At 43.1% G+C, this 62248-nt stretch overlaps 4 protein-coding genes across 7 annotated transcripts; 2 read left to right on the forward strand and 2 right to left on the reverse strand.

The window, feature by feature from the left end:
- Nucleotides 1-282: 282 nt before the first annotated feature.
- trim101 (tripartite motif containing 101) lies at nucleotides 283-9417 on the reverse strand. 3 transcript variants are annotated; one of them, XR_013968922.1, is made up of 11 exons: nucleotides 8901-9417; nucleotides 6302-6450; nucleotides 5996-6170; nucleotides 5641-5736; nucleotides 5248-5481; nucleotides 5139-5161; nucleotides 4900-5024; nucleotides 4395-4762; nucleotides 3182-3294; nucleotides 2204-2329; nucleotides 283-1669 (listed from the first exon to the last, which is right to left on the reverse strand). XR_013968922.1 is itself a non-coding variant. In XM_080853267.1 (10 exons), exons 1-9 carry the CDS (start codon nucleotides 9063-9065, stop codon nucleotides 3208-3210), a joined length of 1407 nt encoding a protein of 468 aa, XP_080709393.1. In that variant the 5' UTR covers nucleotides 9066-9417; the 3' UTR covers nucleotides 283-1669; nucleotides 3182-3207. The 3 variants fall into 3 exon arrangements, 2 of the variants coding, with proteins under 2 accessions (XP_080709393.1, XP_080709392.1); XM_080853267.1 differs by lacking the exon at nucleotides 2204-2329 and having other exon boundaries at nucleotides 6302-6435; XM_080853266.1 differs by lacking the exon at nucleotides 2204-2329.
- A 3547-nt stretch (nucleotides 9418-12964) lies between these two features.
- dnajc5ab (DnaJ (Hsp40) homolog, subfamily C, member 5ab) lies at nucleotides 12965-23391 on the reverse strand. Its single transcript, XM_080854391.1, has 5 exons — nucleotides 23255-23391; nucleotides 16372-16512; nucleotides 15672-15885; nucleotides 15204-15375; nucleotides 12965-14116 (listed from the first exon to the last, which is right to left on the reverse strand). The coding sequence occupies exons 2-5, from the start codon at nucleotides 16479-16481 to the stop codon at nucleotides 14010-14012; spliced, it is 603 nt and encodes a 200-aa protein (XP_080710517.1). The 5' UTR covers nucleotides 16482-16512; nucleotides 23255-23391; the 3' UTR covers nucleotides 12965-14009.
- A 670-nt stretch (nucleotides 23392-24061) lies between these two features.
- Nucleotides 24062-27291, forward strand: gid8b (GID complex subunit 8 homolog b). Of its 2 annotated transcripts, none has more exons than XM_080853990.1 (5): nucleotides 24062-24199; nucleotides 24747-24880; nucleotides 24982-25178; nucleotides 25282-25479; nucleotides 26359-27291. In XM_080853990.1, the coding sequence occupies exons 2-5, from the start codon at nucleotides 24763-24765 to the stop codon at nucleotides 26530-26532; spliced, it is 687 nt and encodes a 228-aa protein (XP_080710116.1). In that variant the 5' UTR covers nucleotides 24062-24199; nucleotides 24747-24762; the 3' UTR covers nucleotides 26533-27291. The 2 variants fall into 2 exon arrangements, with proteins under 2 accessions (XP_080710116.1, XP_080710117.1); XM_080853991.1 differs by having other exon boundaries at nucleotides 24187-24199; nucleotides 24752-24880.
- Nucleotides 27292-28552: 1261 nt separating this feature from the next.
- On the forward strand, nucleotides 28553-37136 carry slc17a9b (solute carrier family 17 member 9b; the record flags this gene model as incomplete). The annotated part of the gene is made up of 13 exons (XM_080854638.1): nucleotides 28553-28683; nucleotides 29626-29823; nucleotides 31193-31332; nucleotides 32691-32790; nucleotides 33077-33207; nucleotides 33542-33638; nucleotides 34284-34380; nucleotides 34589-34676; nucleotides 35263-35297; nucleotides 35406-35521; nucleotides 35974-36029; nucleotides 36231-36260; nucleotides 36958-37136. 13 exons carry the CDS (start codon nucleotides 28553-28555, stop codon nucleotides 37134-37136), a joined length of 1398 nt encoding a protein of 465 aa, XP_080710764.1.
- Between the last annotated feature and the right edge of the window lie 25112 nt (nucleotides 37137-62248).

Raw genomic sequence — 62248 nt, forward strand, 5'->3', positions numbered from 1 at the left:
ATTATTTTTCGCTAGCAAGATCTCATTCGATGATTCATTACATTATGCCTACTGCCAGCAGGCACATTTGAATAAATATCATCTGATTGATTGGGGTAATGAGGCACTGGTTTAAATTAACGACATTGTTTGAGCGCAGATCAGCCTTGGAGGAACCAAGATAGCCTGTCCTCAATCATCACGTTAATTTAAACTGGCTAATAGGACATTGGATCAACTTAGTTGAACCACGTACCAGGGGGGAAAAAAAAGGGACGGCTTCACATTGAAAACAGGGCAGTCTGCGTAAGCTGGTTTATGGTGGTACACATACACAACACACAATAGTACACAACAAAGAAGTTGTAGGTATCCAGAGCATGATAATGTTTCATTGTTGTATGAGTGAAGATTCCTAACAAAAGGTAAGACAAAGAACAAGCAATCAGCTTTCACTGGATACCCTTCTTATGCCAAGCTTTTATAACACTGGGGATGTAACTTTCATAAATCTGAGACTATATGCCTTGATTATTATTAGAGAAGTTACAGGTTGAAGCTAACTTGCTATGCAAGGCCTAGTTTTGACCTTTGGTATGCTAAATAATGATCTTACATGGTGATTTGATCAAATAGTGGTCAACATTTCCCTCTCACATCTCTCCCCAACATCTTAAGTAAGCGACACGAATCACAATAAAGCACTTGGGATTTGCTATGGTGTTTTTTTTCTTCTCTTTCCTAGTCCCCATTCTTGTTTTATTTGTTCAGTTTTGTGATAAATGACCAGTCTGTCCAGTATCACCATCATGGGACCAATACACTACTTCTCTTCCATCTCTCCCTTCTCCACTAAATCTGTCTTATATCAGTGCACATAATACCCATAAGAAGCATCCTGCTAAAAAAGGAGTAGCTCTGATTTCATGAAAACAAAAAGTTAAGTTAAAAATGTTAAAATGTAAAAGTAGTGATTCATTCACTCTGAATAGTGTCCTCAACTCCATATCGTGGAAAAGCAAAAGTTTATGGTTCATGCCCTTTATTCTACAATCACTGAATGACATCACACATTCAACATCTTGTACTGATAGACATAAAACCATCAATTAAAGTTAAGAAAAAATGTGTTAAAGGGAACTATTCATTATCAACTAAGGTGTATGTCTCTAAAACAACTGAAAAATACTGGCCCAAACAGTAGGCCTAGAATAGCCATAGCTCAGAAAAATTGAGACATATTAAACACAGCAATCAAATAATACATCTCAGGGAAGGTGCAAATCCGTACATAAAAAAAGTAAATGTGCACATTGGATAGATAAAAACTCAAAGATGTCATTTTTCTAAGGTCAGTCGAAAAAATACAAAATCAATTATTCAATTTTGATAATTCGTTATAGAGGGCAAGAAATTATCTGTCTGTTCCACTGTCTGCAGAAAAGTACAAGCATAGACAGGTCTTCTTCAGAACAGGAACTGGCTGGAAACCTGCCTTTCACCTGCAGGTCTTCATTTACAGTTTACCCTTCATGGAAGTCGGTGCAGGGCATTGCTTGACACAAGGCTCTCACTACTTTGCCTTTTTGGAGAGAGGGTTCAGCCAGGAGAATGAGAAGCTCAGGCGTGGAGACTCACTGCTGGCAGGAAGACTTGGCCTTGCCTGCACAGGGTATGCCGGTGCTAAAGACTGCACAGAGAATAAGGAAATAAACATGCATGCACACAGAAAAACTGACATACTAATATACATATGGACATGAGCACATACAGTATATGCAGACGAACTGGCATAGTATGAACAGTATACGAACATGCACACACACATAATTGAATGATGCTTTTATGGAAAACTGCTATCTTTAAGCAGCATGTAAACTGAGTAAGATTTACCAGGGCCACACAAAACTGCTGGCAGACACTCATATATGGAAATACTGAAATAACTTTTCTGACATTTAATCTACTATACTGTATGTAGAGGTCAAGATGGAGGTCACATGCAACTCCACAACATAGTGGTTTATAGTTAGCTGTTAGGGCATATGAAGTGCTCCTCTACACTACAAATCCGTATAGGACTTGACTTGGCATGTATCAGCTGAAAGCATATTGCTTACCACATTGATCCTATTTTGATACCTACTCTACCTCATGCAAGTTCATGACTTGAAATACTGTGACAACCTGTTTTCTTTCTTCCATCTATACTGACCTGACTGACCTGCCTGTCTGCCCTGTCACCCTACATGTCCAGCCACCAGAGGGTACCAGGGCTGGGCTCAGAAGCTGACCCAATGCTCTGCTCCATCACTCTCCCGTCCTGGGGTCCCACTGAAGGGGGGTCACCCTAGAAAAGGAGGGAGGGAACAGACATTGAGTACCTTTACCTTCTTTCTTTTTTCATTTTCTTCCTCCTTCTGTTTTTTTCCCTGTTCCTGATACAAATGTGTCTGTCTTTGTATCGATTTTCTATATATCTGGCTGGTTTGGATCATTTGTGCAAATGGCTATACCCTCTGTGAAACCTCCTCTCTATTTTACTATATTTTGCTGAGTCATTGTAACAGCGATCCAGTGTGTCTGCCAAGAGTTTCCTGCAGATTGAAATGGATTAAAGGGGAGCCAGAATACAAAACAATGTTCAGAGCATTACAAAACACAAAGACTGGAAGTGTAATAGGCAAAATAAATGTTGTGCCAAGATTTCTTCACTGGGTTCTCCACTGTGGCAAACAACACATGCAGTGTGTGATTTCTTTGACCAATAGAAACAATTACACTACAACAATTCAGCTAGATATAAAATCCATACTATAAGCATTAACCTTTTTTCACAAAGAAGAAAATGCCTGTGCTAGTATTTCGTTTTACATGCTATTAACTATAAAATATTAACTAAGCTTTTTTTTTTTTTTTTTACAAATTGTTATTTTGGTATTTCATAAAGCAATAAGACTATGACCAGTAACACTTTCCTTTCCATGGCATAGAGACAGTTTTGTTTATCTTGGCCTGAAAATGACCTTTCTTTTTACAATCTATACTTCAATGCCAAGAAAAACAAAGCATGCCATGGAAATGTGATAGGCTGCAAGCAAGACTTTGTATACACACACTTAGCCATCTGCTACGTCTGGTCATGTCTATCCCTCTCCCAAAACGTCCCCTCATTCACATAAGCCCATTCTCAGACCAGTACCTGGAAAATTGTCTCTTCCTTCTCTGCTATGAACAAATGATGCACTGAATGTGCCCCCAAACCCGCTGAAGAATGACCATCAAAGCCAGGAAGTAAAAGAAGAAGGTGAAAGCCTACAGAGAGATGGAAGTGATGGAGGAACATGGCAATGAGACTCTCAGAATGATGTTGGTACACAGTGACAGAGGGAAAGACCATTACCGGTGGCTTCACAACACAGTTTTCAGCTGCACTTAATGATTCCCATCATCACAAGAGTTCTACAGTAATTACCCCAAATATTTTGCTATAAATGTTTCCATGAGCATATTATTGTATCTGTCAAGTCACCTAAACAATGCCCTTCCCTCAACTGAGCAGAAAAAGAGGATGAAGAGTGCTGAGGAGGTGACAGAGGCAAGGCGGTGACGGCCATGATGCAGAGGTGACTTGATGAAAAAGAGCAGGCAGCAGCAATGGTGATGGTGATTGGTGGTCACGTCGTGATAACAACTACAACCTAGACTTAGAAAAACTGACCTGTGGAGAGATGGCAACCATACTGCCTTGGTTAGCAGAGTGTTCCCCTACATCAGAGCCTCTATCCCCTGCCTGATGGAGGAACCCTTGAGATGTCTCAGATGAAACCCTATCAAAATGACTGGCTGGGTTTTCTGGGGCCATGGGGATAAAACCATTGCTCATCCATGCGGGAAGTGGAAAGGTCTGTTGGAATTGCGGCTGTTGCTGAGACTGGGGCGAGGATTCCCTTACTATTGGGTGAAGGCAGACAGGCACCTGCAGTGGCTCGCTGGTTAAACCCATACTAGGACCAGCCACCTGCCAGCTATTGGCTTTGTACCAGCTGGGGTAGAGCTTGGTATCTTCTGCCAGCAAGCTCTGGATTTCCAAGTCACCTGCATCATGCTCTTCGCGCCAGCATTCCTGCTCATCCTTGTAAGGTATAGGCAAAAGGAAATACATTCTTAGAGATGTCAGAGGAGCTAGTCGTATGGTGTTATACTCACTGTTCATCATAGTAAACAAAAGAACATTATGTTTGACCATAGTATTATATAAGCCAAGTAGAAAAGCAGGGAATCAAAGCACACTGAGGAGATTTTATGGCTGATTGGGCCTGAGAGGAAAACAGATTGGTGATTAAAAAACAAAGAGGAAATGGCAACATCTTGGAACACTTCCCAAGCAGGACACAAGAGCAAACTGGTTTTACCTGCTGGGTGCTCATCCCTTCTTGTATACAAAGCTCAGCCATTTTAGGGTCTGAGCAACCCTCGGCCTCGCCCCGAACCTCCTCCCTAGCCTCTTCCTCAGAGTCCTTGATGCCCCACGTCTCAGGCTTCAGCTCCAACACTGGTTGTGTATCATCTGCCTCAGGGGGAAGATCTAAGATGGGATCAAGGTTGGCCTCAGGCTCTAGTTCAGGTTCCAATTCCTCCACTGGTTCTGGAATGGGTTCAGGTTCTGTCTCAGGCTCTTGCTCTTGCTCTTGCTCTTGCTCTTGCTCTTGCTCTTGCTCCTGCTCCTGCTCCTGCTCCTGCTCCTGCTCTTGCTCCTCTGGCACCTCCTCCTCTTCTTCAGCTGTTGAAGATGGCAGTTTCATTACGCAATTACAACCATAGTGTCTCAATAAACTGTAGTCAGTACTGAGGTTTCCTTAAAATATCACTGTTTCTCACTGGGAAAATATATTAAAAAACTACAATTTGATGACTTACTCTTAATGAAGTCAAGTTGGTAGAGAGCCCTCTCCTCTGCATTGAAATCAACCTTGTAGTGGTCCATGTTTTCATAACCAGGCTCAAGTTTTTCCACAACATAGGCGTTGGCAGCCTCATTGACTCTTGAAGGGTAAGTCATGGCAGAGACAAGGAAAACAAAGGCTGAAAAATAACCAATGAGTTTCCCAAGATAAAAAATACTCCAAAGGGTGGATGAACAAAGCAGTAACGCTTACCTCTCAATGAGAATCTTTGCGTTCTGTGGTAGTGAAAAAGACATTACTGTTACACTCAAGCTCAATAAGACACACATATTCTATCCCAAATCCCTTCCAGATGGGATACCTGAACAAAGGCAGCCATTTCAGGCTCCTCCATGGTGTGCAGGGCTGTTTCCACCAGCTGGGTGTTAGCGTCCACATGCTCTCCGTAGGTCCTCACCAGAGACCGAGTATGGTTTGTCTTCTCATCCTGTTCATAAGTGATGTGTTGCATCATGATTTTCCGGCGCTCTTCTAAGATAGTAGACAGACGATCAAACTTCTCACAAAGAGCCTGCTTCTGGGTTTTGCTGTTCTCCTGTGACAATGAGGGATTATTAGTATACATTGTAGTAAATTCCGTATTTTTTTTAATGGCTGAGATTGTCATGCCTTGGTATAATGTCCTTTATCTGTAGGGAAATTACATGGCCACATTGGCACATTATTTGCCAATTCAAAACAGGTTTGAACAAACCTCTACTGTCTGAATGATCTCCTCTATTTCACTGATGGCAGCCTGGACTTGGTCATTTCTGGCCACGACTGAGACGATCCCATCATTGAGTTCAGCCTGTAAGGGATTTCACTTGAAATGTACCCATGTACATGGAAGTATAATGGAATTTCTGACATTTATTGTTTAGTTTTTATTTTACATCCAGACACTTTTGTTACAGTATGATGGAAACAAATAAGATATGCTTCCATAGAGAGTGGTATGAGCATAGGCACACAGACAGGCCTCTGTTCGTTCATTACTGTGACTAATAATAGATGATACCTGCTGCCAAATGACCTTCTTTTAATCAGTTATCCATGTGATTCCTCACCTTCTGCTGCTGGTAGACCTCTGTCAGAGGGGCTACCTGGCAGGTCTTGTGGGCTCCAAAAACCTTGCAGAGAGAGCAGGTGGGAACCTTGCAGGAGATGCAGTAGATGTTGACCCTCTCGCCCTCATGTTCCTCACAGGTCAGTTGCACTGGAACTATTGGCAGGGGCCTGGAGCTGGAATCATGGAGTTACATTGCAGTCAAAGTGATACGCAATGCAAACAAAACAATCAAGATAAAACAGATCTTTGTTAAAGTTACTTTTTTGAAACAACAATGCAATGATAAGTAAACTTAATCCCTCACCAAGCAGATTGCTGGTTGTAAACATCAATGATGTTCTCCACCAGTAAGTTGCGCTGTAGTCCATACACGCCATGCCGATCGAGAACCACCTCAAGCCGACAGGTGGGACAACGGAACCGCCCACCAGTACCAACCTGAAACAGAGACGGCTACATCTCTTACTCAGCTAGCCTGTTCTCCAGCAGGGAATTTATAGAACTAGCCAGAAAAGGTCAGCTGTCAGGAACAAGACTGCTGTAAACAAAGGCATGTTTTAAATCATTATTGCTCATGCTGTTAATTATAACTCTTGCCTCACTGAGCATTTGTAGTCAGCTGCTACTCCAGGGACATTTTTGAGTTTTTATGTGGAATATTCACATAAGTGACTATCAGTATGGGCTGATTTAGGCTCAATTGCCAAGGGAAGATCTGACTACTGAGATGGTCATCACCATGTGTTTATTTGACTGACATAGTCATGACCATGAGCCCCCCCCCCCCCCCAATTACCCCTGCTGTTTACCACACTCTGCCTGTTTGCACTACTTGCCATTTGAGATAAACATGTGTTTTTGTCAACAAGCGAGAGTCACAGTGGTGTCAGTGATTCAGAAAGAATCAGTGAACTTGCAGCTGCCCTCAGCGCCCTCTCAGAGGTAAAGCAAAGGGTAAACAGGAAGAGGAACAGAGACCGGGGAGTGCAGGGGAGAGAAGGCAGATGAAAGTTGAGAAAGAGAGGACCCTGAAATAGTTGCGGTCTTTAATAGACCTCAGCTGCCTGGTTGTTTGGGGCGGACAGGGCGTTCTGTGGCCTCTCGGAATTGATCCACACGGTGCGAATCAGTGCTAGCTTAGAGGCTTAGGGAAATTGCACAAGGCCCCCAGAAGGGTCCTCAGTCACTTAACAAATACAGACGGCACCAGCATGAGAGAGGGAAAAGAAGTGTTATAGGTCCCAGTCCACAGCCAGTCATCCATATAAGCCTATGCAGTTGCTGCTGTAGCCTATATCGTTCTCATCCCTCATCGACTTGCAAAGGGTCAGAAGTGAGAGACAGTTGTGGGTATCGAATAGCGGAATCACGTGCCAACTTTTTCCATGTAACATATAGAGTTGGTTAGCAACCTCCAGATCTATGTTGCTAACAAACAGTCTGTGACCATATCAGGTTCCTATCTACTGTCAGCAGTGATATGTTTATTTCCCTGCTTGCAGTAGTCACAGGGTTATTGGGCAAGCTTGATACACCGATGATACTGAATCTGTCGGGGTGCCAGGTCAAATGGATAAAATGCTTTATTTACTCCCCTGCACAGCGGGGCCAGGGTAGTGTTTATTTGACTAACCACTGTCATCCCTTGCTAATGAGGGGGGGGGGGGGGGCTTGGTTGTGAGCTCATTGTGTTTGAGATAAAGATTTGACACAAGCCACAGATTGCAAACAGAGACATTTTGCAAAGTGAAAGGTTTGTCTATCTGACTGCCCTCTTCCTCACAGTTCTCCTTTCATTGTTTGCATTGGGTAAAGAGCACCTTGAAAAAATGAATATGCAGTATCAACTATAAATACACACACAGTACATAGGTATCCAGCCTGAGCCCCGGTTTAGCCATTTCTGATCCAGACACCTGTTTGGGATTTGTGTGCTACGCCTTTGAATACTTTGATGCTATTAAACCAGCCTATTTACCTTATCTATTTCTATGCATGTATAGAGACATACAGTTGGCCCTGAGTATACTTGTGTACATACATGTGGAAATGTCTGTGTAGGAAATTACGCTCATTGCTGAATACTGAAGTGAATATGGATGTCTACTGTATATGCAGCAATTTGAGGTACAGTGTGCTATTCCAGCCGGGTCTTGTGCTGACCCTAGCCCATGTATAATCCACAGCTGATCCTCTGGCATGCTGCAGTACGAGGGCAGTGCTTATTAGCTAGTAACCTTCAGGCACAACTACAGCCATCTATGCTGAGGCACAGGCACTTATATTAGCATTGTAAAAAAAAAAAATTATCAGCCTGCTTTGCCTGGACTTTGTTCGCCCCAGTTGGAGGTTGAGCAGGAGGAGTGTGGCTTACAAAGTCGCTCATATATCATCTGCTGTTTGTCCGTGGCCCAGATATACATTAGAGTGCCATGTCAGCCTTAGCTTTGAAAATATTTACTGAAGATCATCTAGCCCTCCAGTGCTTCCAAAACAAATACAGTAATATAGAAAATAGAACTGCAGATATATTTGCCAGAAGATCACTCAAAATTCCCCATACACTTTTAGTAATCTCTCTTCACAGATTCTGAGCACAAACTGTTTACCGGAATAGTTTTTATGCTCTGTTTCGAAATAATAAACAGATTATGTCATAGAGACAGATAGAGTGGGTGTACATGGGTGTCCATTTACAAAGGCAAACTATTTTCAGATTTTAAGAGCCTCCAGGACAGTCACACAGGCCCTGATTTAAAGTCTCTCCCTCTTTCCTACACATGTGTACACACAAAATCGTCCTTTTGTAATGCCATTCTAGACATACTTTTGCATGTATTTTACAGAAAAGACTCCATTCCCGCTTTACTCCCTCTTAACTGCACCACGTGGCCGGGACACACCTGGTAGAGCTCGTTGGCACACTTGCGGCAGAGGTTGTGCTGGCAGGGCAGGATGACCACAGGCTTGGTGAAAACTTCAAGGCAGATAGGGCAGATGAGCTGCCTCTCCAGTGTGTTCAGGGCCTGGTCCCGGTGGTAGGGGCCCAGCTCCAGGGGCAACGACATGGTCCTCAGCCTCTGTGCTACCACACGTTACAGAAGACCCAGAGAGAAACAAGAGGGGATGGAGCAGCAGGGTGCATACAGGTGTGAAGGAGAGAGAAGGAGAGAGAGAGAGAGAGAGGAGGAATCCACTGGAATGGTAACTGGTTTGGCAGTCAGTCCTCTTTCACTCGTACGCACTTTTTTTCCCCTTCCTGCCTCTCTGTTTCCCTTCTTGCCTTCCGTTCCTCTTTGTCCCTCCTCCCTTCTCTTCTTCTTCTCTCTCGAGGCACAGGAGAGTGCAGTTGGCTTGTATCGTATTCGTAATCCTCCCCGGTGAACTGTTGGTGGGTGAGAAGGTGTAACGGCTGCAATGGTGGCGGCAGGCGGCAGCGCTGCTTTGCCGGTGGGTGTCTGGTTACTGGCAGGCACCCAGGGGCTGCCCCTAACCACTCGGCCCATATCGGGCAGTGGCTGCAATGCGTGCAAACTATGGCAGTGCTCTTTCTCCAATTACCCCGCTGCTCTAAGCGCTTGCCTCCGAGGAGAACAGCCAGTAGCTGATGACTGTGCTGTGTCCATGGGGTGTACTGTACTAATCATGGCACAGCACAGTGTGGGTCTGAGAGGGCTAGTTAACCTGGCCTTTACTTTACTTGTCTATGAGTTAAGTTGTTGACTGCGTTATGTATGTGGAGTGAGTAGGGCTTGTGTGTTTGCGTGTTATCATTTGTGACTAAATCTTTTAATACTGTGGTGGATCGTATGACTGGTAATTGGGGATGTTTAGGAAGAACACATGGAGGTAAAAAGGGAGCAGAAGGAGAACAAGCTGCTATTAGAAACGAACACTGACCAGAACCTTTCTTCATTTCAGAAACATTTATTTGAACAACAGAAATACAGAATGAAACGTCTGCCTTCTCTCAATATACATACAACTGACTAGGCCCAAATACATGTGTCAATTTAATCCACCTACTCATTCTGAGTATGAGGCTCTTGAACATTCTGGTATCTCCCCAAAATCTACATGCACACGATTTGAACTAATGGTAATTTATTAAAAACATAAGAAAAAATAGAATAAAGAAAAGTGTGTCGCAAACTATGTACTTCTGTTTTGTATCTGTTTGGTTCATTTTGACTAGTTTTGGTATAGACGTTCACACTGAAAATGTGCCTTTGCTCTCAGGGCAAAGCCACAGCAGAGACAAAGACATGTGATGGGTTTGTAATTCAAACAATCATACCAGAGGACATCCACAAAGATCCAGATTACACTGAAAATAAAAAAGAAACTCTTTTGGCTCTGCTAAAACTTAAAACAGGACGTCAAAGAAGTCAAAGCTAAAACTTCCCTCATCAATGAAATGTCAGAAAATCAAATTGTACAGTACACTTTTCAAATCTATAAATTCTAGTCTAAAACTATGAAAAAAATTGTTAAATTAAATTGCATTATGCAAACCAAAACACGTATTAGGGAATGTACTATGATAGCATGTATCTTCAGATTGCTTCAAAAAACACACATTTCTGAATCTCTAGTGACACAATCTACAATTTCTGCCTTCACTGATTGTCAGTATCTTCATTTTCAACACTCACGCAGACAACATAAATAATTTTATGACTAAAGGAAAATACTGTAGGTCGTGGAACCAAAACTCACACACTCAGACAGAACTCAGACCTAAAACAAATATGACAAGTAACTTACATTTGAAAAGATAAATATTACAGAAATGGACACCGCTGTCCTCTGTCCACACAGGAGACAGTCGTAAAGGGGTGTTAAGAGTGTTCCCATTGCGAATTTCTACAACACGTAGGAAATGGATCAATACACTTCCAACTGGAATGAGGATTCCTAGAAAAGGCTTGATCCCCCCCATCCCACACATACACACATAGATATACATCCAGACGCATACACACAAGCATACAAACTGGCACACCCATGTTAAGTAATGGAATGTGACCATGCCATTATTTTATATGTCTAAAAAATAAATCTTTTGCTATTCAAACTCTCCGTCGGGAGGTTTTCTATTTTCTAGTAAGGAGCCCAGTTGAACTACTCTGGAGGAAGTTGTAAGTTTAATATTAATGCTTTTGTTTATTCAGAAAAAAAAGAACACAACAGAGGTGAGGACAGTGAGGAAGAGGATGGTAGATGATTTGTTAATGAAGAGTACCAAGGGTTGTGGAAGTACAGGACACGGCATAGCATAGGGCACGGTAAAGAGAGAACAGTGTGAGCAGTAATACTGACTGATACCTGCATTCCAGCACTTGTTGAGGAACACCTTTGTCATTACACACACACACACTTCACGTAAAAGCATTTCAGGTCTATTATACTGGAACAACTGAAGAAAAAAAAAACTACTGATACATAAATAAAATCAGTGCAAATCTATGGGCATCATTGAAATGTGGCAGAGTATTTAGTCACCTCTTAGTTAACAGAAAGGTGAAAACACAATAGCATGGATCAAGCTACCAAAGTCTGACAGTGATCCTATTGAGGAGTACACTAGTGTGATTCAATCTAGTTAATCCTCATGTCTTCTTCTCCAGTGAGCTCATCTAAATAAGCACACCAAACAGATGATGCAAATGTCAAGCTGAGCAATGTGGTGCCAGTTCATGCATTTTGAATGAATGAATGAGTCATTCTGATAGCATTTTGGAAGAAACGAGAACAGGTACCACCACCATAGCCAGCAAACCACCCACAGCACACCATCTCCAGTCTGCAACAGCAATCAGTTAGTCACACATGCATAGACAGGCTCATCTGGAAGCCACGTTTTGTGGTTTGTTGAAGGCTAAATGTTCTTCAGCAGTGTCTGAGGGAAGCACTTGTTCACATGGTTACTGTGAAGCACCTGTTGGCATGGTAACAGATAAGAAGCAAGTGCACGCTTGAATACAGAGGCATCCTCTCTCTCTCGCAACAATGTCTCACATCATGGCTAAACTGGGGGCTGCCTCTGGCGTCAACTACCAAAACACAGCAATGGACTGGTAATCGAAAGCACACTGTACAGATAACGCCTGATGATGTCTTGCTGAAATTAAAACTCTACCTGATTTCAAGTGTAGCTTCCTTTTTTTCTGTAGTGACTGGACAGACGGCCAAGGCAACACGTTCTCAGCATGTCAGCTGCCTTGCAAACCACATCGGCAAACTGTGGTCAGCCACAACAGCTTTGAACAATTGTGTACGCTCTTAAAAAACTGAAATCACAAAGCACACACACAAGATTTGTGACCAATGAATTAGAAGTGCAGGCTTGACAGCCACAGAACTGACAACAACTTGGGCCAAGGAGGCAACATCAACCACAAGCAAAACCAAATGCCCCACCTGACACAAGCACACATGTTTGTGCTGCAGACTGTATGCCAGAGGCTATATAAGCTGAAGAACATAATGCTTGCACACGCTTTACATTCCTGCCTCAACCCTGCAGCCTCCAGCTCAACAGCATATGCCTTCCCTGACTCACTTACACACACAGGAGCACGGAGTTGGTACGCTGGAAGAAACAACGGCTCCTGACCGCTCTAAATGAACTACAGTGCAGTCTGCATACAGGGGTTAACAGTGGTTAATACAAAGAGGATCTATGCGCAGTGTTTGTGTGTGTTTTCAAGGGAGTAGGGTGGATTGCAATACAATTGGACAGCTTGGCTAATATTGACTGGCAATGATCAACCTGAGCAATATCTGTTTTGGCTTTTTTGGTTCTCACTGACTACAATCAGCTCAGCTACAGCGTTTGGCCATGAGTTGTTCATTTTTGTGTGTGTGTGTGTGTCGATATTATGTTCAGTCCACATTGGGTGAGCGGCAGCTCCTAACAGCTGAATAGCCCGTTCCTACACATTAATGAATTATGTTTCACATATAGGTTAAGACCGCATTGAGTCGTAGATTTATTGTATTGCTCGATCTCTTTTCCTCCCAGTTACAAGACAGACGACAGGTCAAATTCAGCATCAGGCTGTAATACAAGTCTAAAGAATGAAAAAGAACATTATTTTTCCAAAATGAAACTATACCAGATGAGAAGCCAGTGTTGACTTTATTGTAGTAGTATGTGTTGTGTGTGTGTGTGTGTGTGTGTGTGCGCGTTATAAAGAAGCCAAGTAATGACGTGGCCAGTATTTGCAGTCTGTCCAAGTGAATCTGTAGGGCCAGTCACATGACAATGGAGTTATAGGGTCACAAATCTTTTACATCTTCATCACCATAAGTCATAGAAATCATTATAATCATCCTCCTCCTCCTCCTCATCATCATCATAATCAGTTCCTGATGGGTCAGACACCATGGAGGACATGCATTGCACTAGGTTAAAGAAAGCCCTACAAGTGCAGAATATGCACAGCTGACAGGACAAACATCTCTCACATGGAGCGCCGAGAGCGATATGGAAATGAACAACACAATAAACTAACATATAGTGACAATAGAAGGACAACACATAAATATTAAAAACACAAACGTCATTTGTAAATTAAAAACTACATTCTAAAAACATAATGAATTATGCAGGAGTGAGTGTGTGTGTGTGTGTGTTCTATATGTGCTGAATTGGTGGTTGAGGGATGACAACAGGATCTGGAACAACAGGAGGGAAAAGGCGGAAAAAAAAGAAGAACAAAAACCTCTCTCCTTTTTTTTTCCCTTTCAAAAAGGCGCTGATATGTTTTGCTCTCAGTGCAGAAGCAGATGGAGACTAATTGGCATCCTCATTCAGTCTCTATCCTTCTTCTCTCCGTCTTGCTCAGCGCGTCGTCTCCAGTGTCTGATTGGGCTGCTCCTGTGCTAGAATCCTCCAGCATGGTGGCTCGTCCCGGGTTGGGAAAATGGGTTTGGGGGTGGGGGTTGGTTGGGGTTGGTTGGGGGGGATGGGAGTAGAAGGCCCAGGTAAAGGTTCTAGAATGGTTCTAATTGTAGCTCGTGTCGGTCCGGTAGGTGGCATGGTGGCTGTCGGATGTCAACTGGGTAGTTTCCGTGGCAGAGGAGGGCTGCATCACGATGGGGTTGGTGCCATCTACAAATGGAAGACATTCAGACCAGTTTAGTTACCAACATCTCCGTAGATGATGCAATACCTGTAACTGCATACTAATTTCATTGAAGGACATGTCTATAATCATGATTCCGAAAGGAAAACAAAAATGCATGTTCTTCAAAAACATTTGTCAGTAGCAGATAAGTGTCCCAGGTTGTTGCGGATCAGCATACATATAGAACATCCATTTTCATATCCATATTCTTTTAGTAAAAACGTGTCTTGGTCCACATCGAAAAATTGGTGAAATACAAATGAAATGTTTTTGTAATAAGGTGATAAGGAACTACAATTAATATGTTGTATAGATGAAATACATGTGATATAGCCTCACCGAGCTGATTTAAAATGCAAATTTTGTCTGAATGTTTTTGTAATGCATACCACGTGATTATAACTCGTCTCCATCAATAAACACACATTTTCAGAAAAAGCTTTAAATGTTTTTGTTAGAAGGTGATAAGGAACTACAATGAATATGTTGTATAGATGAAATACATATTGTGCTGGTTTGCACGCTTCACGAGCTGATCAAAATGCAAATTTGTATTGCTTGGCTGTCTGAATGTTTTTTTAATGCAGACAGATCACCACATGGTGATAACCACTCCAGGCCAGAGGTCATGTGGAGCAGTGCCACTACGCAGAGGGACAGTTGTCAGGTGGCAACAGGGCTAACTGATTCACTCAGGGCTAGCAAATGCTAAAGTGTGTAGGGCACATGACTTGAGTTGTAGTTTGTTTATGAAATGAAAATCAAAAATGTAAACTTCTCCGATATGGCTTTGTAGTATTTTTTTTTTAAAATATGTTCTCTGGGATTTTACATTTACTCAGATCCCAACCACACGGGTGTAGGATTTCACTTTCCCTCAATATTTGTAAACACACATTCTGTCCCCTCCATAGTACCTAGTCCTGAAGGACACTCGCTCATCTCTACCTCTACTTGACTACTCTAGTCCCTTCCCTTCTCGTCCCTATGCACTCTTCTACCCATTCACTCAGGTGTTGCTCTGCTCGTCTCCAGTACTCTCCATCAGCCTGAAACAGCAGGGAGCCTCACCTCTGTCTTCAGTCTGCATCTGGGCCTCCAGGTCCTCGGGGGACACATAGAACTCAGGCTCCTGGTCTGGCGGGGGCCGGGGTTTACACTTGCCACAGCAGCAGTTACAGCAGCAGCACAGGCAACAGCAGCAGTAGCAGCCCGTGGCTATGCCGCAGAAGAGAAACAAGCCCTGCAGGGGGCACAAGAGAGCAGCAATCAGCCATTAGAAATGTGGATGATTGGACACAGAAATCAATTTTGAGAAATACATTAGCAAACTAAAGAACAAAAAAGTATGGCTGACAATATATCGGTTTCTAGACTCTAATCCACCAGTATGGCACACCATAGATACAAATGATATCTTACAACTCTACCTACAATTTCAAACCAAAAATCAGCTGTTGCTTTTCTTCTAGGCTTTTCCACCATCCCACTGCATCCCCTCCAGCACCTGATTCCCGTTCCCTTGACCCTCCTGCTTACCTTAGCCCACCAGCTGGACAGCACAAAGTAGGTGTTGACATTCTCCTCGCCAAACTGTTCCGCCACGTAGAGCCCCAGGGAGCCATACTGGTTGTATATGTTGCGCTTGGTCTCGTCACTGAGAATGGCGTTTGCGTTGTTGATCTCCTTGAACTTGTCCGCCGCTTCAGGATTGTCTGGGTTCTTGTCAGGGTGGAACTTTAGCGCAAGTTTCCTGAGGTGGGTAAAAGGGATATCAAAAAGGCAGTACGTATAGATCAAAATGAAGTAGACATCTTACAGATGCTCTGAAATATCATGTCAGATATCCACTGTTGCCCTATACCATATTTAGCACTTGTTAAACAAACTTCTCATGTTATAGCAGTCTGCTGCCCTCTTGTGGATCTTTTCTAAATAACTGCATTTCTCCAACCCCATTATAGTCTGTTTACCTCATTCCTGTCTAGACATCCTTTGGCATTTCTGTTTAATAGATCCTACAAATCTGGATAACTGGGCCATTAAGTGTTATTGATTATCCAGTGTATTTACACCTGATGCAACAGACTGGGAAAGCTAACTAACTTCAACAGTGTGAAGGGAAGGGGGACTGGAGAGTGGAGCAGAGGTGAAGACACCTCACTCGTCCATCCATGGACGCAGACGGAGGCCTGTGTAGGGCTGGCGTGTTGTTTGTTTGTTTGTTTTATTAAATCACCTGTAAGACTTCTTGATGTCCTCGGGCGGTGCGTTCTTGTCGACGCCGAGCACCAAATAGAGGGACTCGCCCGATGTTGAGAGAGAGCGCTGCTTCTGCTGGTCCGCCATCACTCACTCACTCCCCTACCACAGCCACAGACTGAAAGGGAGAGAGAGGGATTTGTGAAGTACATTTTGTTGTATTGTATGTACATTGCTTTGGTAATACTGTTACACCGTCATGCCAACAAAGCTTGTTTGAATTTGAGAAAGAGAAGGAGAGAGAAAGAAATAAAGGAGACAGAGAGATGGAGAGAAGTCAGTATGTTCATATTAAAAATGACAGGTGGAGTTTCACTTAGTTTTTTTTTTTTATCATGGCCAAATGTAGTGCAAATATCCACAACACAAACGTCCATAACTTTACAAGCGCTTGACCTGCCCAGTTCAGGTCAAGGAACAGAAATGACACACCCTAGTTCCGCACGAACACATGTACGCCTCAAAACTCAAACACAGTAACAGTGACACCATCGTCAAACAACTCCAAGCCTTCATTTTCAAACCATCTTCATTCATTGCATGAATATGTAACTTAGAGGTGCCCTCCAGTCAACTTTTTACTGTCGAACTTTCAGTCCTTTTCATTTTAACTACAAATATATTTTAAAGGTAAAGTCCGTGATTCTGGCAAAAGGCTGTTGATATTTGAGCTCAAAAGGACAGCAGGTTCCTCACAGCCTTGGTCATCTGCAATCAGGGAGAAAATGTGGCTGAGGGAGTCAGGGTGCACCCTGGGTAATTAAATCATGTGATAGGGTGACGCCTCTAATGGACACCCTTGCACAATATAAGAAACAGGAGGGGAAATGAAACGACTTGCCTCACTTCTAATACATTCGGTCCCAACCTGACTGCCTCTCAGTGGACTACAAAATACCAAAACGTCTACCGAGCATGCAGACTCCGAAGCCACATGGGCAGACCTGTGAAGAAAACACACCTTACACAGTCACTCTCTCACTCCCTTTCTGTCACCCTCTCAGCCACTTCTCGTCAGGTGGTGTGAGGCCGTACACCCCCAGCTTGTGTCTAATTGCGCCTTGCTGTCAGGGGACATTAGCGGATTAACGTGAGCAGTGCGGCACCTCGGCCCTGAGGGGGTTATTTCTGCTCGCGGGTAGGCGTTGGCCACTCGCAGCACTCCTCCAGGTTGGAAGGGCTTCAATTAAGTCACTGTGTCCGTGTTGGAGGCGAACGTCTGCCGGTAGAGAGGAGGGAGGCAGGCAGATGAAGTACAGGAGAGAAGTTACTTTATTTCTACTCAGATGTTCTTGTTTTGTCCCCTCTTGTTTTCGTTCCACACTTTACAGCCTCTGTGTGTGTGTGTGTGTGGTGATCAGACAAGCCCACCTCCTTCTCCGACAGAAGAGTTATGTTAAGCCTGATTACACAGGGTTCCCTGTACAATGCAGACAGAAAGAGTGCCATATGGACGTGTTACCTTTACTTACCATTATGTGCCCCTCATTCCTTGCCTTCATTCACTCTTTCCTTGTTTTTATATGGTACTTGCTCTCATTTGACCTCTCTCTCTCTCTCCCTCTCTCTCTCTCTCTACCTCTTTCTCAGTGTAGCAACACAATTCCTCCAACTTCTGTGTTTCACAAGCTTACATTGGTGCAATGACAGCGCACTTCTCTCCCTCACGCATACAGACAGAGAAAGAAGCACTTTCTTTCACTCTAATATCCATTTATCCTTCAACTCGTCACGCTCAGGCAGCTCACGCTCTAGCCTTCCCAGCTAGACTCACTCTGTCTCTCGTTTCTTAAGTAGGCCGACTGAATAATGTGGAAAGCAATAATGTTTCTTGAAAGACTGTCAACACCAAATACTCTTACACCCAGGAGAAAGAGAAAGAGAGAGAGAGAGAGAGAGCAAATGAGAAAGAGCGAGACACCAAGTAGTGAAAGATAATCTGAAGTGAACGTGAGCCACACACAACCGACAAGGCTTTCCGTGTTGCCACATGACACGGCACACCAGCAAGTTGCTGAGGGACGGCACACAAACCACCAGATGGCCGAGATCACCTAATGACCTGTGGGCGAGACCCTTGTGTTTGAGACAGAGAGCCAATCAGGTGCTTTGTCATGGTAAATGAATTCCGCCCTTCGGTCTCCATATCCTGCCACATGAGCTCTTAAGATACTCAACAGTCATTCACAAACAGCCTGACCCCTGCATCTCCTTCTTATGGCCGAAGGCTTCAAGGGTAACAGAGGGATGAAAAGGATATGTCTTTTCATTGGCGAGAGGTGAAAGTTGATAATGCAAGGAAGGAATGTGGGGGTGAGTTAGTAATAATTAACAGTATGCGATCTTAAAGACGTTATTATAATACATCAGCACCCTCAGTCAAAAGCCTTGCAGAGGCTGTGTGCTGTGCAAACCCCAGTAGGCCTACATAACACAAGGTTCAGCCAGCATCCGTGTGGTGGGTTATTGATGTGGGTTGGGACTATGGGCAAAATAAAGTGGGACAGGCCCCCTTTCCTGATACTGAGAACGAGGTGAACTCATGGTCAGTCAGGCTCAGTGAGCGCTCTGTGATGCTTCTCTCCATGAATCTGACACCCTGCCCGCCGTTGCCCCACATCTGCCTGACAGGAAAATGCCCTTTGGCACCGCCTCAGAGGGCGCTTGGAGATGTCTAGCCGTCTGCAACCTCGTTCTGGACACACTACAGTTCACTCAAGGAGCTGAATGTGACAGGAAAACACAGGCATGACAAGCAATGGATGCCTGGTAACTCCTGGGTGGCCTCAGCCGTCCAAGAAGATGTTTTCCTGCTTTTCCATCTGAGTTCATTTCCATTTTGAGACTTTGCAGAAAGTTTCTCCAAACCATAGAAACACTGATTTATTCAACTCAACTGCATTGCAAACTGCAAGTTGAATTTGCGACATTACAGCCTAAGACAGCACTCAATGTTTTTTTATAAACACAAAAAACGGTGCAGCCATCTAATGGACAAGACAGCCTGATAAGAACAATCTGCCTCAATGAAGCTTCAAGCTGGGTGTCAGCATCATGTTGCCAGGGGAAACCAGTGTGCGATGCATAGAAGGTTGCTGTGGTGCGCAGTATTAGAGAGCTGGATAGAGATGTCAGGTAAGCATGCAAGGCTACTGGGAATTGATGACAGCTGGGTTGTGGTTAAAGACATAGTGTGATTTAATTAGCTAGGTGATTAAATTAGCAAGCATCATTTTAAAAGGCCATTGCACTGCATTGCCCTCTCCACATCCTTTATAAAAAACACCCTACCACACACACACACACCTCCAGCTGTGTCCTCCTTTCCTGCCAACGAGCATCTGTTAGTCTGAGCGAGGCCCTCGTTCTCAGCCTTGCCTTCCCCACCAGATTTCCTCCATTCCTTCTACCCATTCTCCCCACAGACAGGTCATAACTCAGCTCCCAAATCCATCAGATCAGGGGTCTGCACCACTATCAAGAGTTTAGGCAATCTTGAACGGTGTTCTTATTGGCAATCTTACAAGCCTCTAATCTAATGCAGCATTCCTGGATCACATCAGACTAGTAGTACTGGAAGACAGTCCTAATACGTCTGTTATTTCCCACAGATCAGCATGCCACTAATCCATCTACCAGCTCACTCCACTTTAATCCTCCTGTATTGGAGATCACTGCCAAGAGATCACTGCAAGCATCAAGACCTACTATAGGATGAATGTCTTTAGGATACTGAACCTTGTCAGCTGGAATATTAATGGGACACATATCTGTAATACGACCTGTTGTTACAATGGAAATCCTTGTTAAAATTAAAAGATCAGTTTTGTGGACGTGCCTTTCCACTCTTGGTACACATGCATACACAAACAGTGCTAATGCGTGTTCAAATATATGAGGTGGCAGAGATGAGGCAACAAAAGGTTGTGTGGGGCCTGCCAAAGACCTCTAACCTTCCTACGAAAGTGACGCTGTCAGAGAGAGAGAGAGAGAGAGAGAGAGAGAGAGTGTGACCTGGCGTGGCTACAACACAAGGTTACCAAGGTAACTTTCTCACCAAACACAGCGCCCCAATGAACAGCACGACAGAACGCATGCACCATACCCCAAGAGGCGCAAAATAACAAAGGCTGAACACTGGAGCCAGCATTCTTAAAGCCGTGATGTGTAAGGCAGGTTTTATCTCCAAAAAGACTGTTTTCAAAAATCATAATCGTTTGCATCCTGTTGAGTAGGTACTCATTCCAAGAATATCTTCTGTGGAGACAGAAATAGACAAATATATGAAGGGATGATGGCATTTGTTTTCTGGACACACACACCCACACCTAACACTGGTGCTGCAATGCATATTAATAGAGTCATGGTGATTGATCATTTCCTTTCAATCCTTTGAACTGAGTACTGGCACACCAGAGCACACTGACTAACAAACACTACTTTTACAAGACCTAAAAAACCCCAGCTAAAACCAGACACACACCCTGTATGTAGACAGCAGAGGGACTGACTTGTGTCATCAGGGTTTGCCACATATTACAGATCAGTTGCATTGATTTAACTGTCGCCTGTGGGCACTCCATTAGAGACTACTGGTAGACCAAATCAAATTGGTATGCTCTCAAACAGTATGTGAAAATACAAGCACCAGGAAGGATGCGACTTGAAGAGAATGTCGGGCGATCTGCATATCTGATGATGGGGTGATAAAACTTTAACAGCAGAGCAACTGTCTGAGGTCAGCTAGGTCAACTTAACGACACAGATGAGAAACCATTTAATTGCAGATTTGTCATGTGATCAGTGGTGGCTCACAGCAGGCAGTTTACCAGAGGCATCTCAAACCTGGGTGGGACACAACAATTCTGTCTTCGAGATTCTGTCACAGACAGACAGACAGACAGACAGACAGACAGACAGACAGACAGACAGAGAGAGAGAAAAAGGGTTTCCCTTTCAACGCTATCTTCTTTCACACAGTGCCTGGCATTCCAGTGACGACAATCAATAAGCTTGTAACATGACCACAAGGCTTCAACTAAAGCGAAAGTAAATACAGCTGCCCTGCTGTTCCACAAACATACGCACACGGGCGCAGAGGGGTTACACATCTTGTAAAACAGTGACAGACAATTCATTAAATGGGAGGAAGAGACAATCAATTGCTTGGGTCTACAAAAAGGGTGAGATAGCAGGGTTATGTAAACTCAATAAGAATAGGCTGGACTGGACGGATTCTGAGTGGACCATTCTGACAGATGGCCTCTGACATGACAAAGACTAATTTGAGTGCAGAACTTCTCAATGACTTAAACTGACAAATATCTCCAGTGAGACCCATGGCCTGATCAGACTAGTGGACTTGATATGAATAGGCCTTTCTTGACACACAAAAAGAAAACTTCCAAAAACCCAGAAAAATTGGTGGATAATGAAAGTATTTGGAATAAACTTTGTCTACCAGCCTTATCCTGCAGTCGTAGTTTGAGGAGAGCAAAAGACCACACATGATCACAAGTGCAGAGACAGATGGGATTCAGTCATTAAAGAAAAAGTGTACACATTATGTGATTTGGATTACAGCTCCTTTTGTTTGGCACCTGTGCAGATTCTAGGATCTTTATCAAAGAATAAACTCAAAGCTGCAGTTGCCTTGCAATGGAAAAGAGAGATGACAAATGGCTGTTAGGGCCAAGCCAAAGATGACAGTAGGGTGTTTATTCACATGGGCTAAGAGGAAATTCACAAAAACAACTGTTTGTGGCCTCTGTCAACACCCGGTTACACAAAATGGGAGATTATTATCACAAGCATGAAAACTAGAGGAAGCCTTAACTTGTGATCTGTGACAAGCTGGTGCAGACCACGATCTGCTAACCTGCATGTTGTGAGGCTATGGAAGTGAAGTGACAAATGTCACCCGAATATGGTGGCTAGGGTTGAGGCTAAATAACCCTTTCTAGCCATAAAACAGCCTTATAACATTGATGATTCTCTATACATGTTTTAACACAATTTCATTACACATGGACATGCAAACAAACACTTCTTTTATCCAAAGTGACTGAAAACACAAGAAAGGAAAATCTTCATCATTATCATCATTCATCATTAATACCCTTTCTGTTCAAATCATCTTCACATCACGGGAGCAGGTAACAGACAATAAACAGCATCTTTGTCGTCTGAAACAAAACTGGCTGTCTGTAAATACTCCTCACTTGTTGTACATGGCATGGTTTATTTGTATTTCAATTCCGAATCCGCATAAGCAGTCACCGTTATCTTGTAGCTAGTAATTCTCCAGCAAAGACTAGTTTTAGAATTAAGCCGCATTCAAGACAAAATAACTTCAACTTGACGTACTACTATCTATTATATTAATTTGAAGGATCAGATGAATGCTGAACAGAGATTAACGTTCATTTTAAAGGGATTTGGTTGAAAGTTAACATTACAGTTTCGACTAAACCGGCATCGACCAGACTGATGGATCACAAACATAAGACTACTTCAACTATCAACGACTAGTTAGCTATCGTTACATTCCTGACCACAAAATTAAAATCGTATCTTGCTCAGAGAGTTCAATCGCTTCCTTCATGAACCAACAATGGTGCACAGCAACGATAGTAGACGGGTTGGAATTAAGGCGGCTAATCTCTGCATGAACAACTCATTCAGCATCCATGTTGGTTTGCTAGCAAGCCAAAGTTAGCTAGCACCGGGTAGCCTTGTAACCATAGCTAACGTTAGCAGCATTAATCCAAGGGCAGCTAAACGGAAAGCGAATGCTAGCTCGTGACAGTATTAAACGACGTGAGGTTACTTATACTCCTTGTGCTGATGCACCTGCTTACCGTTTAATCGATATTCTTGGGCAATGTCTTGATAGATTGTCGATGACGAAAAAAACTACATAAACTAGCTAACTAGTCTAGCATCCCAAGAAGCACTCAGTCATTCGTGTATCCCAACCTCGCCGATTACATTTACAGTTAGACCAATCCAAATGAAATCGCCGAAGAGCTTGCCCCTTCAGAACTGACGTAGTGTTTGGTGTCTGTAACACACGCAATATGCCCTCTAGTGTTCAACCTAAGGAAATGCATTTCTTTACGGATAGCCTCTAAAAGAGTGGTGATGTGATTCAAAATGTGTTAAATTAACTCTTCCTCTCTCTTTTTTAGATCTCTAGCATTGGTGTTTAGGTGATTTTTTTTTGCAAAATGACTCACAATGTGAGTTCACATGTGTTAAATGTGTTAAACCAGCTAAAGTAGTTTATTTTTCATTATACAATGACACAATTTGACTATCAACATATTCAAGCAACTGAATTGAATCAAATAGACTGTTTTCACAACGTAGGCCTACTGTAGGCAAAGTCCGGACCGAAGAAAACGGTAGGAGGAGTCAAAGTAAAAATAGACAGTAAAAGAGGAGATCACAGAGGCTCCCGAAGAAATGAACGGACTTTCGGTTGAAACGAACGTAGACCACAGATATGGAAAGGAAACCCGGAATGACGCAAACTCGTCATACTGTGAAGATCAGCTGTGTAAAACTATATCTGCAATATACCATAAAACATATTCAATTGATTCAGTGTCCAGAGTTAAAACTCTGTCAAATGTAATTAATAACACAACAATATCCCAGAACGACTTTTTTATTGGTCTTTTGTCCGAGCAAAAATACATGTTACGTCAACCAATCATATGACAGTGGTTAAGTCTCCTTCGCAAATCACGCGAGAGTTTGAATACGGCCCTGCTGTGTAGCTGAAGAAAACACGATTTCAGGTACGTATACCTCATTTATAGCCGCTAATAACGGAATATATCCCTTTGAACTATACTCTTCACCCTTGTACTATAACATTATGAAACCAGTAGCTTTCATAAGTCAGCAACAACAACGGATAACAGTCCATTTTCCGATAATTTAGCTACCGCGTACACAGGCTTCAATGTTGTTGTTTCGATAAGGGCCATGAAAATTAGGACTTCCGGTGTAAACAGGCGTTGTAGTCTCAAAGCAGCAGTGAATAGCTACGTTTGGTTAATTAAAATCATCGATCCATTTCATTTGTGAATAACGTCCGCTCCGCTGTTTAATGTGTGATTTCATTTTACAGCCCTAATCACTTTCAGGTTGCATTGGACATACAGTAGCATAAGCTAGCCAGATACGTTATAAGGGACGGTTTACTGCTTAACAACTTCTACTATTACTTTTGATTATTAGCCTAACTTACATTCAAAATGACTATTTTATAAGTCTGTTCCACCATGCTGAGCTCAGAGTGTAATTTGCGAAAGTCAACTAAACCACGTCAACGTTTATCAGTGCAGGACACATCACAATGAGTTATGCAGACAAGCCGGAGGAAATGACTAGAGAAGAGTGGATGGAGAAGATCAACAATGTTCACATACAGCGAGCAGATATGAACAAACTCATCATGAATTACCTTGTGACAGGTATGGTTTCTTGATTATGGGTGATATAAATGATGAACCTAGTTTAGACATTCAACAAGTAAAGGGAGAAAAGAGGTTTAAGCCTTAATTGTGTTTGTCAGAGGGTTTCAAGGAGGCTGCAGAGAAGTTTCGTATGGAGTCAGGAATTGAACCCACCCTAGACTTGGACTCTTTAGATGAGAGGATAAAGATTCGGGAGATGATCCTGAAGGGGCAAACCCAGGAAGCCATCGCCCTGTTAAACAACCTCCACCCAGAATTACTGGATACAAACCGTTACCTTTACTTCCATCTTCAGGTAAGCCCAAACATTTACTCTGCATTAATTCTATATGCATTTCATGTCACTGCTCAACAGTTCCAAAACAGCAGTTTACCTTCTCATGTTTACCCCCTTGCAGCAGCAGCACCTGATCGAGCTGATACGTTTGCGGGAGACAGAGGCTGCACTGGAGTTTGCACAGACTCATTTGGCAGAGCAGGGCGAGGAGAGCCGTGACTGCCTGACAGAGATGGAGCGCACTCTAGCTTTGCTGGCCTTTGACAACCCAGAGGAGTCGCCCTTTGGTGATCTGCTCAACATGATGCAACGGCAGAAAGTGAGTGACGTGCATATTCATCCTTTGTTATATGACAAGCCTTTCAGTCAGGTCATGGAATGAATATTTCCAATCATGTTTATCGATGGATTGCCACAGCTCAATTTGCTGAGCAGGTATAGACAGTGCTATAGTGAGACAATGACTTTATCAAACGGGGTAAGTCTCTCTCTTTTTCTTTGACAGGAGGGTAAAATAGGGCTACTTTAATATTGTGTGTCAGGAAATATCAAATATATATGTTATAGTTAAAGTTCACCCCCGGCTCAAAGCTAACTCTACCCACTGCAACATTTTGAAAACTGCTAAGAAGGGGGGCTGAGTAGGGGGCGAGGGGTGTAAACTCCTGTGAATGATGAGTCTCAATCAGCAAATAAAAATAAGAGTCATACTCACGGGCGGGGAGGTGGGCATGTGAGTTGGTCATCAATTATAAAAGGTAAAAGGTACTGTCTTTACTACAAGACAGTTTTATCCAAAGCAACCTACATAGGCACCCTACAGTGGCCAGGAACCTGGGTCAACCATTTATAGAGCACTTTAAAGCACAATAAAGCTTACCACTTTATTACCAGCACCTATGAAGATGAACCAAGGTGGATGTGAATATTTTGTGGGATAACTGGATTGCCTGGGAATACCAGGAGCTTAGTTTTTCAAAAGATTGAGCTGAAGGTGACAATCCCTCATCCAATCTGAAATATCACTAAAGCATGCAGAAATGAAAGCCAATATTGTGGAGTCATGCAGGGGGAAGGACAAGTAAATACTGGAAGTTCCAAAGGATAGAAATGAATATAGTAGTGTTTGATTGATTAATGGCTCCACGGATGTGGCTGATTTGGTTACTTTAATATTTGTGTAAATTACCCATGATAGGTGTGGAGCGAGGTGAACCAAGCAGTGCTGGACTACGAGAACAGAGAATCCACACCGAAGCTCGCAAAACTCCTGAAGCTCCTGCTTTGGGCACAGAATGAACTGGACCAGAAGAAGGTGAAGTACCCCAAAATGACCGACCTCAGCAAAGGGACCATTGAGGACCCCAAGTAAAACACAGTAGCCTTGTGCAACTTTACTGTGGATAACAACATGGAACACCGTTTTATTTATACACAGTCTGTGACTGAACTTCAACTATCTTTTGTGATTGCTACTTCAGAGACTATGAGTTCAACATGAGATTGTGAACTGGATTTTTTTTAAATGTTGAAAAGTGACTTGCTGAATAATGAATGGCCAAAATAGAAACACTTGTATGCTGCAACAATGGTGACCATCAATTTCATGATGTTTGTAGATCTTTAGGTGGATTGAGTTTCACTGTTTGCTCTGTACTTCTCTAGTACTGTTTCTGGAAATGTAAAGAAACCAGTCAGTGGACTGTTTAAGCCTAAATTAGGCTCCTTATTAGTTGTGAAGATGCCTCTCCACTGATTTGTCAAGTGAAGCACTGTATACAAAACAGTACTTTCATTTTGTCAGAGGTTGAATGTACTTGGGTTAAATATTGATGGAAACCAACTGGTTGTGTTTGCTTTGGAAATTTTCTATTTTATAAATGTATTATTAAGGGTGAATATTGGGAACAGCTGCCTGTGAATATTTAAAAACTATTGCATTGTGACTTTCTTTTTGCTGTTTCCTTAATTTGGTTTAATGCTGTTTACATTCTTCACACATTAATTGTGATTTCTAAAAGCTGTTAAGCTGGTAGTTTCTACAGTCAGAGGCTTTACAAAAGATGAATTCAATATTGTTTCAGGAAAAAAACGCTAAGTGGAATTTAATTGGGTTGCATATTATAATTATTGAGTGTTATTAAATTATGAATTTGCATTAATCCTTTGACAACATATTTCTGCTGTTGTGATTCAGGAATCAAGAATTATTTCAAGGTTAACTTTTCCTTGTAATACTGATCAGGTCTAGTCCTTAGCATAGGCTTAATTAACAAGTGAAAACAATCACCAGATAGAATGACATTTAAAAATATTATGTTCAACAAAGTTTTACTGTGAAGCTGGGATCGTAAAAACATCACAGATAAAGTTTAACGAACTTCTTAGATGAATGCCTGGGTTAAGAGTTTATAAGAAGACATACCTGCACATAACAGAGTTGATTGATCTTGAACTTACATTTATTTAACATGACCGTTGTTCAAATAAAAGAGTTTCTTTTTCAAATCTAAAATAGAAATGTAACCTATTTGGTATTGCGATGCGATCTGAAATATTTCTTGTTCGACTACATGGTAGGGGAAAAAACCCTGCTAATGGCACATTAAACACGTGGACTAACAACAAACCCCACCATGCCATACGCTTATGCAGCACAAGCAGGAATGACGGTCCGCATAAAGGACCAGCAGCAGTAACGTACTCCCTGCGCAGCATATTGTAAACAGCTAGCTGGTCGTGGGACACGGACTAATGTTTAAAGTGCACAACCTTTGCCGTGGAACACGAAAGGAATAACAGCACATTTATATCCGAGAGAGACAGTCCTGCTGTGTCATTCGAGCATCCGGTTCGCATTGTTTTATCAAACGTTTGCTAGCAACTGATGGAAACTCGCTGTACCACCTTGTGATGGACGCATCACTTTCTACTGTGTATTGAAGGAATTCATTACAATCGCTTGTTCACCATGAAGGACAGACTCGGCAAACAGAATAAGGTTACGTCGTTGAACACTGTGAGCATGTTTGTTTCATGGATACATTCGCGTTGTTTTGGAAGGGGCTGAGTCACGATACTTCCTGATTGAACCTACCGTTGGCAGGAGGAACTGCGTGGCTAAAAAGAAAAAAAAACTGACACGTGGATTTACCATCACTTGTAGGAAAAGGAAAAGAGGTGGCACTCTTGTTGAGCTCGTCTCTAACTTGTGCCACAAGATATGTGTTCTTTTGCTATGTGAAATACAGTTGTGGAAAGTTCAACTGTTTGAAGGGGATGCCACGGAATCATTTGAAGCAAAGCATACATTCTCGAAAATTAGCTTTCGTTACCTGGGCTGAATCTGATCTGTTGTAGTGGGGGTCGCAAAGAGGAATATTTGTCATTGAATGGCAATTCTACAAAAACATGGAAAGAACTGTAGTCCAGACTTGGCAAGTCTTAAAGAAAACCCTGCCGATAATTTCGGGGCAGCTGGATGTCAGAAGAAGTGGGCAGAGTCAAGTTCAAATTGGTCGAGGTGAGAATTGTTAGCTTGCCTGCTAATTAACTAAATCGCTATTGCCCATTTCGAATTTCTTAATCTTGAAACATTGTTTATAGAACAATGTTAATGTTTTTATTTTTTAAGGGGAGGGTCCAGGTGTTTTAGTGAACACCAAATATAAGTGCAGTTGCATTGATTTATTCGAGGGAAGCGATTGTGAATTCTTCTGAAATAAGTTATATAAGGCTGTGGATTGCCTAACTTGAGACCGAGCTAAAGAGGGTTTATATGGTGCCACGTAAATAATAACGTAAGTTGGATTCAAAGTTAAGATCAATCTGGCATCCAACTGGCAACCTTGGTATTACTTATAGCTTTGAGTTGAGGTCAGAATGATGTGTTTTGCTTACCAACTGTCAAGAGGAGTATTTGTGATAGGATGAGTGGCATGCAGTGCCTCTCAATTAGTCATCTGTTTTCTTCCAGTTAGGAATGCTTGTCCTAAAACTGAAGTTGTTTTAATTATATGTTGTCATGTCGTAAAGATTCAAGTTCTGTGTCAACATTATTTTGAAATGTTAGTGCGCCATGACATATTTCCTGCGTTTCTGTGAAAATGCACATATTTACAAGACAGTAAATTATTAGGCCAACCGCGAGTAGTCTTCTTTGAGTCTCATGAGTCTCATTTATGTCACAATCCCAGGTCAGACGTCTCAGGACCGAATTAATCAGTGGAGAAAGTCTGTTCATATAACTTAAGATGTTACATGGGGGTAGCCTCAATACATTTTAACCCCTTAAGTGTGCTCAGTCAGAAGGCAGTCGTAATAATCTATTTATCATTCACAGAACTAAGGACTTGTCCATTCACTTTTTTTTTTCTTTTTTTTTTAAAGCTATGACTATTCCCTCCTGTCATACTCTTGATCGTTGAAAGTATCTTTTGCTGTCTCTTCCCATGTCTGTCAACAGGCCGGTAGCACGGGTATGGACCGTGGTGCTTCTGTTGGGCACCTGCCTGCTATACTGTGCCCGTGTGGCCATGCCAATATGTGCAGTCACCATGGCGGAACGGTACAAATGGACCAAGAGGGAGTCCGGCATGGTGCTGGGCAGCTTCTTCTGGGGCTACTGCTTTACTCAGGTCATCGGGGGCTACATCAGTGATCGGTGAGGCTATCACAGCGTTGAATGTGTAAATGTCATATGCAGGTGGTAATGTTATGGCCATTGTTACATGTTGCAGGTGTAGTAGGGAACTTAAAGTAATTGTTGGAGAAAGGCAGTGTGAAGTTTGTGTGACAAGTCAAAACAGGTGAATGATGTAATTTCATTGAGAGGCCAAAGCAGAGGCTAAATTATTTCAGAGTGAGAGGTAACTAAAGCTAGCTCTACCTCAGATGGAGGACGAAATGACATTTCCAAGAAGGCAATGGCAATGTAACTTTAAGTTACAAGTTAGTGCAGTGTGCCCATGTTCTTCTTGAAAGAAGTCGCCAGCATCTTTTTGAGAAAGGGTGTAGCAGGAAATGATCACTTCAGCCCCTCTGTCTAGTTGGACTTGCCTGTATGCAGGATGTGGCTTAGTCTTCATGGTCAGCTTTTGACAGCTACAGACTCTGCATTTGCGTTCAAACTTTTTTGCTTGGGCGTCACAACGTGCTAGTATTTATGAGTAACCAAAGCATTCAAAACAACATGAATACAAGCTTTCGCCTGCTGGTTTTCAAAAGTTTTTTTTTCTTTCTTTACCCGAGGCTATTGCTCACAGTTGTGAGGTTTTTAACATTATGCTGCAGCAAGGTTTTAGTTCATCTTGTTTTATTAATGCTGGCGAGCCAAAATAAATTGTTCTTTATATCAAATTAGCGCAGAGACTAGGAGGGAGTAAAGTGGTCATTTTTAGGTGCTGGTTGAAAAAGGCCTCAAGATGTAGGTCTTGTCTTGTAAGTCACTTATCTTAGATGTTTTAAAGAAAAGGAATGCCTTCAGTCAATAGAACATGCTTAACAACATTCCTTAGATCTCTCCTCATGTCTTTGTAATTTGTTTTAAGCTGATTTGTCATTTGGGCTAATCCCTTGAACTGAAAATATGTTAATTGTCAGTGGACAAGTTAAAATATTTGAATGTATTTCAGTCAAAATAAGTATTATTTTTTTTCACATAGACATCTATCCCCCTTTTTTCAGTGTGTGCGTGTAGAAATGATAGTCACACATTAGAGTGTTCAGGCGTGTGTAAGAGGCATATTTCTCAGAGTAGCTACTTTCATGATGACCAAAAAGGTGTGAAGTCAGTTAGGCTGGCATACATGTTCAAAAAGTGTCATTTCACATCTCATGCAATGTGGTAGGCAAGCCTGTCTGATTAGTCCTTATTGTCAGAGAATAGATATTTTGATTAAACCCATAACTTCATTGTAGTGTAACAGCATACAGTTTCTGGTAAATAGTTGAATAACACCCACTGACAATATTTGAATGTATGCATGTGATACCATTCCTTCTGCCCTCTGATCATGGTGTGTCCCTCTCAGGGTGGGTGGTGAGAAGGTGCTCCTGCTGTCAGCTGCTGCATGGGGGGCCATGACTGCCTTCACCCCAATCCTGGCCCACTTCTGCTCCCAGCCCATTGTCTCCATGACCCTGGCCCGCTTCCTCATGGGACTGCTCCAAGGTGAGGTGGATATGGTGGGGGAAGGGTGTGAGGTAGGGTGAGATTAGCGAGAAAGGCCATGTATTGGGTTAGGGTTCAGGGCTGTATTATGGGCACACGTGGATTTAAGCTTTGCCACTAGCTTCAACCTTCACTGAGATATAGGCTATCGTATACAGGCCTGTAACTGCCTTGTGGGTTAACTTCAGAAGATGTCCAGTGTCACTTGGTGTTTCAAGAACAGTGGTAATTGTAAACTGATTGGCCTTGTTTCCCTCTTTATGGAATCTTGTGTTATAAAAGAATCACTGCAGGAATTCTAGCTCCCCAAATCCACTTGAAGAACTCACCTTGAAGCCCCAGATTAGCTGGTGGTGTTGACTGGTCTGGCAGCAGTAAATGTACTCTATGACCCAGCTACCAGAAATGAAAATGCAGTCAAAACAAAAGAGAAGGAAATGTGTTCTAAAATGAAGAGTACAATTATTTTACTGACGCAATAATGATGTAGTCATTAACATTATGTTGAATAGCTAACGCTCAGAGGATGTTATCCACTTAAGGTCATACATGGGGTCATGTATCACACATGAGTTGTGACTCCCTCTCGGAGGATATACGGACAGTGGTAGATGATACAACTAGGAGGTGGGAATATCAAGTAGTGGACTTTTTGTACATCCTGATAGAAGAAGTACAAGACAAGGATGTGTAGAGATCCATGATTGTTGAAGGCAAACATAGAAAAGAAGACACAGATAATCAGAGTCTGTCTGGGCTCTGTTTGATACGGCCTGTATTGTTTTTCGTTTTTTACCTTCAGGGCTGCTGGCCTGTTGTGAGGCAGCTGTGCAGTGCTATTCTTTTATCACATGACGTTGATTGCTTCCAGATTGAGTCAAAGGTGCAGGCACACATTCCCCTGTGAATATGTATTTGTTCTGACTCATCTCATCTCAGGAGGAAACAATTTTCTTTGTGTGTGTTTTTTTCTTTTTTTTTCTCATGGCGGCGAAGCTGATTCAGTCTGCCGGGGAGTCAAGTGCTTTACACGCTGCTGCCAATGAGCTCTCCATTTGGACCAAAATTGGTTTCTGCCATTCACCTTATTCATTTTAATTGGGGTGGGGGGTGTGCAGTTGGGGGGGAGTGGCATGTAAAGCAGAGTAGATGTGTGTAAGCTCTTGAAATCTGAAATGGGGAACAGCCTACCAGCTCACCTCTGTGTACTAAACGTGCTTGTTAGAGCTCCCAGCATTTTTCAGTAGTGACCGTAATCAAATTGATTAGGTGTAATGAGATGGAGCATTGGTGTTTTTGCCTGCTTTACTGCCTGAGGAGGTACGGCTGTAGTGAATGTGTGTCCTTGTCCTGTGTAGGAGTGCACTACCCCTCGCTGGCCAGTCTGTGCTCTCAGAAGGTGGTGGAGAGTGAGAGGGGCTTCCTCATGAGCACTGTGGGAAGTGGCTCCTACCTGGGGTTCGTCATTCTCACTCATGCACTCTAACTGTCAACTTACACACACACACACACACACACACACACAATCCCTCTTTCTTCTTCTTTCTTTCTCTCTTTTGCTGTCTGTCTCTCTTTTTTTTTCTTTCTGTAGTTGTACATGCATAACAAATCTACAGTAACATTGTGTGTGTGGTGTGCGCTGAAAATGCGTATCTCCTGAAATTGTTATCTTACAATGCACAAATAGTTCCCTATAGTGGCTCACTGTGTGACATGAAGCTGTCTGGTGATCTGTGCCATGCAGGACCCTGGTGATTGGAGGGGCAGGTTCGCTCATGTTGGATTTGTATGGCTGGGAGAGTGTGTTCTATGTCTCCGGCCTGCTTTCTCTTCTTTGGGCCTACTGCATGTGGAAGTACCTGCTGAAAGGAGAGGGTAAGGAGTGTGTGTATGCCCATGTGTGTGTGTGTGTATGCCTGTTTGTGTGTTTGTATGGGTAGGTCTGATAACCCAGTGTCTCTAGTAACCAGGTTGGGCCCTTCCCAACACTTATGCATGTGTTTTTGTGTGTTCATGTTGTGCCTTAAATTACTGCACAAACGTGCACCAGGTTAAATAGCAATTCCTGTATTACATACAGCAAGATGCTCTGTTTTTTAGGTGACATGTATGAGCTCATGTAAAAGCTTCCTCTCTGGCTGGTACCTAGGTGTATGTGGGTGAGCAGGTTTGTGGCGACTGAGGCCTTCATCGTTGTCTACTCCCTCAGGTCCCATTATCACTCTGGAGTCCCTGGGGACTCGAGGCACCCAGTCCAAACTGTCTCGGAGGAACTGGCTACGCCTTTTTAAACAGCCTGCAGTGTGGTAAGACAAGGCGTGTGTGTGTGTGTGTGTGTGTGTGTGTGTGTGTGTGTGTGTGTGTGTGTGTGTGTGGTGTGGAGGAATAAAGCAAGTGATTGCTGAATTTTCAGCAGAAGCACAACCTACAGCCAATAGTAGCACAATACTATGAGCCTGTAGCTTTGGCTGCATATGTGATCTGCTCTTCTGTCAAAGGTTTGTGTAGTTGTTGAAAACACATAGCTAACCATGCAGAGCTCATCCCAGCAGATGTGCATTACTCATAAAGAGGCCCTTATTCTCATGCACTATTTATAGCATACAGCAGAAATGCTACTGATCTGCTAAGCCTCCAGTGACTGAAGCGGTAGGACTCCCCCTCCCTCCCCTGTGAGAATGGCCGCAATGCTTTTTCTGCTGAGCCTGTGCACATCGGACAGACTGTATGTCAGCACTGTATCATGTGGTATGCACTTAACTGTCAGGACGTGCTTCGTAAGAACAAATTGAGTCAGTTATTTAGATGCAGTTCAACATTAGAAGTTCAGGGTCGAAAGCCTATTGTAAACATTTTCAGTCATGCTTGGATGTGAATAAAGGTAGCTGCCCTTTACGGCGAATGTGTCTAGAATTGACTTTTGACCTTGCCTCTTTGGTTCTTACTTGCAGTGCTGTCATTGTCACACATCTCTGCACCGCAAGCACTTTCTTCACGCTGTTGTCATGGCTGCCCACCTACTTCAAGGACACTTTTCCAGATGCCAAGGTTACCATAAAACTTATCACCTGTCTATGAGCACAATGGTTTACTTTTTAATTATGTGTAGTTACTAAGTATAGGAAATGTTACAGTATAGAGTGCCCAGTGTTGGAGGATGGGACTACCAAATGTGTGCAGTGGTAGAGATAAGGAAGTCATGATTACTGTGATTGGGGTTACACCTTGTAGCACTTGTGTGTGTGTTTGTCTTCAGGGCTGGGTGTTTAATGTGGTCCCATGGTTTGTGGCCATTCCCTCTTCGCTGTTCAGTGGCTGCCTTTCGGACCACCTCATCAGCCAAGGTGTGAGCTCCAGTTCCCTTTTCTGCCTGCCTCTCTGTGTCTGTCTCTCACTGTCATCCGTCTGTCTATTTTATGGATTGTTGGGCTGCCTGTTCCGGCCCTCCCATCTGTTTCCTCTCTGTCCTCTCTGTCCTAGTACTTGTTTCTGTCTGTCCAGCTCTCTCTCTCTCTCTCTCTCTCTCTCTCTCTCTCTCTCTATCTCTGTATCTTACTCTCTCTCTCTCTCACTCTCTCTCTCTCTCTCTCTCTCTCTCTCTCTCTTTCTCTCTCTCTCTCTATCTATCTTTCTCTCTCTCTCTCTCTCTACTCATCTGTGTTTTACTAGTACATTAAGGGATTTCCCCAACTGGCAGCAGTGTAAATTACTTTATGGGTGGTTGGCCCTCAGTTGTACTGAGATATATTGGTAATTAGAGTGGGAGTATCTCCCTTTTGTGGAGTTCTATCAAATGTAACTGTGTTATGGTCCATTACCTATTTACTGTCCCATAAACAGTAGGCCTGCACAGCTTTAACAGTCCCATAAAAGCTGCTGAGACTGAATTTTACTGAGCTCTTCTCTTTCTTTCTCCCTCTCCCCTTTCAGGTTTTGACACCGCCTCAGTCAGGAAGCTGATGCAGGTAAGCCTGGATTACAGATGTGTATAGAAGGTACTGTCACTGGGTAGAAGAGGTCCAGACAGACCAGCTTTCATAGCCGTCTCCCATTTGTCTGTCTTCCCCACCCAGTTCTTTTCCATGGGTGTCTCCAGCGTGTTTACCCTGCTCCTGTGTGGCACCACCACCTTTCCCACAGCCGTGGCATTCGTGTCGGCCACCATGGGCTTCACCACCTTCAGCCACAGGTACACCCACACCTCCTGCACCCGTATGACGCAGCACTCAGATTAGCAGTGAGACTGAGATGGAGGATTACATGGCATCACCAACAGCAGCTGTAGGTACACTGCCAGAAGAATTTGATAAAGAGGGACCAACGGTATTCTGATTCTTCAACCATAGCTTTAAGTATGTGACTAGAAGACATTCAGATTAATTCTCACCTATGGCAGACTGACTGTATAGATTTAAGCTGTCAGCTTTTAGAGTGCATTGTAATGACTAAATTAATCACAAGGAGGTAATGAAATGGCTGAAGGGACGCCTTTTTGCAGAGGCAGCATGGTTTAGTGTACAAATGGAAATGCTGTCTGTTTGCAAAATACTCTTTCTCTGGATGTTATCAGGGATGATGTATATTAATAATCCCTCTCCCTCCCTCACTTTCCCACGGTACATCCCTCACTCTGTGCTCCAGTGGGGTGTCGGTGAATGTTCAGGATCTGGCCCCATCTTGTGCGGGAGCTCTTTTTGGTGAGTTGGTGCCATCTGTGAGGCACATGTTCCCCTCGAGCACACGCTCCCACTCAAGCAACCCCCCCCCCCCCCCCCTCTGAACAAGGCTGCCTTTGTATGTTCCTTATCCTGCGCTTTTCATCATCGCTCCTCTGGCAGGCATGAAATGCCTGTCTAAATATGACTCCCTCACAGTTTGTATTCCTCTATCTCTTTTAGGTGTGATGAATACCTGCGGAGCGTTTTCAGGTAAGAGCCAATCAGCCGAGGAGTGCCGCAACAGACGTGCCGTGCCACGGACGTTTTCCCTACTAGTCATAGCACTAGAGAACAGAGGGAGGTCACTTAATTTCCATTTCCTCCAGTTAAAGATTCCCCAGTGCCGATAAAAAACAGAAAGATTGCACTCGGATGAGAAATTAAAAGAGTCCAAAGGAGCACAAGGCTGTCTGTGGGAAAGCAGCCTTTCCACCAAACAGCATTTTCTCACAAATATTAAATTAAAGCAATTTCCAAAACTGAGTTAAATAAACGGATTAGATTTGGGCCACAGCGTCTACAATGACGAATGCATCAGAGATTTAATTTTGAGCTTTCATGTGGGAAGCACTAAACAGAATCTTGCTTTACTTTGTCTGTGTGTGTGTGTGTGTGTGCGTGTGTGTATGTGCGTGTGTGTGTGTGTGTGTGTGTGTGTGTGTGTGTGTGTGTGTCGTATTCTGTATGTACTATGTGTGTGTGTCGTATTCTCTATGTGCTATGTGTGTGTGACCTCCCTTTGTCGTTTGATGTGTATGCGTGTGTGTGTTCCTGTTTATACTTTTTTTCATAATAGTATAACACCATGAGCCTATGCCTAGGTATTCCATCAGTATTCCCCTCTTTGTTTCTGTTGATGACATCACTCCCTCTTCTTTGCTGAACTGTGTGTGTTTTATCTCCTCAGGGGTCATCATGGTGTATTTGGCAGGGTATCTGATCGAGTCCACAGGCTCCTGGTCTTCAGTCTTTATGCTCATCACAGTAGTGAACCTCCTGGGCCTGGCCATCTTTCTGGCTTTTGCCGAGGCACGGCGGGTTGACATAGATGGAGCCAAGCCCCGGTACCACAACATCCATATCTGACCTGAGGGCCAGGCAGGATCCATGGGCAGGACCCCACCCTCCCTCAACTCCCTGCACAGCCAGGGACCCAAGAACTGCTGTGGTAACAGTTCACATAATGTTTTTTTTATTTTTTGTTTTGTTAGACACACGCATCAGTACGTCTTTCTTTGTAATTTTCAAGAAACGAAAGACAATGCAAAATGTAATTTCGTTTAAACCTAGTGTTAATCCTTAGCCAAGTGGCGTCTGTTGTAGATGGGCTCGGTTGAGGTAAATAGAGTTCAGAGCTGACTAAAGTAGATCAGAGGGACACGATTGTGCAGAGATGAAGAATGTGCCACCATTTCTGAGTCGTTTAAGTAGAGTCCCCTCAGATCCCCAAAATGCACTCATGCACACGCGAGCACACACACACACACACACAACTCGCATGTACAAACAACCACATACACCTGTGATTCAGTGATGAGCATTTTATCTAAAAAAGCTCTATCACCCACACACATCATTACATACTTTTTGTTACTTAATTTATTGCAATATTTTAAGGTAAAATTAAGAAATTAAGATTTCATTCATAATAATTCATTATAACATATCTATGAACTTAGTTACTATATATATGATTTTTTTGTTGAATTAGGACCAGTAGTCTAAATCATGCCTGACATTCTTAGGATTCATTATTATATCAGATAACCATCAGAAGTGATTATATTATGATTACAATTGCATGATATTCACAAATACCTCAATTATATAAATATCATTAACATAAATAATTTTGTAGTGATTTAATAAGAAAAAGTTATTTTTTTCTAAGGCCACAAAAGTCTGCACATTTATGTTTATGTTTTTGTGTGAGTCAATGTAAAATAGTTTACAAAGCTTACAAGAAGTTTGTGTTTGTTTGTATGGATTTGAAAACAGGAGGCCTGATATTTCACCCTAGCAGTAGTGGCCTACGATTATTACCTGGCCTAACGAGGCCTCTGTCTGGAACTCTCTTTTCAATGAGGAAAGGTTACAGTTGTGATTCACAATGTGATTCAGTTAGCTATAACTGTGGTCAAACTGGACTGAATGGTTGTTCAGTTGTCAGCCAGTTCATGAAACACACATAAGCATCTCCTTTCATTAGACATCTGGTCATTGGTCGGCCATCTTATGAGTTCATTTTCGTCAGAGAGTAATGTCGCCTTTTCAAATAATGGCCTTTTGAATGCAGTGGATTTGGGGGATTGGCTGGGGTGGGGTGGGGTGGGGTGGTAAGGCAGTGAGCTGAATGTGAAGAGCTTCGGTATTTAGCTCTACACAAGAGCCTGGAGTTGTTGGCTGCCTTTATTGGAGTGAGTGGGATTGAAGTGATTTTTCAGGACCAGCTTATGCAGTGCAGCGACTGTTGACATGTCCAGAGGGCGGAATGGTCGAGTTATAGAAGTGGAGTGCAGATTCTGTCTGTTGGTTAAATAATGGTTTGTCCCAGTAGCATCTGTTGTATAGGCAGTAGGCTTTGTTACCTCGGTTAAGAGAGAGGATCCCCAGAGGGATTGTGCGTTCCATGATTGAGTTGTGATTTTTTATTTTTATTTGCCAAAATGTATGTATTGCAAATCAATGTATTTATTTTTAGTTAAGTTAGAGAAGAAATATATATATATATATATATATATATATATATATATATATTATGGTAAAATCCAAGGTGGCAATCAAAACAGTACAATGTGTTTCTTTCTTCTGGTGTTTAGTTTAGCCTTCAGCATCAAATACTTTCTAGCATTCCTAAACAGATGATCAGAGATTCGAGGCCAGTATATTACATGCCAGAATTTTCCGTTTTTTGCCTGATTTTAGTATCATTGTTTTTGTATCCCTTAGAGCCTCTTGTTCAGTTGTGTAACATGTTGCATACAAGTTAATTCACATGGCACATACCTATTGCACCAAAAGCTGTCTGTTTGTAGAATATTGTAAAGCAAAGCTATTTAAGGTCATGAACAGATTGGCCAGCTGACCAAAGAGTTACTGAGTTACTCAAGAAAAAGGGGGAAAACAAAGATGGTCTGTAATCTCACAGAGGAGTCTCTATACAACCTGCACTGTAACATCTATAGTGAACTGAAATCCTAGTTCCTGTCTCGGTTAAGTAGACCGTATCAAAGGTTATGGGGAGCCGTGTAGCAGGATCTATGTTGAAAACCTTGTTTGCCATTGGCGCCATTTTGGCCACGCCAGCTCTGGCAATTTAATACAATGGGAGAGTTCAGTGAATGTTTTTACAGAGCCTTAAAAAGCGCAAGACACTGGACACCTCATCAAATAATTCTACCAATACCACAGATTTCCTTGATTCTTTTTTTCCTGATATATCTCTCGCATTCAGTTTTCACTTTGCCATGCTCTGTTATATTTAAACTCACTTGTTGATGCTTTGATCTCATATCTGGCTCTTAATTGCCCTCTGCACTTCTGCTGTCACTCTAAAGGTCAGCATATCAGAGGACTAAAGTAGAGGTCACTTAGTTTAACATTGCATTATGGAGTCCTCTCTGTTACAGTAGATGTGTGAATGATGCAATAGTGAATACTCATTTCAGAAATCAAACTAAGAAGACTCAAGGGTCATTCCATGTCAAATCAACCAGGGGTTCCTACCTCAAAACTTAACATAGATACAGCCTCAAGTGTTACGTTATAAATACACTAAATTGTGTTCTTTATGGGAATTGATACAAAAATGTTGTCAAGCTAAATTTGACATTTTTTTTCCTTGAGCCCTTTTTACAGGCCAGACTCTGCCAGATTAAATCACCTTTTGCCTTGAAACGGCACAGATACCCACAGAAGCTTTTTTACAGCACAAGATGATATTAATTGGATATATTTAAACATTTTTGAACCAACTAGAGATTTGTCACAATGTGTTTTTGAGTGGCTGTTTCTAACCCAAATCCTAGTGTACGAAACTGACTGGAAGCCTGTAGACCAAGAACATATCTGTCCCTGAATGCAAAATGATATACGGTATACAACATTTTGCATACATCATAGGTTGAATTGACATGAAACTACCCTCAAGGGTGTTTCGTGGCCCTTGCCACCTCTACACAGTAAATGTCTATACTCACCCATGCGCGCACACTCACGCGGTAGACTGTGCTAGATTTCTATATAGATTAGATGTAAATGTCTATGTACATTTATTGATAGTACTGAAATATAGGGTGCTACTTGAAGTATTTTAGACTTAGGATTACCACCAATATTGTTCTACACATAAACCTAATGACTGATGGCAAATAGAAATACTCTTGACCAATACTTTGTATAATCATTTTCACATCTTCAGAACTGTGCTGTTTTCAGACCATTTGGATCTTCCTTTTTTTGCCATATGGAATTTTTGCCTATTCTTTTCACCTGTCTGTGAGTCTGGTTGTATTTATTTTTTTTTTTTTTCTTTGATTTAAAACCATTCCATTCCGTGTGGATACTTGTGAGATCTTATGCCCAGTCTGAAGGCCTTTGATATGCACTGTTCCACAGTTTAACACATGGCCATTCTGCAGAGCCAAGTTATGTTCAGCTATGTAAAAAATAAGTGCTTATTTTTCTTTGTTTAAAAATATTGTGAATGTGATGCATATAATTATTCTGAAGATGTATATAAAAATAAATGCAGTATTTCATTGCTTTGGAGGGAGAAATATGTATTTGTATACATATTTTAAAATTTTCAATAAATAATATCTATATTTCATCATCTGTAAAGCATTGTTTTATTTGTGAAAGCGTGTTGGCAAAAAAGACAGTTCTGAAAATCCTGTTAGGTGAACACACTGCACTTGTGGCACTCAGCTGCTGCCACTGAGGGGCAGTATAACGCTATAAATTAGAATGAGCGGAAGACTGGCCATTATAATTTAAGAATGAAGCTGCTCAGCAATGAGTCATTTATCTGTTCCTCTTAACAAACCCTGTGAGAGAAGAGAAGCCTGTCATGCACTTTCAGTCAGAGAGGCAGCCAGTCATGGACTTGAAGGTATGAAGGAATGCTTGCCTTCACAAGGAACTGGAAGGGCAAAAAAAATTCTTCTCACTTTCACTCTTTACAACTTTTATATATTTTCTTCCACCTTGATTTGTCCATGACCTGAAAATGTCCATCCTTGCCAAAGGTGCAACCGACCCCCAATGCTGCAGGTATAATGCATGTGGACGCATGGTGTCTTAGGCAATACAATTTACAGGGATGAGTTCACGTTATTCAAATACTCTTTATTAGCCCTGCAAACATGCTATGAAATGGGCCACAAACTCTGGCTGACCATTTACATTGTAGTCCAATAGCAACTCAGTGAGGACAGTGCTGCCATACTGCAATTACCGTGCAGTCGTGCTGTTGCCATAACACTAGATGGAGATCAGCTGCAGGTCTCCCCTATTCGCTCCTCTGAGATGCCCAGATACCCAGCCTCCCAAGGATGTATGGGGTGGCACCATATGGCAGGAAGCTGTGTGCCATGTTGGTGAGCTGGCACTGCCCGAGTGTGCCAACGGCCAGGCGTCAGTCACCCCTCTCACGGGACCAGCTCAGGTTACCATAGAGACAGATGGCGATGCCCGTTGTCGTGGCAGCGGGGACTGGAGCGAGAGCAGGACCCCGTACCGGACAGGAGCGGCTAGAGCCAAGGGGCCGAGACGAGGTGTGTTCTGTCTCCAAACATACAGCAGAACATGCAGGGAGGAGTGTGTCACACTGGGGAACATCATGGACTTCAGGGGAAAGAGACTTACACATGAATGGTAATATTCTAAGAATGAAGTATATCCATTTCCGCATGCATGCACATGTGTGTGTGCGTGTGTTCAAATATTAATAACAAGTGGATATTTCAGTGTATTTTCTTGTAAACTTTCTGTGTGATGGTGTGTGTGTATGACAGGTGTTTAGCGGGTTGGAGGAAGAGCTAATAAGATGGTTTGCATTTCAGAGTGTCTGTCTGGTTGTGTCTGTGTGTGTGTGTGTGTGTGTCTTTTTAAATCTGTGTGTGTGTGTGTCTTTTTATATCTACTGTATGTGTGTACGTGTTTGTGTGTGCTTGCCATAGGCCTATCAGTGGATAGGAACAGTAGCTGGGAGTGGAGGTGAGGGACTGAGGGCTGGGCCCCAGCAGGAGCGGTCAGCCCTTCTCTACTGGGCTTCTGTCCCACTGTCTGTGGGGTGAGATCAACAGACACACACACACACACACACACACACAAAAGATAAATTGCATGTGCATAGAGCCACGTACGTACATGCCATATAAACTATGCAAAATCAATAACATTATTATGGTTATGTTATGTATTCATGTGACATGTGTAAAGGTAGTATTCAGCAGTCATATGGACTGTACTAACAGTCATTTAAAATACTGAACTGACAAAGGCGCATAAGGACTCTTGAAAGGGCATACACAGATACACAAAGATATGACTAAAAGCCAAGGCAGGTGGAGAATAATCTCACAAACACACAAGCATGGAGCAACAGAAGGTGTGAGTGAGCCAGAGGAGAAAAGGGGGGGATGTGTTGGGCGGGAGGGAGGATGTGGTTGGATTTTTCAAGTGGCCTGAAGGAGAGCAAGCTGGTATCCTCATCACCATACATACGTCACCACTGACCACTCTCAACCTCAATCAGCCCTGCATCTTTTCTCCCCACAGCTGCGTCTTGCTACCCTCTCCAACCCACCTCATCCTTCTCTCAGTGTCTCTCTCTCTGTTCTGTCCATTCCCTCACTCCTCTTTTCGCTCTTGGACATGAACACAATTGTTTTTGAACAACAACCTCCTCCGGCGAGTTGTGGTCTAATCATGTTAATATCCAGGCAGAATGACAGACAGCAGACAACATCCAGATCTCTGTTGACAGACACGTGTTAGTAAAGGGGGACTGAGGTATGTGGTAGCTGTATGCATTTAATTGTTGTGTCCCTGCAGCAGTCCAGTCAAATCAGTCAGGCGAGTGCACACAACACAGGAGTATAAACATATTCTGGGAGTATCACCTCTCCTGATCAAATGCAGGGGGCTGTCAAACATACTGATAGTTAGTAGTCTACAGACCCTACACTGCAAGTTTATACACGTGTTGGAAAGCCTAAGCGGGATTTCACTTCACTTGTAACATTGGCCACTTAAACCCAGTAATGCTGGGCCAAAAGGATTGATATAGTGTAGTAGGCTATATGCTTACACTTGATGTGGGCACCACACTGTTAAAGCTACAGTCCTAACCCTACATTTTTGGCTCCTAAACTTAAACCAAAACTTACACATAAATCCCCGGGGCAGATGGTAGTGTATGGTTTGAGACCACATTAACATTGATCTATTGTTACCGTCTGTATAATAAGCTAAATGTTGCGGTAATTCTGGGTGTGAAGATGCAGGCCATCACAGCCTACCGTGGGGCGCCAAGAACATTTTCGATAGGTTGCGGCTGCTAAGGGCTTAATTAACTGGGGTGGGAAATGAGAGGGGAGCCTCCTTCGTGTTATTGGTTTTCAGCAAGGCATAGTTGTAAAGAGCCCTGTCGGAGACACGGGTGAATGAAATAGTCCCTTTAATTAGTAATTAACATCAAACTAATGACAATGTCACCATGTCACAGTCTCAACCAAGGTCCTCTCCTCGATAGCAGCACCCCCTCCTCAAGAGATCCTATTCAGCATGCTAATTATGTGAGCACGCACGTCAGTGTTAGTATTCATAAAACCTTTCTGAAGGATCGTTACTCCTAAACGAAAAGAGGCTACCATCTCAAACTTTGTGTAAATTACGAATTTAATACTCCGTTGATCAAATAGTGAATTTTAAAAAGCACTTTGAGTGCCTTTCTCTCCTGTCTTGGCTACACCAGCTATTAACAGTTGACTGAACAGAGGAAAGTACTTTGACATTGGTCGGAGACACCATGAACACCATAGGTTATGCCAACAAACTTCTGCAGTAGCCTAACCGTATACCTTATACTTCTAGTCCATATACAATGAATACAAAATACTGACTGAATATAATAACTGCCACAATGGAAAGGTATAGGCCACAAAACACATTGAGTGTATCAATTCATGCTTTTAAATATAAAACGCAGCTAGCCTAATAGAACAGATTTTCTATTAAAATGTTTGTGTTGTAAGTCACATCCGTCCACACAATTGTTGTGTCAATCTGGCCTGTCAAGGCAAAGGCCTTGGGCTGGAAGTGACTTTTCCCTGACTAAAGGAGGGCTGCTTTAGCCAGCCTCTCCCTGCGGAGTGGCTGGAGTCCTGCTAACAGCCGTTTATCTCTTGTTGCCTGCCCTGAGCCGCACACGCCCAGCCAGATATGTTGATTTCTGTCAATTAAACACCATCAGCTGTTTGCCTCCTGCTAAGCATATGGCCACCGCAAATCTGAAGTACAGCAGCGGAGCGGGCAGCAAGAGGGGCAACATTTTAATGGAATCCTCTGGGACCGGACCCCACACCTGTGCACACAATGCCACTATATCAGCACGCACATGGCCATTATAGAGGGGAGGGGGTTTCAATGATAATCTGTGCTTCACCTCCAAGCCTCTCTAGCTGAGTACTGGAAGCCTTTCTTTGCAACGGGCTCAGACCACTTAATATGACAGGGCATGTAGTCACTCTCCATCCGGTTAAAATGGCCAGTTTGTGTTGGTCATTGTGGAAGAGTAACATGGGTGATGTGGGTGTATGTTTTGACTGAAAAGGGTGAGGTTACAGTGAGAAAGTTCTCCTAGTCTGATTCAGACTGCTCAGTTGACTCAGGATATGGACTGTGTGCCCACGTCATGGGGCACATGAAAGAATCCCTTTAATAGGCTGAAATCATGTTTGATTCTTATTATCCATTGCTAAAAGCTATCAAGCGCTTCAAGAGCTTCAAAATAACATCAGAAAATATATAAAATAACTACTGGTTTGTTACCCCGGCAACAGTTTGTTGACATTGGATGCTTTTGTTTGTTCTCGCGCAGACAACAAGAACACATTCTATGTTCATCACCGCGACAGGCACCGTGTCCCCCGCAGCCAAAACGCAAACACATCTCTTCTCATTCCACTCTACCACGAGATGACCCAGGACAAGCCCCCCCACCATAACCCACACATGCGTGCACATACACATACACACAAACACACACAAACACACACATACACACACACACACACACACACACACACACACACACACACACACACACACACACACACACACACACACACACACACACACACACACATACAAATGCGCTGCCACAAATGCTAAAGAAATGTAATTTTTCAAAAACAATATGGTGCATTGCCTGTGGCAGAGAGTCATCATATGCTTGCTTTTATTAAAAATATATTTTTGTATGACTTTTTTTCCCCCATTCTAACTGAACATTTCAAAAGGCTCCACAAAACAATGAATTCATTGCCCAGAGCAATTATGCTTCTTTTACTCTCAGTCTGGCATTTATTCTAATTGATTGGAGCCTTTTGACTATAGCGGGATTTGTTTAAACGGTACTTAATAAGAGCTTACAATTCTTAGTTCCTTTTTACTAGACTGGATTAGGATGTTGTGCAATAGCTACGAGACTTTGTCTCCAAATTCCACTTCCCTGCTCTCTATACCAGATCCATTTTGTCCCGTTGAACAGACTTTGAAATCATTTGAAGATTTCTTTTCTGGTTCTTAATTAAAGGCAGTTTAGGTTCATTAATTGTGACCTAATAATAAATAATAAAACCTAACAGTGTTCAAATTTGAAAAGAGTTTAAGTTAAGTGGAAGGTGTTGAACAAGGTATTGAAATAATTCTATAGTATAGAAATACTATGTACAGATATGTTATATATGTATATGTAGATTTTTGTAGATTTTGTAGATTGTAGATTTTTGTCACAACCTTTTTTTTGTCACAGCCTTGTTAACATAGTATATCATTTCATTTGTTTTAAAGAAACGTATCTACTAAAATATATTTTTGCACTGTTCTTATATATTGAATTCAAAATTAAAACAATGTTCTCGTTTTCTTTCTTTGCTTAAAAGCTGCACGTTATTATCGCCGCCATCCTCCTCTCTCTCTCTCTCTCTCTCTCTCTCTCTCTCTCCCTCTCTCCCTCTCTCCCTCTCTCTCTCTCTCCCTCTCTCTCTCTCTGTCTGTCTCCCTCACCCCCTTTCTCCCTTTACAAAAGTTTGGCTGTCAATCAGTGCTAGCCTCAGGCCATGTGCAATGATTAAAAGACCCCTGAGATAAGGAGACCTAAATTAGGTTTCAATAAGGACATTGAATATTCATAACAGGAAAACATCTAAAGGTAAATGCTTTTTGATCTCTGCTCACAAATATCACTTGTGTGCATTCCCAGGTCCTTTCGTGCCGGTTCCAAGTGTCGTTTCTGCGAGCTGGTCCAGCCCCGGCCGAGGCTCTGTGCTCTCCTCCAGGGGATGCGGCAGAATAATGATGACGGTCTCTACAAACGGAGAGGCAGCCATAATGAATGTTTATACCAAAGGGACCCAATAGAAAGGGCACCCACACTAAGTATTCATTAATTAGTATTTAGCAGCAGTTGATCACGCACACATGCGAGCATGCACACACACACACACACACACACACACACACACACACACACACACACACACACACACACACACACACACACACACACACACACACACACACACACACACACACACACATACACACACACACACACACACACACACACACACACACACACAGAGGCATCATCAGGACTGCACTGAGGCTTGAATTGATTAGTCAAAACTTTACAAGGCAAAATCTGAAACCCCTTGGCCCCAAAGCCAAATCAGTATAATTTCTCCTCCAAGCTTGTTTACCTAATTTTTAAACTGACTTTATAAAAAATAATAAATAAAATAATAATTTATGGAAATGTCAACAGAATGAAAACTGTTCTCTCTATCTATTTAATCATCTGTTTCTCCCAGATCTAGCTGATTATTAAGGCTAATTAGTGCAAGGAGACAAACATAGTTCATATGGATTTCTAAATTTGTGTTTTGCTTTTACACAATACCATAACGTTTAAATGCCTGCAACTCAGGACATGAGGCCTGGTCTGAACTCCAACTTAGTACCACACTAGTCACCCCAAATGAGGTTCTGGCCCATCTAATGAGAGGTGACTGATATGAGGAACCGAATGAAAGCTGAGGAACTTCCCATATCACACACACACTCTCTCCCTCCGCTCTCCGAGTCTGCCCTGTGTAGAGAAGGGGGACACACTCCAGTGCCCGAGGCGGTACTGCTACAATCGGCTAAACGCTCGCAGATCCTTCCCTCGACGAGACAGACGAGAAGCAGGGATGTCACCCTGTGATGAAGCCAGCAAGAATTCTAGTAATGGAGGCGCCACATTTAATTATGATGTAACCTGTGGCCTTTTCTATCCTTTCAGATGTGAGCCGAGGTGATGAACCTCGCAGAGAAGTGCTGTACAATCTGTGCAAGTGACCGAACATTGAAAATGTTAATGTGCCACTGTAAAAGCTGTACATCTTCTTTTTTTGTGTGTCGGGGAAATCTGAGCACAAATGAATTGAATCTCAGGCAAGCACACTTGTGTGCAGAGTTGGCAATAAAAGAATCAACACCACCACAGCAGTGTCCATCTTCTTTTTTTTTCATGCTCCTTCTCTTTCCCACTCTTCGTTCGTTCTGTTGCGCCAGATGATGGTCACTCCGTTGCCAGGCAATCTGCTCTGTCAAAATCACACTTGTATTTACCCCGAGACAGACTTCTTTCTCTTTTTCCCCTCTCTTTCTCTCCCTTTTTCTGTGCGTGTGTGTGTGTGCAAATGTATGTTGTTATGTGTGTGTGTGTGTGTGTTCTTGTGTGTGTGTGTTCTTGTGTGTGTGTGTGTGTTTGTGTGTGTGTGTGTGTGTGTGTGTGTGTGTGTGTGTGTGTGCATGCATGAATCTGTTATCTAAATGTGTGTATTGTGTAGTGGAGCTTGGAAGGCTAGTCAGCCCAACAGGAGCCCCACTAGACAGAGCCATCGGTCGGTGTCTTGGTGCCTCCTGGTCCAGTGTGAGGGGGAGTCTGGCCTGCGCTGCCTGTGCAGCAGCCTGCTGGGAGGGGCAGCTGAGAGGTGCAGTGGGCAACAGCTGGAGAAAGGCGGTGGACTTTAAGGGAAGCTGGATATGGGGGAGAGTGCAGGAGAATTCAGGGCCACTTTGTGTGTGTGTGTGTATGCATGCACGCATGTGCTTAGAGGGTTGGGGTATGTGTGTGTTTAGAGGGGATGGTGTGTGTTAAGAATGGAGTGTTTGTATTGAAAGGAGATGTGTGTAAGTCAGACTCTATCACTCTCTCTTTCTTCCTGTGTGTGTGTGTGTGTGTGTGTGTGTGTGTGTGTGTGTGTGTGTGTGTGTGAGAGAGAGAGAGACAGGTAGATGAAGATCTATGTGTGTTCATGTCCAGAGGCAGGCAGGCAGACTGGTGAGGAGGTGTGTGTATGGGCAAGTGGGGGTGGTGTTGTATGTTTTGGCTGGGGGGCTGTAGCAGAAGTTTCTGTGTGTGTGTGTGTGTGTGTGCGTGTGTGTGTGTTTGTGTGTGTGTGAGATAGTGTCTGTGTGTGTGTTTTTGTGTTTGTGTGTGTGTGTGTGTGTGTGTGTGTGTGTGCGCGGTGTGCGCAGTGTGCAAGTGCAGAAGTGCACATTTGTGTGTGCAGTGTCACCCTGCGCCAGTCGGCCCCTGCAGCCACAGATGCAGCTGTGAGTGTGACAGGTATGTCTGCCACACTCACCTCCACTGTCCCTCTGCTTACTGTGTACATGAACACACACACACACACACATACACACACACACACACACACACACACACACACACACACACACACACACACACACACACACACACACACAAACACACACACACACAAGAACACAAACACAAGAAAACACAGGTTCAGTCATGCAAAAACATAAAAATATGCATACAATCACACAAACACAAATGTTGACGCTCATAAAGCCCTTTGAAATGATACAAATAAATGTGCAATGCATCCAAAAATGGAGAATTCAACACAACCCCTCTGACAATTCTCTCTATTCCCCATCTCAACACAGAAAAGGATTTAGATACCCACAGGCAGGATTCTAAACCTACCTCCGAACAGAAAGTGAAAGATCTTATTTATTTATTTATTTATGTTCATGTAGGTGGGAGAGTATGGTAAGATCCTTCCAACTATTTCCCTACTTTGAGATCCTAAAGGGTGCTAAGATTTCAGGATTTCCTTGTTAACCTTTGTTTATTGACTGACCAAATAGTGATTTTATAGTCTTCCCTTTTGTTTATTGACTGACCAAAAGTGATCCTATAGTCTTCCCCTTTGCTGCTCTCCACTAGCGAGACTCATCCAGTAATAAAGATGATATAGATCTGTTTTACAGAAATTGCCTTGAGTTGTTACTGTCATTTATGAGTAAACTGGCAAAAAAGCGTTAATTTCCACACATTGGGCCTCATTCTCGAACGCAGTTGAGAAGAATTTAAGAAGAAATTTCTTCTGAACTCCACTGGATTTAGGAAAACATTTGGCATTCATGAAAGTTTGTAGGCCATCTTGTGATCTTTTGAGGAATCGCATTTAAAAACACTCTTCGTGTTAAGGGCTGAATTTGCGAGAAACCATTGGTGATTGAGTTCACGTCAACTCTACAGACATCCTCGGATTTAAATAATTATAATAATAATAATAATTACGAGAATATTTGTATCATTAACGATTTCGTTTTACATTTATAGTCATGATTCTAAGAGGCATCGTGATGTCATAAAGTAAATAAAATGACTACACCAGGATGCTATTCCAGACAATTCTCATTTGTAGATCCACGTTTGTGGAACGAACTGCCTAGCTAGCACTACCAGTACCATTTCTACCTTTAAGAAGCTTTTGAAGACCCAACTCCTCAGAGAGCACCTTCCTTCCTAACTGGCACTTCGACTAGTGCTTTACTTGCAAGATCATACTTGCATTCTTGCACTTCTTTTTTCTTTTCTACCTTATTTTTCTATTTCTTATGTAAAGTAGTATTTATTGTTACACTAGGTCTCTTTTGCTCCTAGCTTGACTGTTCTCTCCCTTGTATGTTGCTTTGGACAAATCATCTGCTAAATGGCTAAATATAAATGTACAAGAACATTGCAAATTTAAGTGAATAAATAAGCACTAAACTCAATCGCGTTGATATAGCTAAAGTGGAATAGAATGGACACATCTACATCCTGCAACAGTACCTCCACCTCTGCACGGGTGAAGTTAGATCTGCGTTTACTCCACCGGCTCGCTTTCAGCTTTGACATGACTGGCTTACGAGTTGCTGTCGTGTGGATTCGGTAGATTCCGACAACACACGTCACTACGGTTGCGTGCCCTTATAAGGAGCTGGCGGGGCATGTATGTATGCAAATCCAGGTGCACGAGAACGCGCCTTCGACTTAAGAGAACTCTTCCGGGGAGCACAGCTGAGAACACTTCTGCTGCGTAGGAAGACAATTTCAAGCGTTCATGAATTTGGCGGAGGTCTTTTACTTACGTTGTTTTTCCGAAGCCCGTAAGAAACATTTCAGAAGAAACTTCAGAAAATGTTTGAGAATGAGGCCCACTGTTTTTTGCTCCAAAAAATATTTTTAACCATTAAGGTCTTCACTGGGAAGACCAACTGGAAAGATATACTTAATGGACCCATCTTTGGCCCATCCAACTCCCCGACACCAAGAAATGTAAATGTGTCTGTGATTATCTGTATTTGACGAATTACCGTTTTCCCCCTTCAGCAGTTTAACAGTGATGTGTAGTGGAGTGAGAAGTTGCTCAAAGGGGTGAAGACCTGCTGTTTTCTAGCTGCGTCTGGGGGACTGCCTTCAGTCAAACTGCCTTCATGATCAGAGGTACACAAACACACAGGTAGCTGCCTGTATGCGATGTGTGTGTGTGTGTGTGTGTACGTGTCATGTGCGTGTGCATATGTGCCCATATGTCTGTTTTCGGAACTGTAATTGTAATCACGATCATAAATTGTAAATGTGCTGTTTAATAAGTGTTTGTAGTTATTGTGAATAAAATCATCTAAATGCGTGTGAGAGTGAGTGCCATTTCAATGTTCGAATGTTTAATTAAATGATTAAAAGTGTATGTGTGTGTGTGTGTGTGTGTGTGTGTGTGTGTGGTGTGTGTGTGTGTGTGTGGGTGTGTGTATGGATGTGTGTTAGTGTATGTAACGGCCACCAGACCTCTCGTAACTCACTGACATTGTCCACATTACCCTGTCAGACAGTGTTGGACAATACAAAGTGCTGTAAAACGAAGACCATTCAGATGCATTTTCTACCATTATACGCATGATTATTCACAACCGCAATAGTACATTTGTTTGAAATATTTTTCATAATTGTGTTATAGTGTAACATTGTTCACATATGTAGTTCCAGGGCATATTTGCTCTAGATTTTATATTTTTGAATGAATAGCAACTGATAAAAATCTTTTTGTTCTGCATCATTTATGTGTTAGGAGTACTATCTTTTCATTTACAGGTACTTCTCATTGTCTAGGTCTACACATTACAAAGGTGCGCGGTGAAAGGTGCGCGGTGATGCTGGAATTCATGTTTTTCCGTGTTTAACTTGCTGTGTGAGTTTGAAATCGTGTGCTTGTGAGTGTATGTGTGGGTGGATACAAAATATGTGTGTTCTGCTCCGAATCACATGGGTCAGTCAAAACAGGTAGGCATGCCAAAAGCTGTTGAACTCTTACACATCCTGGACCTCTAATACGGGGCCCCAGGGGAGATGACATATTTAATCTCACCTGAATTATACCTCTCTATCTACTGCCCCCCCCCCCCCCCCCCCCTTCTTTTGCTCTCTCAAATAAATATATCTAGAAACACCAAATTCATGTTGTGCATTACATCCATGTGTATCCTCATAGTGAAAATTAAACATGCATCTCTATGAATAGTTTATGTATGCATGTTTTGTGCTTGTATGTACAGGACTGTATATGAAAGAGAGTGATTTGTGCATGTGTTGAGTTTGCATGTTAATGTATGTATATGCCTGTGTGAACTACTTTGTTTCTCTCTCTCTCTTTCTGTCTCTCTCTCGCTCTGTGTCTGTGTATCTGTGTGTGTGTGTGTGTGTGTGTGTGTGTGTGTGTGTGTGTGTGTGTGTGTGTGTGTGTGTGTGTGTGTGTGTGTATCTGTGTCTGGCATCGCTCACCCGCTGGGTATGTACAGTGATGCTGGTAATGAGAGGTGCCAGGTGTGTCCAGGTGTCTGGCTGCAGCTCCCTGCAGTTGTCAGAGCTCAAATCAATCGGCTGCACTGCACTGGAAGAGAGGGCCACAGCAACAACTGGCAACTGGCAGCAGGGCTGTCTTCTTAAAGGGCTTTGGTCTGTTAAACAACAACTGTGTGAAAACAAAACAGGTAAGACATACAAGACGAGAGTGAGAGAGAGATGATCCACAGAGACAGAGAGAAGCGGAGAGATAAGACATGGCAGCAAATTACACAGATTCAGTACTTGATATATGGGATTTTACATCTGTGGCATTTTCTAGGGAACACAAATTCAAAAAAAGATGCACACTTTTCTTAAAAGCAGCAGCGTGCCGTGAACCCACACATTATCTCCTATCATCCCCACACACATACATTATCACCTATTATCCCCACACACACACACACACACACACGTTTCCCCCGAAAAGAGCTGGGACTGCTCCGCCCTGGCACCACACAGCCCCATATCTCCACGCCTTTCTCTTCTCCTCATGCCTAATTTTTTTCCCTCCGCCACTCAGTTCAGTCGTGTGGCCAGATGTCCAAGTTGACATAGCGCTTAGGGCGTTTGACTTGATAAAAAAGCGCGCTGGCTGTGGGTAAAGGGGGATTAAAACAGGCCCGGAGGCGCTCTTGTTATATTGAAAACATCCTGGGCTGCTTTGTATGGAGATTTGCATACATCGGGGGCCGTGCAGGGCCAGCCCATCTGTTAGACTGCATTGTCCCGGAACAACAAAGTGTGTTTAAATATTTCACATCTCCATCTATCAGGAGGGGAATGAGAAAATGAGAGAGAGAGAGAGAGGGGGAGAGATAGGGAATGAGTGAGGAAGAGAGAAAGAGAGTGGAGGAGAGACAGAGGATGAGTGAAACACAGAGAGAGAGAGGGGTGGGGTGAAGAGGAGGGGGGAGAAGAAGAAAGATATAATGATTTGGCATCTCTTTGAATTTGAACAGATCCCAAATGTGCTTCAATCTCTGAGTAAACAACTCTTTGGCTGGCCAGGTTTTTGTAAAATGTGGAGGACTGAAATATTCGGGGGGCTTTGCATTCTGATTGCTAAAGAACAAAGATGTTTGAAACAACCAGGTAGCATTTACACAAAGCATAAAGGCAGCAACTCCCTAGTTATATTGGGCAGAAATTGCTCCTTTTCTCATGCTTGTTAGGGGCTCTTCGCTAACGGATGCTGTCCACATGGAGATGAAGATGTTGAGTTTTACATAGAAAAAGGGTCTTCTGCCTCAAGAGGCCTTGCTGCTGTATTGTCTACAAACCCGTTTGTATACTGCTTTGAAGAGAGGCATCCAGTGTATGGCAACTATAGGCCTAGGTGTGGGACAATAGCAGTGTGGTTTAAGGGTGATCTCCAGGTATAAATGTGTATCAAAATGAGTTGCAGGTTAAGGGTATAAAGGCCTTTGTAAACATTAACATGCTTTCCCCTTTACCAGCACATATATTGATAAAGATACATTGCTACACATCAGCTACATTGAAGACAGTCACACTGACATGTCTATACAGGTTAAAACCCCTATTACCCACAGCTGACAGCTGGCTTAGTGTCAAAGCTGTTTGAGTTAAAAAGTTATAATTTCTTTAAAAGGAGTCCTCCCCCCCCCACCTATCATCCAAGCCCATGAGTGGCTGTTACAGAGGGCAGGTATGAAGTCAAAGAAAATATAACAAAGCAACAGATCAAGAGTTCAGTTTTAGAGTGATATAGACAGTTGTTGACCTTTTTTTGTAATATTTTTGTTTCTGTTCAAATGAACCAATTAGTTCCCACCATCCTCTGACTATTTTTCTTTTAAAAGTGTTTGAATGATGTCCTTCAAAAAACACCCTTTGAATAGGGAGTGTAGTCTTCCACTTCACCCATAGGTCTCAGCATTGCCAGTAACACACTGTTGGATTTGAAAACATTATAAGTCAGTTTGAGTCCTGACTTTTTCAGGGAGCCCAAAATTCAGATTTCTATAATCTGACATTGTTGTCTAAATAGACTTTGAATAGACTAACAGTGAATAACTATTTTATAGTATCTGGTTCAGAAGGTTCAACCTAATTTAGTTTGCTTCCAAAGTGATATGTGATTTATGCATGCACCTCCATCAGAAATCCTCAGATTCACCTCCATGTTAATGAATCATCATTCATCTGCTTTTCATGTTTTGTATGTGCTTCTCAAACCTTCCATAGTGGTTTAATGATTTGATTAATAATGATTTAATGTTTTGGGGAGTCAAATCCTGTGGTATGCTGAAGTAAAAACCATTCCATTCCAATTATTCATGCCAAAATCAAACGCTTCACACTTTTACACTTATACTTACAACTCATACTGCTAAATTATACTTTTCCAATTTTACCAAAGTGCACATTAGAGGCTTTGCGATTAATTTGCCCTTGTATAGATTTTAAATCAAGTAAATATTGTCCCGCACACCGAGGGAGAGAAGTGGAGCTGGAATGGGCACTGCTCCAGACGAGCGAAATTATGGCAGCGCTATTGAGTCATTCGCCTGCCCTAATCCCTCTTTATAATATTAATGCCATAACTCTGTCCACTGATGACATTTAAAGGCACTGTAAAATGTGATAATTAGAGTAATATATCTGTGTACTCATCTGAGCTCCCAGAACTGGAGACATAAAACTTAAAGCAAATGAGCAGAAGAATAAACGAGCGAACAAGAGAGAAAGACAGTGACAGATAGAGAGAGAGAGAGAGAGAGAGAGAGAGAGAGAGAGAGAAGGGGAGAATGAGAGAGAGAGTAAAGTGTTGGAGATACAAAGGGGAGTAGATTAAAAGAAAGACTGGCTGGCAAATGACTTGAAGCACGGTTTTGTGTAATAGAAAGTGACCTTGTCTGTGACAGCACCAGTACAGGCACACAGACACGGGGGCCGCTCTGCAGACATGCTCCCTCCATAACTGCACTAATGAGAGGCCTCCCTCTTCAGCACACCCTCACCATGCGGGGGGGACCTTCACTGCCACACACAAGCAGGAAGACAAGCGCTTGTTTAGTCTGAAGTAAGACACTGGATTTACATGAGTGAGCTAAATGGAGCATTAAACTCAAGACTTCAAAAAAGTCATGGTGGGGATGCTCTGTAAATCACCCTACTGTCATGCTCGATGTTCCTTAAACTGAGTTGATGCCAAATATTACAGAGAGGAAAATGGAGGCAAGAGTGGAGAGAAGAGGGGTAGGAGAGTGAAATGGAGGGTGTTGGTTGGGCTTCTCTGGAACAATTACCCATAGCCCCAAAAGACTTCCAAAGGAATATGAGAACATAATATCAAGGAATCCTGTCTCAGGGTGATTCGCTTTCCTAGCATTTTATAGAAATATAGGCACTCAAAGCAACAATCCCTTTCTCTCTGTGGTGGAATTGGGATGCTTAAGGTAAGCATCTGATCGTCGTGTAGGCTGAGCAGGCTGGCATTGCGTCCGCTGCGTTCTCACACCAAAAACACAGCCATCCAAAAAAAAATCCAAAAAAATCAGCAAAGATGGACGTGACGAAAGTGTTGCCTGCATGGGGGAGGATTTTTGGAGAGGCAAGTGTGGTCAATCTGTTGGTTCTACATCCAAGAACAGAAGTACAATTTTTTTTTTTTGGTGTGTGTAAAAAGATTTTTTTTCACAGCCACTACGATTCTTTAAAGTATCACGTTGCTCTCGGTGGTGTTAGCTTTTGGTCCTAAGCAACCCTCACTGCTGGACTTTTTTCGTTACATGAAACATTTTTAATGAAACATACACAAAACCATATGTCCCACTGAGCACTACCCGCTCCATTCTAATTGAGACATCAAAGCGTCCTCTTATCGGCAGAGCGAATCTAAATGTTGCTTAAGCCCTTCTCCCATTCATTTATGCAACCACAGAAGGTCAGAGACTGGGAAGTGGCTGTGCTGAAACAGTGCAACTGACACACATTAACCTTTCTTTAATCAGGATTACTTTGTCACAGTGAGCTATTATTTAAAAGCCATTACAAACGCTGGAGTCGTGGGAGGAGGGGAGAGGGGGAGGGAAGGGAAGTGAGTGGAATGGAATGGCGGGCTAGGGGGAGACCAAGTGGGTATGCAGGCGGCGACACAATCAGACTAATGGCTGACATTTGTTTTGTGCCAAACGCATAGCTTTTTTTTTCCTATGACGAGATCACAAAAAAATAAATACAGTGCACAGATCACAGTAATTAATTAAATCTCCTTTAAACATTTTACAAGGGGTGATTGATAAGTTCATGGCGCAAGGTGGAAGGAGATGAGTTATACAGCTGTCGTCACATGCACATGCAGTTCAGCTCTTTGAGTGATTATGCTGAAAGTTTGAAGTTCATCATTTTTGTGGTATTTCTGTTTCAGATAATTGAAAATGGCAAATTGCACTGTCTGAGAAAATGGACATCATCGGGCTTCCTGTAGTCATCTGCTACCTCGGTCTCAAAGGCTTATCACCCACAGAGCTTACTTATTCACCATGCTGTAAGAAGGGGCACCCTGCCACCATGTCCCTGTGGACCTATTGGGTGATGTGAACTTATCAATCACTCCACGTAAACACAGAATATACCTTCTGCCAAAACGCCAACGTCACTGTTAAACACAGTTCTGCAGGCTACGTTTTCTGGGACACTGAACTTAGAGTAGCAGCGTGTGTAAAAATATGTGTGCATGTGAGTGCGTGTCTGTTTTGTGTCTTTGTGTGTGTGTGTGTGTGTCCAAGGCATTTTTTGGCATTTGGCAGCCCCAACTGGACAATAGCCTTTACAAGTGCCTCTACACTCTAGCACACTTACAACTGTGGACCCCCCCCTCCTCACACACACACACACAAACACACACACATTCACACAGGCCTATGTGAAACTGGCAGTGGGGTGGCCGGAGCTGATGGACACACTGATTGCGCAACCAAGCGGATGAGTGCCACACGAGACAGGTGGCCGACCACTCTGTGTGTAGGTGTATGTGGTGTGAGGGTGGGGGATGTGAGAGAGATGGAGAGAGAACGAGAGGGAGAGAAAGAGAGAGGAAGAGAAAGAGAAGGACAAATGGAAGGAGTGATCTGCCAAAAAGATGCAAAGAGAAATCTCATATGGTGCCGTCTCACAATGCTTGAGCAAAAAAGCAGTGTCTTTTTTAAATTGCTAATTTGATGATCCGACTCAAGCTCCATACTCAAAACACGTGCCAGCTCTCTGCAAGATGTTAATTGCAAACTACTCCTAGCATCAGCCAAACTTACAGACTTAATAGTTACATGACCTCCCCGTCCAGCAGTTGTGTGAATCACAGGAGGAAGAGGCAGAGGTGAGGAAGATGAGAAGGAGTCCCGGCGGACTCTGAGTAAAGCGCTGCAGCCCGGGGGCCAACTGACGATCGCTGGGAGACGCTGCCACGGTAACTCACCCTGTGCCCATAAAAACGCTCATTAGCTAAAGAGCTGCAGCCCTAATGGCCCTGCATGTCCCCCAACCCCCAACCCACGAGGCTTCACTGCGCCTCTTCAGCCTGGAGCGCAGTGCCACCTGTGTGCCCTCTGTGGTAGGTCAGTGCCACACAGTGCCAGGGAGCCTCGATTGGTGACACGGATGTAGACGGGTTATGCCAACACCAGCATGAAGCACAGGCCCAGGCTCATGTACATGCTTATTACAAGTAACACATGAACAGAAACTGGAGGCTTCGGGCAGAAACTATCTTGAATTAAGTAAATATGAATCATGGATTTTATCTGCACCATTGGCTGCATTTTACAAATGTACAGTAGCTATACGAAAAGCTTGAAGGCCTACATGTTTCCATACTTCACTTTACTTATTGACTTAAAAGAAGTAGCCTAACCTATTCAGAGTTTGTAATTCCATTTGATTTGGTTGTCGTGAGCAGAAGACATTTTACAAAGCTGGAAAATGCCCCTGAGAGTCAAATTCAAAGTGCACAAATTGCCTCTTGATACAACACTTACACGTTTGCTCATTACCTGCAACATTCAGAAACATTCTCAAGCACACACACACACACACAGACTTTCCATGTCACATTTTAGACGGGCACTGGGCAGCCGTGTCCATGCTGGCATGATTCAGAGGTGAGAAACATCATGAACATGTCTGACATTTAAAGCAGTGAAAAGGAGGAGGAGGAGGAGGAGGAGGAGCAGAGCCTGCCTCTCAGATCTCACCAAACGCTGACTCAAGGTCCATGTGCCTGAGCCCGCGCCCCACGCCTGCACCTCTTATACAACAGGACCTCCAAACCCTGCTGAGCACCAGCGAGCTCAACGTGCGGATCCGAAGCTCTCCTATAACTTCATGCTGACTTTTTAAAAGCAGATACGATCCAATAGCTTTAAACAGAATACCGTTCATGCTGTTTTTATCCATTTATTTAATTATAAATTACATCATTAAAAGTTATATGATTATATTAATATATAAATGTGAGTACAAATGGAAATTTGAACAGTATTATTTTTGATGTTGTTGATGTATATTTCGTTTGAGCTCTGTCATGTGAGCCTGCCTCTGCCGACCTCTCAGTGTAATCCAGCCAACTTCACTCTCAGCTGCTGTAGATCTGCCATCTAACTAATGCATACACGCTGTAGGTGCACACTCATGTTCACAGCAGGATCAACAAATATCTGTGCAAATGCATGGTGATGCAATCACCATATCATACACCCAACCTCATGCACCCACACACACACACACAGAAATATACCATATGCAATATATTATGGACATACTATAATGACAAACACACAAATGCTGGTTTGTGATGTTATCATTCATGTTCAATTGAAAATTACATATATTCAGAAACATAATATATTTCAAACACAATTGCACATATATTAATATACAAACAGGCTGCACAGACACACATACACACTCATAGAGAGGCTGAGGGACATGGCTGTCAGGCATGAAATATAAGCGGTAAACATTTGTATGGACAGATGTGGATTAATGTTCATCTTTTCTTCAAGCGGGAGATTAAGCCTGATTTACTGGCTAACAGGTTTTAGGTTTTTGCGATTTTGATTACAGAGAGAGAAATACAGAGAGATGGGGGTGGGGGGAGAGAGAGAAAGAGAGAGAGAGTGAGAGACAGACAGAAAGGGAATGTAATTGCAAAAATAAATACATGAGGCAGATAAAAACAGAGAATGAGTAAAAGTGCAAGGAACTGAAGCGATGATCCCCTGCTGTTCTGACATCCTGACCCCTTCAGAGAATGAGATCATAACTAAAAGACAATAGATAAACTGGCAGAAAAGTGGAGACAGTGGATTGGCGGAGCGAGAGGAATGGAGAGAGGGAGAACTGGATGGACGGATGGATGGATGGGGGAAAGGAAGAAGTGAGAGGGATGAGGAGAGGTGCCATACGACTCAGGCTGGAGGTGGGAGGGTAAAAGGGGGGCTGCTTGGCTGCGCTCGCGGCCGATAACGAACGTTTAATGCAAGTCGGGAAAAACGAATGCGGTCACCATCTGCTCCATGTTCGTCTGTGTTCTGAGCATGATTCCACAGCCAATGACACTCACCATGTGCCGTGGGTGAGAGACCAAGAGAGAGAGAGAGAGAGGAGATAATGATAAGATTTACACTGAATATGTGGAGAGAGGAGACACTGTCAGAGATGAACTGGACAAACTGTTTTGTCAATACACACCTGTGCTGTTCCAATAAAGTATCCTTATTCAAATTAATTTTAATTTGAGGGGGTAGAGCGGTGGTGGTGGTGGTGTTGGGGGGGGGGGGGGGGGGGGTCAGAAGGAGCGAGAAAGAAGCCACAAAAGAAAGGGAGAGTGTAACTGACACAGGCCCAGGGTACGAGCGGTCTCTCAGGCAAACTTCATGTGTGTTTAGTGGTCTCAGAGACAGATCCAGGTGAGCACAAGTAGGACACGGAGTCATGAGTCCCGCGTCTGGAGGTGGCTTACCGCAGCGCAGGAGCGAGCTGAGCGTAGCCCCGGGCACTCAGCTCTCACAAGCAATGTGTACACCAGACGCGGCATGCTGGGCAGCACACACACACACACACACTCACACACTCACACACTCACACACTCACACACACACACACACACACACACACACACACACACGCACACACACACACACACACACATACATACATACACACACACACACACACACACACACACAAGCACACACACACACATACACACACACACACACACACACAGCCTACGAAAGATATACAAATACTAATGCATGAGACACATACAGGTGCACAGGTGGCTCACGCTCACATACACACACAGGAACACATGCATACAAACACAAACATACCTGTGTGAAAAAGGAGCGTGCAACATTCTCCACGAAACAAATTAGCGGGTGAAAATATTTAAAGGAAATGGCAAAGACACAGCTTTCTAGACACAACAGGGTCTATTTCGGTCCTCATGCCTCTCTTGCGGGGGGGGGGGGGGGGGGGGGGGGGAGAGCTATCTTCATTACAAAGTCTCACCCACACACAAACACAGACTATGTAAGGTTACAGGATGACACACTGTGTGGTGATCCTGCGAGGGCTCTGGTGTTGGGGCTGAGGCCCACTGAGAGGACTTATTTAGGGCTTTGGGAGATTACAGATGTCATGAGAGCGGGAACAATTTCATCCATGTCCCCCACCCAGCCCCCAGCAGCACACAAAACTCTTTATTTACACATCCAGCAGGAATTATGGCCAGCAGTCATTATGATCCTGCGTCATTATGCTTCTGAGAAGCAGTCAGGGATCAACAGAGTGAGAGAGACGGAGAGGGAGACGGAGAAAAAGAAAGAGAGGGAGAGAAAGGGGAGGGGTAATGAACTAGAATACTTTGTTAATACATCATAAATATAGACTGATCTGTAATCCTACTGGCTGGTGTGTTGCTTATATATTATTATGCAGATTTCCCTCCCCCCTGCGTCTCTCATACACCCCCACCCCTAGCAAACACACACACACAACCACGCACGCGCATACATGCAGGCACACACACACACACACACACACACGCACACGCGCATGTCCAGGTTGTGATTAAATTCACCACTGCTCATGATCCCCTGGCTAAATCTTTGCAATTTTCATTTTAGGGAGATTTAATATGGATCATCGTTTTTTGCACAGAGGCCACCCCACCCCCCACCCCCCCCCACCACCACCACTACCACTACCACCCTTCAGCCTCTAATCTACAGCAATCTCTACCAGCCTGGCCTCCTCTTCTTGGTAGGGTAGGGTAGGGCGGAGTGTGGCGGGGCAGGGCGGGACGGCGGACCATCTGACAGGTTTTAGGCCGCAGCGCTGAGCGGGGGGACCGGCAGGCTTAGTCCGCCGGGTCTCCGGTGCACCCGCCCTAAACAGCTGCTCACCATTACAGCTATTGGTGTTAATCTGAGCCAACTCTGACCCAATATTTGCAATAATCCCTCATGCACACATTAAATATGAAGACATTGCCTCACAAGTGATGATATGCTTATGATGGAGCGGGGGTGGGGTAGGGGATCAATAGGGTGGCAGACAGGAGGCGATGGAAGGGTGGAAGAGGGGAGAGTAAGAGAGGGGGAGAGACTGAGTATGGGTCCGTGGAGACTGAAGTTAACTAGGTGACTGAGGATGGGTCCATGGAGATGGGGGTTAAGTAGGAGTC

Source organism: Sprattus sprattus (assembly GCF_963457725.1).
Source record: "Sprattus sprattus genome assembly, chromosome: 16".
Classification (NCBI taxonomy): domain Eukaryota; kingdom Metazoa; phylum Chordata; class Actinopteri; order Clupeiformes; family Clupeidae; genus Sprattus; species Sprattus sprattus.

Excerpts from the sequence above, each read along its gene's own strand:
- gid8b (XM_080853990.1), top strand. The coding sequence starts at position 24,763 with ATGAGTTATGCAGACAAGCCGGAGGAAATGACTAGAGAAGAGTGGATG. Across the intron at positions 24,881-24,981 it reads CATGAATTACCTTGTGACAG|AGGGTTTCAAGGAGGCTGCA; the intron begins GTATGGTTTCTT and ends TGTGTTTGTCAG. Across the intron at positions 25,179-25,281 it reads ACCTTTACTTCCATCTTCAG|CAGCAGCACCTGATCGAGCT; the intron begins GTAAGCCCAAAC and ends ACCCCCTTGCAG.
- trim101 (XM_080853266.1), bottom strand. The coding sequence starts at position 9,065 with ATGTCGTTGCCCCTGGAGCTGGGCCCCTACCACCGGGACCAGGCCCTG. Across the intron at positions 5,162-5,247 it reads AAATGGCTGCCTTTGTTCAG|AACGCAAAGATTCTCATTGA; the intron begins GTATCCCATCTG and ends TCACTACCACAG. Across the intron at positions 4,763-4,899 it reads CCAACTTGACTTCATTAAGA|CTGAAGAAGAGGAGGAGGTG; the intron begins GTAAGTCATCAA and ends CATCTTCAACAG.
- dnajc5ab (XM_080854391.1), bottom strand. The coding sequence starts at position 16,481 with ATGGCGGACCAGCAGAAGCAGCGCTCTCTCTCAACATCGGGCGAGTCC. Across the intron at positions 15,886-16,371 it reads GACATCAAGAAGTCTTACAG|GAAACTTGCGCTAAAGTTCC; the intron begins GTGATTTAATAA and ends TACCCACCTCAG. Across the intron at positions 15,376-15,671 it reads TGTCCAGCTGGTGGGCTAAG|GGCTTGTTTCTCTTCTGCGG; the intron begins GTAAGCAGGAGG and ends TGCCCCCTGCAG.